The sequence below is a fragment of the Siniperca chuatsi genome, linkage group LG21 (assembly GCF_020085105.1).
Source record: "Siniperca chuatsi isolate FFG_IHB_CAS linkage group LG21, ASM2008510v1, whole genome shotgun sequence".
Taxonomy (NCBI): domain Eukaryota; kingdom Metazoa; phylum Chordata; class Actinopteri; order Centrarchiformes; family Sinipercidae; genus Siniperca; species Siniperca chuatsi.
The window spans coordinates 9,504,020-9,565,866 of NC_058062.1; the positions used below are offsets into that span (position 1 = coordinate 9,504,020).

Consider the following 61,847-nt stretch of genomic DNA (forward strand, 5'->3'; position numbering starts at 1 on the left):
TTCCTCATGCAGCTTGCTGATCAGTGCAAGACAGATCAGCGATTACCCTGTGAAAGGGAAAGGATGCTTTTGTAGGCTCAGTAGGATCTTGAAAGGTCTTGTGACCCCCCCTTCCCCTCTCAGAGGCCTCCTGGGCACCATTAACACCATGAGAGAGAGGCACTGACTTCCAAGGTTTGGTAGGGCTGGAGAGTACAGCGTCTTAACATCTGGAAAGTATTATGCTGTTGCTGCCTGAGGGTAAAACACAGGGAGACGATGACGGGGGAGTTACTGTGTGTGTTTTGACCAAGCTGTGTGTGTTTTACAGAGAATGACTTAATTGCATTGTTTTGTGACAGTTGGGGTATGAAACTGTGATCTCTTGAGAAATACTTAGAGTTGAATGAGGGTGGCATTGGGAAGTAAAAACAGAAATGAAGGGACATACAGTGAAATACAGTGTACTCTTTCTATGTGTGTTGGAGGGGTGGTGTATGGGTGCTCATGCACAGAGCCTGTATGGCTCTTTGTTCATGCAGCTTGTTTGAAGACTGGGCAGCAGGATGTAGGGCTCTGGACCCTTGGCAACAGAACAGCTCCATCTGAGCCTGGTCTAAAACAAGATGGCTTTGTATGTGCGATCACCAACCTGCCCCTCCCTTCCTTCCCCTAACCCCTACCTATAGGGCTGCAGCCTCAGGTACTGCGCACCAGGTGCCCCCATTAGCCTCACAGCAGCTCAGGTCCTGCTGTTTTTAGTGAGCAGAAGTTACCTCAGAGCAACCTGACCTTCACTGGAACCAAAGGCAGCCCGCTCTTTAATCAAGAGTGCTCTGACATCAGCCGGGAGCTAGCAAGAGGCAGGCCAGCTGACAGGGAGCAGCATGTGATACCACAAGTTAGAGGTTCCTTATACCACATATAGTTTAAGACTCTTCCCTTTTGTGCAAAAGTACTTTATTGTGACAGCATGGCAGACAATCATCTGGCTTGTTGAAGGCCTCATTTTGTTGCTCATAAATGAGGCAAGCCTCTAAGCAAAGCAGAGCATTCTGGCATGTAGAGTCCTGATCCCTATCTGAAAACACAGATGAATACATCAGATTCTACAGTTAGATTTTAGGTCTATGCACTGCCTCAGATAGAAATTACCAACTGATGCATATGTGATTAATGATAAACAGAGTTTTGTCAGACGGGAGCATTTTCAGCCATTTTGTGAGATTTTTCTGTGTAGCTTTCACACCCCCACCCCCTTTGTCTAAGTTTTTTAAGAAGAAGCTGAGTCCTCTCCCTAACATGAACACATGCTGCCTAAGGCTCACTAGAGACAGGCACTGGACGGTCTTTCCCCCGTCCTCCTCTTCCAGAGCCACATCAACCTGTCATATACTCTACCCTCGCTACATTTCCCATTCCTCCTTTTTGCCCTCCTCCCTCTCTCAACGTGCCTTGCCGTCAGTCGGCTGTTATTGAGCAGGCATTTCACAGACACTCCCACAGAGACCAGTGACCTCATCAGTGGGCAGGAAGTCAGAGGGTTCAAGTTCCTCCTGTGAGAGTAATCCCACACATCTCTGCATATTTGATCCAGGAGAGGGGAGAGCGTTGAGGGGCCATGGGGGTGTGGAGTCCCCACGCTTCCTAGTTTCTCACTATCAGCCCATGCCACATCATCGTCATCACATGACCATAGTTTTTGGCTTAAGCTACTCTGGAAGGAGAATAATCTCAGTGGAAAAGTAGCTACATCCAGGTGTCTCTACTTCCCCAGCTCCAAACGGTTGCAACGTGGCAGTGGAACAATGTGGAGGAAGAGATCAGATTAGAAAAGAAAGGAGTAAAGAGGAAGGCACTTTTAACAAATGACAAAAGACGTTTGTATATTTAACCATTAATGGACAAAGATGTGGTGTGTATATGACCATTAATAGACAAAGACTGCTCTGTCCCTCCTTACATCAGGGAATAATCATTAATTTGAAACATCAGGGACACACAAACTGATTACTGGCTTTTTCCCTAAAGTGGGTCAATGACCTTGACTGTTCGTCAGTCCCTTCCTGCCAAAGTTCTGTTGCCTCAACAAATGACATCAGTGGGAATATAAACCAATGCACACACACACACCTGGTCTTATCAAGGCTAACATAGTACATGTTATTTCTTTGTGGTTATGTTGCAAGATTAAGTATTTTTTACTGTAAAGACAGACAAGGTCACATAACACATATCTTATTACAGTACAGCAACATGTGAACAAATATACACTGCGCAAAAAAAGGAGTTGTCCTTAGTAATGTCATCTTTCTGTCAAACTGCTGGATGTTTTGTTCAGAGAGTTTTTTGTGCTACAGTGTTGATCCATTTCCATTTCCTCCATCAAAACTGTGGCATGTGAATACATGTGGATCAATGGAGTACCAATTAAATGTATCCTGGAGCTATTTCATGCAAACACAGTATCACCAATGCACGCTACCAAAGCAGATTATACATCTACACATCCAATATGAACAAACCCTCAAAGTTGTAAACACATTTTCAGAGTAATGTCTTTCACATCCCATACACACCTCCCACTCCTAACCTCTTTCAGGGAGCTGAAATGAGTGAGTTGCAACACGTTTGTTACCGGCAGGGCTCGCTTTATGCTGACTCTGCAAAAAAAACCCACTTCAGTTCCAGAGGGTTGAGTCTGGGCTTGGCCACTCCTGGCACGCACGGCACAAAGACACAAGCACATAGCGCTTCAACGGACAAACAGAAATACAGAGAATCTCAGAGGAGCATACAAGACACGGCAGTAATCGAATGGAGGTTGGGGGGGGTGTCTGTTATCACAGATCTTTGCCGAAGGGAACATTGATGGGTTTGTGCCCAGATGTGTGGGAGGGAGACAGAGCTGAACAGTCATATCCAGTGTTTGTGAAATCTGCCATACTTCCAGGCACTTGGCGTTAGTAACTCTATCACTGATTCTACCACGCTCAAATCATGAGCTTTTTTGGCCTTGAAAACAGCATTCATGTGCACGTGTACATGCACTTCTACACACCAGGGTTGTGCAGTAAAAAGAAGAGGATTAGAAGGAAGCATTAACATGTATTTTTATCTCAGACTTATCGTTCAGGAAAAATAAAGTGATGCAATTTAAACATCACCACATGTCTGTGAGGCCCACTGTCACCAGGCCATATCACAATCAGCCCTCTCTTTGTCAGATGTGCAGTCAATGTGGAGGCTCTATGTGTTTTAAGAGCCTTTTCTCCCCTCTGTTTGAATCTGTGCCAATATTCATACTTTAGTGAAACAGAACATACAGATAGAGACAGCAGCGAGACTGGGAGGACATTCACTGATAAGCTCTGAACCCTCACAATGAGAACATTCAGACTTTGTTGCCAGAGATGAGCTGCTCTCACTCAGCCCCCAGCAGGCCATAACGGTGCCTCCGGTTAGGGATGCTTTCGTCATTTGGCTGAGATCTAATTATGCTGTCACTTGTATGGAAAATGTACCTTACTGTCATATGAAACTGGGTTAAAAATACTTTTAATCAGAGTCAATATGTATGGATTGGACTTGAAAAGGTCATCAGTATTGACGAGTCAGTGGAAAGCTTTGTGTGTACTTGTGTGATATATAGATGGAAGGAAAGAGAATGGGAGAGAGGAGGAGTGATAGAGAAAGCATGTGAAAGTGAGAGAAAGTGTGTCTGTGGAGATAAGCGGATCACTGGAGTCTGGCTGCTCAAGGGTCAAGAAGGTCAGTGCTGATGTAGAGATGTGGAACGTCATGAACCGCTTCTGTGTGGGAAAACTGTGGAAAGGAACAGGGAATATTTTCAGGTCTGTTTGGGATAATTGAAGTGCGTCCTTCAGCTGGAGTGTGTGTCAGCAGAGCGTTGGTCATATGGGGGGGTTAGAGAGAAAGAGGGGATTTGGTCCTTGAGCAGGTCTGGTTCCCATTAGACCAGAGGCCCGGGGTCGGTTTGTTTGTACAGGCAGAACGTCCCAAAGGAGAACAGAGGCAGCCTGATGTTGCTCCTCCCAACCGGACCGCCATAGAGGGAGTATGAGCTGCAGTGCTTCACTCTCTCGCCCCTCCTGTCCTTGTTCCCTTTCTGAATCCCTCCTTCCCACCCATCCTTCTAGAACAAAGTCCAAATGGGTCTTCTAAACTGTTTACGGATGTTCTCTGTTTATGTGCTATTCATGAGATCTGTGCCGAGAGTTCCTGTCTGAGCCCATGGCCCTACTGTCCTAGCTCCAAACCATTCGCGTGTGAACCTAACCCTGTGTATTAATCAGCTCGCCTGTCTCTAATGGGCATGCAGAGACAGGTCTATCACTCGCATGGGTTGGGCTTCCCTCCAGCAAGTTTTTTGTTGTTTGCTTCTATAAAAACACAGTTAGGAGATAGAAGTCAGTCAGACTTGACTGGCACCGTTGTTGTAGATTGTGGGCAATAAAAGCCTAACGACACCATGACCACATGCACAAACATTAACAGGTTAATAAAGCAGGGAGACTGATTGAAGCAGCATGACTTTGACGCCACTGTGGTGTGACAGACAGGGCCGTAAAGATCTAAGTGCACAGTGAATGACTCAAAGTGAATCCTGTTGAGGTTGTGGTAAAATGGTGAGGAAGTTCTCATCTGCCACTCTACGCTGCATTAACACAGTCAGAGGAGGGGGTGGAGCTGGAGGGGGTCAGGGAAAGAGAAGGGGATGATGTTTCTCCCTCGGTGCTCTGCAGGGTGCAGCTGGGGAGTGGAGCTGTGATTTATGGAAGCCAGAACTTCGCTGCAACTTTTCCTGTAATTAGGGGCTGTTCTTGGGGGAAGGGGGCAAGAGCAGTCCTAGGCCTAGGCATAAGAGCAAAATTTCACTGAGGCTGTTAAATCAAATCACCTTCAGAAGGAGCTGAGCGAGAGAGCTAATGAACATTCTGTCTTTTCCTTTTGCAAGTTGCTTTGACTTAAAGCCTCCTGGGTCCCTAGAGGTTAAAGGGCAGTTTCTCTAAGTCGGAGACCTAAAATTTAGCCTTGTTATTGGAACTGGTTGAGGTCAGTGGTGCAAATCATTAGGTGACTAGCACGCACCCAAAGTACAAAGTTGAAAGCTGGAACTGAAGGAGTTCTTCAAAACAGTAATGAAAGTCCCACAGTTAATACAAGGGACCCTCCTGCTCTTTAACACTGTGAGCTGAGTGAATTTATCTGAGCAGAGTCAGTGAAAAATGAGAAAATCATCATTTAAAAAGTGACACCTTGGCTGGCTAAATATTTAGTTCCACAAAATGAAAACACATTATAGTATAATAAGGGGTTATAAATAAGTCAAAGTCTTGGTTTGCAAAATGGTACACTCATGGACTGAATTAGTATTCCAAAAATATGACTGATTTTGTGTGTTTTTGTGTGTGTGTGTACAACATCAGAGAACAATCTTGCATCTGGATTAGTAACACCATTCAAATTTAGCAAAAACGATGGTCCTATTGCAGCTTTACCATATAGAAGAATGTCTAATTCAATCTGTTTTAGGTTAGTGAGATTACTGCCAGTCATAGAATTCGTGTGAGCTGTTAATTAAAGCCACATTTCTTTTTGTTATCCAGCAGCGATATTTGTCAGTTTTATTGAGCAGTCTCTGTGGCAGCTGCAATGTTGCCAAATTCTGCATTTTAGGGTTGAACACTTGAACATGGACACTCAGTCACGCACATATGCATGCACACCTCTGACTTTGCATTTCCCATCATCCACCCCAACTGCCTGAAGGAATGATTCTTTATATGTTTTTCACAGCAGATGCTAGCGCTAACAAACCTGTATTCTGATTAGATAATGATGCAGCAGTCTTTATTCCACCGTGCAGACTTTGAGCGCTAATGGCATGACTCACAAATCTCCAAGCAGAACCAGCCCAGCTGGCAAGCAGCAGCATGAGCTAACAGTCATCATCATGTGAAAACCTCACTCACAGATGTGTGTAGCCAGGGTGGACAGATCCACTGACGTTAGGGCTCCTCGAAACGTATTGAGTGAGAAAACTAATAGAGGGTAGCGCGCTTTAGTCATCATGGCTCATTGCGGGCTTCAGCAGGGAAAAAGTGACGGCTGGATGTCATTAGCACGCATTGTGATTATTTAGTGATGGGATATTGTATGTGGGATGGGTCGCCAGTTCTTGAGCAAGTCTGTGGAATCTGGAGCTGCAGTTAATTATCTTTTGAAGTATTGTTTATATTGTGCCTCTACAGCTTTTAATGTGTAGGAAAGGATTAACTTGCAATTTGGTTCCTTCTCTATGGTATCTGGTAACTTTCCTTTAATTGTTGAGGTTATTACAGATTTGGCTGTGGGTGATAAGTAATTCTGAACTTGACTAGATGTGACTCATCTTGCAATTAAAGTACAGCTGTATCAGTATTACCAATCTCTCTTGGCCAGAATGTCATTTTCCTTCTCCACCTTTTACCCTCATCCCCCCTACTGAAGTGTTGGGAAAGTTACTGCACTTTTGAAACTAACAGCCTTTGTTTGTTACTTGCGCTAAGGCAAGTAGGCACTATCAAATTACCTACTAACCCAGTTTAAACAACTGTTGTTCAAAAACAATGTGACATATCAACACATATAAGAACATAATGACTTAACAAAAACTTAACTCATTTGGATGGCATTGTATTGTACAGTTTGTGATATAAATTAGTTTTTGGAAACAAAATGCTTTATAGCAATGTTCAAACCTTTTACTGTATACAGGGCTTTTAAATTCACATGCAGTTCTGTAATATAGGAGTACCAATAGCTAAAAAAAACTCAAGGCTTAAAACATGGAAGAGATGTGAGATGACTCAGATAAAGTGACAAAAGCACTTCATCAACAATCACATGCATTAGATGAGTCTATACCCATTTGTTTTGTGGAGTGATCTTTTTTCTTTCTTTCGCACTAGCTAAAGAGTAGTCATCACTGTCATCTTCTATAAGCAGAGGTCATGGAAAACAGAACAGCTTGATAAAATGTTATTTAACAGAGAAGAATGGGGAAGAAATTATCTCCCATGACATGCAATATACTGACAATGATCATTCAGCGGAGACAAAGACCAACTCAGTAATGTAATGACACGTTTAATCTGAACCTGTACAGAATTTTTTCTTCATGTTGCCACGATTGCATATGCTAACTTGAGTTCAAGTCATACAGAGGTGGGCTGCTTCAGCTTTGTGGGGTGGGATTTTGTCAGCACGACCTTGGTGGAGGGAGGTCTGAGCGACTGGAGGTGTTCCAGCTGCAGCCAATAATAAACACCGGGGAGGGAAGTGAGATGATGATGGGAAGAATGTGTGCAGTGTGCTGATCAAAGCACCACTTCCCGGGTGGCGTGTGGAGCTTAACCACAGGGGAAGAGTGTGCAGCCAATAAACCTGGGAGGGTTTCTGTCCGGTTCAAAGGTGACTTCGAATGACACAATAAAATACAGACACAAACACAATATAAAATTATTGCATATGATGTTTCTTTGTTCTTGTTAATGATTTTCACTAATAACCTACCTTTATCTACCTGTTGGTTAGAAAATAATCTCATAAAGCATTACTGTTGGAGAAGGTAAGTTGTTTTCCAGGACCAATGGAAAATTAAGCAAAATTGTATTCAGCTTTCTTTTAAGTCCTTATGTATCAGTTATTCTGGCAACAAATAAAATGACAAATTTGCACATTTGTCATGGTCCCTGCTGAAACTGGTCTCCCATTCCATTTCCATGTGATTGTCTGGGCCACATCCAGGCCAGGTCTGGGTCATGCTCATTATGTGTTTGTGTGTGTGAGAGAGAGATCCGCTTTAAAGACTGAAGGTGCTTCAGGCTGTATCAGCTGAGTGTGAGATTTAGACCCCTGCTGCACCTCCTGCAATCCTTCCTCACACTCTTTGTCTTTTTTTTTTGTCTACATTTTACCACTTTGACAACATAACTTGACATTTAACCGAGGGCATGGAGAGGAGCACAGGTCATGAGAGAGGCTGGTACGAACCGCTGGATTAAAGTAATGGCCTGACCCTGATCCTTCTTATCTGATGACCCCCAACATTGACCCCAGCAGTCAAGTGCCAGCTGCCCTTTAGGAAACAGAAAATAAATTCTGCTCAAGGAAAGAAATGTGCACCTTTTGACACATGTGTTAGCACAAACACTCTTTTGTAAACACACTTTTACAAACAAATACTTAGCGCTCTGCCTCAAGCAAAGATATACAAAGATCAACTCATTAAGTCCAGCCTCCCTGTCGCAGCCATACAACATGCAAGCTTCTCCAGGCAAGATTCCAATAGGTGCATGCTTGACCTGGTTACTGAAAACTTATTTTACCCTCTATTGACCCACTTCACTTCACTTCCTTCCCTCCTCTGCTCACACATATCTATAACTTTTCTTTTTCCTTTTTAAACTCTTTTATCATACCGCTCCTTCCTTCCATTTTTCCCTGCAAATTCTTCAGAAATGTTCTGCATGAGCGGATGAAGGACTGGTGTGTTTCTTCTGTTGTACTGAGTGACTGCTGTGCAACATCTGTTGACCGTCCCTGTGTCGGTGTGATGCTCTAACCATACAAACTAATAAACTGAGAAAACATGACTAATGAGTTACATTTTGGTTCCTGGTCTTGCCCTGTACTACCACACACACACACATGCACATGCACATGCAAACCTATGACTAATCATTTGAACTTGCTTTCTGGTCAATGAATTAGTAAGAAATGTCACGGTTGGGTTTCTTTGCCGGTGCAAGAGGGGCCACTGATGGCTGCCATATGGTTTCAGGTCAAAACAACAGATTTTTAGCTGTACCCTTTGTGATGCCTCTGAAGATTAAATGACAGGGATCCTATCTGTGGCTCCACTAAAGGCTAAACTGAGGCCTTTATGCTGTTTCTGAACCTCAGAAAAAATATCTCTTCAACCACCAAATGACTGTTTGGCCACAGAGCTGACAGGAGTTGCATCACTTCTCCTGTGACTGCTTCTGCTACTATATATAAACACACGCTATGAGTTATAATGTTAATGGAAAAGACTAATAATGGATGTGTGGATTTGAATGTGTTTTGCAAAGGGTACTTCAGCAATGCTCTCTAAACACTGCCCTAATCTGCAGGAAGCCACAAAAGTCATGACCCCCCTCCCAGCCCCCAACCATGTGGGCCCCCTCACTTTACTATCCATTAACACTCTTCTCCTCAGTGGACCAGAGGACAGTGAACACAACAGAAACCCAATACTAATATTCAAGCATGGTAACCAGTACACAGACGTGGACCATGGGACCAGTCTTTTCAGGCCTGACTGTAAAAATAAGGTAACTCTATAGTCATGTGAGAGACGCCTCAGTACAGGGGTGAAGCGATGAAAAATTGTAAAAGCACATTCAAGAAAATTCTGTGAGGAAAACTATATAGATCTGTTTTGTTGCGGTCACACAGGATAAAATGCAACACAGAGAAAAACAATGGAAGTCACAAATCACAATGTTTTTTTAAAAGATCATATGATCACAAATACATATCACTGACACATGAGGCCTATATTTCCTTTGTGTGTGTGAGTAGATACACAGAAGTGACCTGAATGCAGACCGAGATTATCTTTGCACAATGAACAGATCAAATGTAAAAAGAATTTGAGTTCTTTTGTGCAGGAAAAAAAACCCTGCCTTTTGCTCTAGAGATAAGCGGTAAGATAACACTGCAGGTCTCAGGGGAGTGAATGCAGGGTGACGGATTTCTTCTAAACCTGTGAACAGCAGAGACATGTGGCACAGCCAGCACTTAAGCCCACTGTTTGGAGTTCAGAGAGAGATAAGCCACCCTGACTCCAGGCAGCACTTGTGCTGTTTGGGGTTGAGAGAGGAAACCAAACTTCTACTGCCACAAGCACTGTCATTGTCAATTAACTGTTTGCACGCTTCCCTAGATTATACATTTGAATGATTTTGACAAAATAGTACAGCTTTTCTTTTGTCAGTAATTTTCATTGCAGGTCCTGTTATGAACTAAACATGCATTTTCATTGTGTGTCATCCTGCTAATATGTCCATAAAGTGCTGATATATGTGCAAATGCCGGAGAGTCAGCAAAAGCCATTACAACTTGTGCAAAAAGAGTATTTCATGTCAGTTAGAAGTGTGAAGAGCACCACACCAGCATGCATCTAGTCACGTTCCACCAAATAGTGGTGACAACAGCTTCTCAAATGTAAACCGTCCACATTTTCTTCTCCTTTCACGTGATCTACAATCCTCTGAGCATCAGTCGTGACTGACTCGGACAACTTTGATTCACATGACCTGAGAAAAATTCACAGCGCTAAAAATACACATTTCACTTTGGCCATGAGCATCTGTGTAGAAAAGCAGAAGGTTTTCACTGGGACTTTCTGAAGTCTGGGAGGGTTTTTTATTTAGATGAGGAAGTGGTGGGAGATCTTTTTCTTACAAATCACTTTTGAAATCGAAACAGTTTGTTATCTTTTTTTTGTCTGGATAGATTAGTCTTCATAACAAACACACCAATGATTCAGAACATAAAAATAAATTACCACACAGTGGCCAGTTGGGGGGCCATAGAGGTTGCCCTTATTTCATACATTACATATTGACAGCCGCGTCGGTGGTTCAACTTTATGTGCTATAAAAATGTGGATAACCAAGGGATGGAAAGTCCCCCATCTCACACAACACAGAGCCTGAGAACAGTTAGAGTTTACTGTTAATGACATCCCCAGTGTAATCCTGTGTCTAAAAGTAGGAACATAGAATATTTAGCTGCTCTTCCAAGACCACTTTGCCTTTTTTGGGTCTTGAGTTCTTTGAACAAAGGTCTACAGAGATGAGTAACACAAATAATGCAGTGTCTTCACTTTGTATGTCTGATGCGCTATCTCCTTTCTGTTGCTACATGCATCTCAATATCTGACTTGAAACCTTCTTACTGTCCCACTTCTGGTAAGTTCAAACCTAGGTCAGGTGACCACAGCCTGTCTCAGTGCTTCTAGTGAAGGAGGCAGTTTTGCAGTCTGTCTGGTTTAATGGTGACAATAATGTCCTTAAGGGACAAGTGACAATATTTGCTTCTTCTCTTTTTTGCCGAGAGTTATATTATCTTAGCACAAAGGTAAGTAAACAGGTAGCCTGGCTCTGTCCAGCGGTAAGAAAATCTGCCTACCACACTCGTTAATTAACATGTTATATCTAGTTTACTTAATTCGTACAAAAACCAAAGTGTAAAAACATCAATTCACCATTTTATATGGGAACTATTTCTTGGTCACTACCAGTTGCCAGACAACCAGTAGAGACTCCTGGAAGTTACTGGCCTTGGCCAAGAAATAGTTTGGCGCATAACCCCCTTTTTGTACGGAATAAACAAACAATGTGTAATGTGTTAATTAGAGAGCTTTAGAGGTGCTGGCAGACAGGTGCAGGCTAATTGTTTCCCCCTGTTTTTAGTCTTTGTGCTAAGCTAAGCTAACCAGCTTTCCCTCTGCAAGAAAGTAAATAAGCATATTTCCCAAAATGTCTAATTATTGCTTTAACATTGCTTCGTGTTATTGTAGAGACAAATTTTTTAAATGTCATTTTAAAGACTGGCACTTTCTACCTGATTCATTCCACAAGTTGTGGCAACACAGCAGTGGCTCATAAAACAATACTATCCCAGAGAGTTTATTTTGAGGTGCATTGTGGGGCGCACATCCACCAGCACATATAGTAATCTTCCTCGGGGGGTGGGGGGTGGGCACAAGAGGTTGCTAATAACAGCTGCCAGATGTGCAGAGTCCCCTGAGCCCATGCACATTCTCACAGACAATGGAATGCTTGTGAGGAGCCCTAACAGGAAGTGAGGTCAGGGCTCTTGACCCCTCCCCTAAAATCTTAGTGAGAGACACAGCAGTTGGGCAGCTTTAGCGGAGCAGGAGTCCCATCATAAACCCACTGACAGTGAGAAGTCAGTCCATAAAGTCTGTCAACTAAACATCCATTACACACTGCTCATTCAACCTGCCAGCACTTGAGAGTTCTGAGAGTACAGTGAACAACAAAAGCTTAGATGATGCACCGTTAAACCGTTAAATTTGTCCCCATCTCCTGAGATTGCAGGTTGAAAGATTTTGGCAACTCCAAGTATTGCGAAGTTTTTTCACAAGTAGTTCTTCTTTCTTTAAAATGAGTACTTTTCACACGCCATCTGCTGCTGTGTGGGCAGCAGGAATGAGTGTGGTGAGAGTGGATTGCACAATCTTGATCCTTTCTCCCCCTGTAAACCATCAGCAGACACAACATGAGTCAAAGCTGTTGAAAGTGTTTGGTAGAGACCAGACACATCAAGACCACTTTGGGAACTGCTGGTGTATTTCCGTTGGGGATGTTTCATTCGGCCCCGTAGGTAGACTGCATGATGAGCAGGGAGGTGCTTTCCCTGTGTAATGTGCTCTGATGCCATTCAGCCAGGTAGGATTACATGTGTGAGTCTGAAGACGTACCATCTGCTTCCTGGGCTGTGGGCTGTGGTCTTTTTAAGAGGAAATATAAAAATTAGTAAAGCTCTGATTCATCACACTCAACAGTTTTGTTTTGTCTCAACCAAAGTCTTTCATTTTCCATTTCCATTAGCATCTTTCGTCTCAAACAGTAATTGTCAGACATGTAGAACATGAAGTTGGAACATTTCAGAAACGTTGATGGTGGACCCACAGTTCCTGAAGCAAATCCAAATGTCTTCAGCACAGAAGTCGGGGAGCTCCTAGTTGTTTTGTAAGATAACTAATAAATACTACAACAACATAATGCAGCTCCTTCTTCTTATCACAGACACATGACATCATAGCCACTTGGGATGACTTTGGCTTTCAGGGTAATGACTGTGAAGACATTATTACCTCCTCTGGGGTTGGATACAGGCTCTTTCAGCACCTGCCCCACTGTACTTCTAGGTGCAGCCCTGATGACTAACAAGCCCTGACTTATACCTTTACCTCACCCTCTTTATTACTATACCCAGACCTGAGGAATAAATGTGAAGTGACTCATTAGAAACAACAAATAAAATGGGAGTAGGACCAGCTCAAATGCAAATGTTTATTTGTCATGCTCCTTTAACACTGGAGAATGTATTAATTAATGTCATAGAGCTGTACGCATTTGCAGCTGGCCACTGCTATCCAGGGAAACGGAGCGAGGATGAGTTGAAAAGTGTGGACTCTTGTTCATGCCGGGATCTGCTAGAAAAGAGGAAGTGAAGAGGTGGAACATCTGGACTTCATTTGTGTGCTCCGGAGTGGGGAAAAGGTCCAGAAATAGGCTTAAAAAGTATTTTCCATATTAATTGCTGTCCACAAACCCGCATCCACATTATATTTCGACACTGAGACCCGACGCTTTATGGGTAGGCCTATATGACGTTTCCATACAATCTGTCTCTCTTGTGTGTGGGTGTGTGTGACCGCGTAGCCTATTGTGTGCGCGCCTTCCTGACGCTCCACAGCCCCGTGGAGCTGTTGTTCCCAGAGAGCAGGAGGACAATCAGGAGAACTGTTGGATTAGAGTTACAAAAGAGAAAGCGCGATCTCTATTTTTAAAAGGCCTTCTTTGGCATTCTTCCGTCCTCGTTTTTTGGACTCGTCGCGCTTTCGGGAGATCGTTGTACCGCTTCCGTGGCGCACAGCCCGGTATGGATTTACCAAATGACTAGACAGGACACGCCGTCTAGTCCTCCACCAAAGTTCTGATTGTCATCGTTGCCGCTCGACCCCGGAGCAGAGGAAAGCGCTGAACTTTGACACAGCATTTGTGGAAACTGGTGACCACATGTGAGACCAAAATTTGTTGGAGCGTCTTTTCGCTGCTCTCCACTAGCTTTCTCATGGGGTAAGTAATGGCAACTTCTCAAAATAAGTGTGACACTCTGCATATGCTGTAGCAACCTAACAAAAGGATCTGATGTGTACTTCGCACTACTGTAAAATACTGTACAGTTTAACATTAAATTAGTTCATTTATTGGACTTTAAAACAAAAACAAAAAAATCTTCGCTCGTGAACTCCACTAGGTTCTCATTACATCAACGACCATCAAGCGCGTTAGTAATGAACTGCATGTACACAAACACGCTCATTTCTCGAAATGTGACGTTGACTCGTATATCTGTAGCCTACCTATGTCAAGACCGCAGAATGGCCGTCATTAGGCAACAAGCCGCTTCTGCACTTTTACTTGCAACAAGCAGAAACACTAGAGCACTACAATACTGAAGATTCCGTGTGACAGCTGCGTTTGTTAAACTCAGTGTGTGTTTTAATGAATAACATGTGTGTGGTGTTAAATATTAACACACATGGCTACAGCTGTCGATCATAGAGGGGGGGGGGGGTCAATGCAGTTTCCTGCATCTATAATCATGTGGTCTGGACTATAGTTGTTGTTGGAGGCTGAGATGAGCCGCGTGCACCCAAGGCGCGTCCTCGCAGGGGCCTTCACACACACACAGTTCCTTGGAGCCGTTGCACAGCCTGCTGTGCCCCCCTCCCGCTCTGACCCCTCCGATGTTGTTGAGGCTTGTTCATCCATCACTCTGAAGAAGGCATTGTTTTGAAAGGATGTATTAATAAGACAAAAGCCTCCATTATCCCCATGTAGTAGAGTTAATCTCATGGGGTTGGAGATGTGCTCCAGAGGAAGGCAGCACAGAGCTTTAACAAGCAAGGTCTTAACAGACTACAGTATATTGTTGTCAGAGATTTAAAATGAGCAAAATATAAGAATATCAATTTGAATACACTGTCACAATAACATACATTTGTATTATAGACAAGTGAATTGTAATTGTATATTGGAATGAAGTTTCAAGTCGTTTTGGACATTCAGTCTGTGCCCTCTTTTGTAGGCCTTGTAGTTACATTTGCTTATCACTATAAGGCCATACTGAACAAACAGCATGTTGTTCCCTTGTGTCCAAAAGAGTAAACCCTGCAGAGAGGGATACATAGGTGTCAGCAGTCCAGTCATGAGGCATCCTGTTGTGGGAGAATCCTCAAATCACTGAGAGATAAGGTGGAGGAACTAATGTTTATTGCCCAGATAAAGCTCCCCATCCATCATCCTCTATCCTGTGGTTGGTCTAGTTCAGTCTACACAGGGCTGTGCTCATTAGCAGGCTGTCTGAAACTGCAAAGGCTTGTGTTGGCATTATCTCAAGCCACAGTTGAGGTTACACGGTGAGAAACTAAACTCTCAAATGCACACTGATGCTGCAAAGCCTGTTGAATGAACACTGGCAAACATCTTACTGTGATAACATCACGAGTAGGGGGTGAAAAGGAAGCACGCTCAGCAGCATTAAGAGAGGACTATCAAGTGTTGAAGGCCCTGTCAGCAGCTTGGTTTGTTTGGGGCATGCATGGCCGCTTTTAGACTCAGGTGCTTCTCCCAGCATGCCTTGGACCGGATGAAGACAGGGCACGATACTGCTGGCCGTCTGCATTCACCCCATGTGACCACATGGCTCATTGCACCAGAACAACACTTGCCGCCCCACCACACCTGACCGCTGCCAGGCTTCCTCACACTTCACCATCCTTGGCCTGGGCGAGAGTACCTCAGGGTGTGGTGAACAGCGTCAACTTATTGGCCAGACACTCCGTGCTTTAGGCACACGCAGCCTTTCACAGACATAGAGCACACATGGTATTACCAGTGGTCTTACCAGTCTATTTAGAGGAACTTTAAAATGTTTTATGTTAGAGCACAGGCAAACTGGATCAGTGCAGCAGCCCATGACATCATGAGTTGAGGATCTGTGTGTTGCTGACCCAGCTCAGTCAGTGGCCCTGTTTTCCTCTAGAAGATGACTGCCGTAATTGAACCCTTCTCAATGGGAACTGCCAGGGATAGCGTGAGAAATGAAGACAAATAGATGAGCTGAATAAATAAATAGATATATAAGTGCATGGACGGATAAATAAATTAATGGTAATTCAGCAGTGGGAACTGGATTTGCAGGACTCTGTTTTTTAATGGAACAGGTCACTAGGGGGTTGAAGGGTGGGATGGGTTGTGGGGTGGGTGGTGTCGATCCCTGAAGGATGCTCAGGTTTCAGCTCGGACCTGAGAGCAGTCCGCTAATAGGAAGCAGCGAGAATTTTATCTATTTATTTATAGCATTTATCTGGTTAAATGAAACCAGTCAGAGGTTAATACAAAACTTTCAAAAAAGAATAGTAACCTTGGCAGATCATAGGAGACAATGCATGTGTTTGCACATTTCTTTTGTGCTTTTCTCTGATATTGATATTGTTCTGCAGACAGCCATCTGGGTTCTACAGGCTCAGAGTTGTAGCTGGTACTCCCCGTTGCCTGAAAAACACTTTCTTTGGGTGTGGCAGCTGTAGCAAAATAAACGCCTTCTGTTCGCAAGTTGCCGAAGCGCAAGTCACAACAGCATGTAGCTTTCTGATTCACAGCCAAGAGCTGGGAGTGTCTGAGATCAGAGAAATTAATATGGCGTCCTTTGCTTTTTACCCATTTTGTCTTTGTTGGCAGGTAGAGAAATACACATGCACACTTACTTGCTCTATCTGTCTGCCTCTTCAAAACAACCTTTCTGCGTTGCAAGAACATGCTGTCAGTGCTGTTCTGATTATTATATAAACATTTACATAAGCTGATATTTTGTGGAGAAAAAAGTGGCTCTGACTATTTTAGGAGAGTGTTTTAACCAATGGACGAATCCATTAGCTTTAATGTCTCCTGTTACATTCCTTTTCCACTTGAGGGACTTGGACAAACTATAAGACCCCCCATGACCAGGCGCTGATGCTTGTAGCAGCATGCCAGAATTTCCTGACGCTTTCTGGGGTGGGGAAGGCTGTTCTTCTTCTGTCACATTTTAAGCTTGGACCAGCCCTCGTTCCAAAATGCTGCTAGTTGGAAATAATGCTGCAAATGGTTTTTAGAGCTCTGACTGCATTTTTCAGGAATCAGACAGGAACATCATACATATTTCAGAGACAATGACAAGTAGATTGAATACAAGCTTTCTGGCTACTGCTGTGGCTTTGGATGGGATCGGCAGCACTTTGCAACCTCTCTTTAGGTTATACAGTGTGAATTATGAACTGTATGGGTGGAATGGGAACAACCTCATACTGTCTGTTCTAGCAGCAGGCTTAATCAGTGTGGTCATGTTGTGGTTTCCTGATTTCTGGTTATTCTCAGCGTTCGCTCTAGAGTGATCTTGGAGCAGGTACACATGAAGATGTTGTGGTTTTGGAGACCTCCTCCTCCTCTTTCTTCTTCTCTCTTGGAAGCCTTTGTTATCCAGTCAGCTTTCTTTGTGCAGCTGGAAAACTCAACAGCATTACTTCAACATCCCATCTCCCAGATCCAGAAGTAAGACAGTTTTCTTGGATTTTGAGTTGCCCCATGCAGCCAGTGAGAGCCATTCGTTTTGTTTGGAACTGAACGTTAACTTGGTCTCTCCTCCTAATGAGCTCTTTCAGATTTTCTAATGACTGACATACTTTAAAAATAAGGCAAAATAGCTGTGATGGCCTGTTTTGTTAGAAAGAGCTATTAAGATTGTTTATCCTGTATGGGCCTCAGCTTCAGTCTTTCCAGGCTTAAAGACATGATAGATGGAATTAATCTCCAGCCAAACACAAGCCGGGTCATGAAAGAGGCCAGACTGCTCCATTGCAACAGACAGATTGAGTGGAAGTGGATTCTGTTTACTACTAATATGACAACTGCTCAAACATGTCCATTTCAGATGAGCCTTGTCTTGGTCAAAGTCAAGTGGCTGTTGTCACATACTGAAAAACTACACCACAGCAATACTCACTGACCTGTTTGTTATTTTTGCAAAATATTCCTTGGCAAGCCACTCTACTGAAACCTTGCATAGGCCTCGGTAAAGCTGCATAAAAAGCCAAGCTGTGTACTGTGGGGCCTTCTCTTTTTAAATGTTTTTACTCGTGCCAAGAAGTAAAACAGACATAGCATCCCTCTAAAACTCTGTAACATTAAATATCCTTGGGTCTCTTTCCATGCATACAATAACTGGTCTTTAAATGCAGGTTGTAACTGTATTGGCCCTGCGCAAATAATTTTTATAGTTTAAGATATGCTGTCCTCAAGCCAGAGAGGCCAATTGATGTTGACATCAAGAGTTTTTCAAGAAATAAATTTGGTCTTCAAAGCAAGAAATTCTTAAATTGTATAAAATACTGAGGAACAACTGTGGACTGTGTGGACACAACAATGTTCCCTCTCCAAGCAACCATGTTTTTCTCCAACAACAGAGCTGTGTTTAATGGATCTGTGTTTGCCAGAGGAGACTGGAGTTGTTTTCCTATGCTGGACCATGAGGAGAGATGGAGGGCCTCCATCAATTCATCATCTCATCAGTGGGTACTAGGCAGAGACAAGTGCTTTGTTGCCAGCGCCTTCCCTCCTCTCCTTCGCTGTGTGTTAGATTTTTTTTGCATGCTGTCCCGTGACAATCTGTGATGCTCAGTGCACTGAAGATCACTGCAACAGTGGAACAAACATGAGTGTCACAGTCACAGCAATCCTCCACACTATCAGTGCACAATTGCATTGATGTTGTCAGGTCTCGTGTTCATTGGCACACCATGCAACAAATAATCACAAGCTCTCTCACGGCAACCTCACAGTTTCCCAAAGAAGCAGAACATGAGAAGGGGTAGAGTTCAAGGTATAGCAACAGAGCAGACTAGGAGCAGGGAGCCAGGACAAAAGAGACCTAAAAGAAGGTTCAAAGCCATTCATTAGGGGAGACCTAATTGTAAAGACAAGAACATTGGAAGGTGTGATATGGGCAGAGTGGCTGAAACTTGATAAAGCATTCAGACCGGAGGTTTCCAAGCCAGCCAGACCTGATCTAACTTATTACTGCATCACAACAGCCAGTGCACACGTGTTCTGCATCTGTATTAAGGTTGCTTACAAACTCACAACTGAGCATGTGTGATTTAGTGCTATTCCATGTAAAACTTAAATTCTGAGAATAGTTCACTTTTTCATGCTGAGCAAATCTCAGTGCACATTTCTACATGCATACTGTAGAAATACATAAATGTGTCTTCAAGGGATAATGATAACGATTTTTTTTAAAATTATCAGTAAAACCAAATAAAAAATCACATACATTTTTGCACTGACAAGAGGAAACATAAACTGTTCTGAGAAAGTAGTTTCTTGGAACAGAGCTCCAGAGGTTCCTGAATTGAGAGCTGATTGCACAGTATGTGCTGTAATGAAGTCTTTAATAGGGGGCTATAGGAACATGTCTGCACCAGATGTGTGCTGAATAAATCTTTCTTGATGTGCATTTAATCACCTCTTTGTGGCCTTGTCTTTTGATCTTTGTGGTGAAGTTTGAAATATACGAGGGGAGGAGGGGGTGTTAGAGTGAGGATGATGTGGCTCTGCAAATCAGGGAGCAGCATGAAAGGGAAGTATGCAAAATAGAGCGATATAAAAACATGAATAATTTGGAAGCCAGTGACTTAAGTTGACAGGAATGGTCCAAGGATGAAGGTATTACAGTAATTGCCTCTCAGGCGCTACTCTTGGAGATCCCCCACCCCCCCAAAGGGGAAGATTGGGGGAGGGGGTGTCTGCCGGTCATGTGGGTTATGGCTCCTGAGGCTGTATGATGCCCTTCTTTATGCAGCTCTTTGTCTCCAGCTCCTCTCACTGTCACTCTAAGTGCCACGGCACATGAACAGCTGCCACAAATAAAGCATTGCAAAGTTGCAGAGATTAACTGACTGAGGAGAGGAACAGAAAACAAGACGAGTCACTGTTCCTGACTGAACTGTGTCGACAGACTGGACCCCTCACAAGAGGCTGTACCCAAACTGTCAAACTGTTTGACGAGCGAAAGGGTAATCCCTAATTATATGATGAAAGCTCATGTATTGGGGACACCCACTTCTCTAATATCTAGCAGCTTATATGTGTTTTAACGAAGCGTGATTGTGTTAGCATAATAACAGACAAAGAGAGTGGAAGGTTTGCTTTTGGAGCTAAAATTAAACCTTGAACACAGAGTGAAAAAACAAGAGGGAACTGTTTTTTCTGTCAGTAAAAAGGAACTGTTTTGTTCTTTGCTACTCATCTGATGCCATAATGCAGGTATCATGACACTGATGCAAAGCAATAAACTTCTGTATTTTTATTTTAGTCACACAGGATGTGATGTATGTACAGTATGTCTGTAGCATGTTTATCTGTATGTCTATGGCAAGTTACAGACATTTCTTTGTTACGTTTTTTTTTCCTGTTAAGTTTGTTCCCCCAGTTGAGTTCCTCTCCAGGCTACAAACTATGAGATATTGCAGGCCCCCATCTCACATCTTCGTCTGTTTTGCCTCTCGACTGTGCAAGTTACAGCATAACGCAGCTCTTTTCTTTCTTGGTTGCACTTACCCTTAAAACCCCTATTTTTCATTTGTCTGGTGATTTCATGAGCCACCGGTGTTTCCAAACAACAGATCCTGATGACTTCTTAGCCTGTATTTCACTCCTCCATCCTCAGCCCACGCTTTTGTCCTTTTGAGTACAGGGCTACAGTGTGTGAAAACACAGCCAGAACCTCTCTGTCTCTCAGGATTTTATTACTTCGATTTCCGGTGGGTTAGGAAATATCAGTTATCATCTATAAATATATACATTTTGTGTTGTAAATGTCTAGTATTAGGTTGAGGTGTGTGTAGAGTGAATGCATTTCTACTTGGTTAACAGAACTGCTACTTTGTACCACAGTAGGAAGTTGAGGTTGCTGATGCTTCTGTGCTTTGTTTGACCTCAAACATGTATGTTTTTGAATGTTGTCTTCACATCAGGTGTGCATCTTCATCCTCACTGTTTTGGGCATCAGTTTTATCAGTGAGCTTTTCGGCAGCGTGGAATGTCCCGGCGATAACAGCAACAGCTTAAGTTGAGCTCAGGCAGCTCTGGGTTTATTCTGACCTTTATAGAAGAGATACTCCTAAATAAGCGTCACTGTGCGTGACTATTTAGTCTGTGCTGTGACCAAAGTCATTTGAAGGACCAGGATGCAGCTCAGTCATGCCACAGCAGCAACATGAATCCGCTTTATCCCACTTACAGTGATGCTGGAAACATGAATGCTTTTTCCTGGAAATTGACTGTGGACAATCAATAATGTTGCTTTGCAGATGTAAAAAGATTTCAGACACAGAGCCCTGAGGCTCAGTGATGGATAGAGCGGCAGAGGGACAATGCAACCAACTGCCAGCAGACACAGTCCGTCCCTGTGTTTTCTGCAAGTGCAGTGTGACTGCATGGAGCTGATCAAAGCAAAAAAGGCCTGCCTTAACGGGCCCATGTGTGCAGTAGTAGAGGAGTACTGAGCTGTCAGTGTAAAGTAAAGGACATATAGTGTGTTGCTGATAAAATTTAAGAAACGGAAAAGTGTAGAGAACAACTGTAGGTGTTCTTGCATGCATCTTTCAGTTTAGTCATTTCCTTAGAATTGCACTCCTGTGGTAGCAGTGGTGAAACTCTGTGGTGGTAATAGTTTGCTGCGTTTTCGCCTGCATGTCTGACATGTCAACACTTGACTGGGGAAAAGTTCTGACTACGTTGCTATGCTTTGCACGGAATTTTCCTAATAGGCACCACATCTCTTCTGCTGTACCTTCACTCCGTGAAGTTACATTCAAAGCTTTTGGTTTACTTCAGCTGAAATGCTTATATTTCGTCCAGTTAGAAGATGCTGGACACAAGGAACAGAAAGGTGCACACAGATTCTGTTTACAGTTATAGCAAAGCGCTCTCAGAGATAAGTATATACACTGATGCCACCATTGACTGCTGTGAAAGTGAACAGGAAAGAACAAATCACAGATGCTTTCTGTGTATCCATGATGGATTACCTTGTGGGTGTTCTTAAAACCGAGAAGAAATTAAATCTACTCCAGAAGAAAGGCCGGGTGTCTCTTGGAGGGCACAGGAAGTCATTAAATCTCCTTAAAATGGAAAGTGTAAATGATTAACTTCACTTTATATTATAATCTTAACAAAAAGGACCTTCTGCTATAGTCTCATGCTACTGGCTATTTTTAGAGCAGATACTGTAAAGAAACACTTGGCCATGTTGTGAAAAAAGAGGCTGGATTGGTGCTATGTTGCCACTACAGCAGCTTGTGAGCAGGGAGCGTGAAAAGGAGATGGAGAAAGATGTGTTACAGGATGTTTCAAACCACAAACTGCTCAACAGCAAAACTGAGTGATTCTTCTTGGTAAACAAACAAGATGAGCTGAAAATGTAAACTGTCCAAACAAAAGGTTTGTCATTGCTGTTATCTAAGCCAAAATGTTTGGGGAGATTGTACATGTGAGTGTGTGTACACGGAAATGTGGGCATGCATGTTTTGTCAAGGTTTAGTGCTTTTCCTTAGATAAAGTGGGGCCAGGTTTAAGTAGAGTGTAACAGGTAGCAGGCAAGGTTATTTTCGTTAACGAAAACTAACAAAATAACAAAAACTAAATGTGAAAAAAATAAATAAATAAATAAAAACAAGGCTTTAATGTGTGTTCACAAAACTAACTAAAACAGTAGTTTTTGTCTTTGTCAATTTATTTCATACTACACAAGCCTAGTATTTCAGGTGGATATGAAATCTATCTTCCAATCTGTCCACGCCACAGCTGGCATCATGGTGGTGGCAAAAGTCAGGAGAAAGCACCAGAGTCCTTTTTGGGATAACTTTGAATACGACTGTTCCACAGATAAAAGCAGTGCATTGTAGTAGTGGAAGGTGATAAAATATGTGAAACATTGCTCAAAGGGAAAAATCCCACAAATCTGAAAGTCCTTTTGAAAAAATTGCACAAGAAGGTTGACCTAGCTTAATTTAACAAGGTAAGGGAGAGCACCCACCCCCCCTATCCTGAAAGAGAAGCTAACATTAGAGCCAAGCCAGGCAGTACGCATGTAGTGTACTGTAGTATGATGTTTTGTTGAGTTTTTATTACGCAATACTTTTTCTGACCTTTTTGAATCTCGCCTCTGACAAATACCCCATATTACATTTAACATTAAAACTAATAAAAACTAAACTAAAGCTAAGCATTTTCAGAAAATAAAAACTTAACTAAACTAGCAAACCCTCTTTAAAAACTAATTAAAACTAAACTGAAATTGAAAACAAAAAGTCAGAAGGAAATAAAAACTAATGAAAAATACAAAACTATAATAACCTTGGTAGCGGGTGGTATAATGGGGCGGCGTTGCCTTGTTTTTTGGTGAGCAGACGCTCTGCTAATTGGGGCTTATCAGGTGTTTCTGGGAAAAACACCTGAGGCTTTTGTATAGCTGTCAGTCCCATGATGGAGAGGGGAACTCTGTCCCTTGTTAGGATTAGGAGAAAACAAGAGTCAGCTTTCAGCAGCAACCATCACTCCCTTTTGAATCATCTTTTGGATATTAGAAAATCTAGGCTCTATATGCAGCTGTTTGCAACTGTGGTCCCATCTGTATGTGTGGTTGAGAAAAGTAGGCATAGCTGTGGAAATCTTAAATACACACATGGTGACGTGTGTGAACATGCACCATAAGAGCATCTCTGCATAATTTCTCAAATGATGAGAAACAGTTACAGTTTTGGTGATAAGGCTCACATAAGCTTTCTGATATCCTGTCAAAGGTGTCTGTCTCTTGTTTGACTTCCTTTGTTTTCACCGTCTTGTCTGCAGTTGTTTCTTTTCTCACCTTGTCTAACCATGTCTGAGCTTTGCTGTAAAATCCAGACAGGATATTTGTCTTGTGAACTCTCTACACCTTCACCTACATCACTGTACTTTGAATTTGCTGAAACTAAACATTTCCCATCATCTCTGTCCCCATGAAAAAAAGTACATGTATTTTCAACATCTGCAAACGTATGTATATGCATTACTTCAACATAATATGTCAGTGCATTTACATAATGTCATAAGTCATAGAAGAAGAAATTGAGAACGATTAAAGTTGCCCTTAAGTACTTGAATATGTTGTCCCAAAGTAACACTTTAAGTTTACTTAAGTCTTCTTTTTAAAGAATTCAATTCAGTTTTATTTATATAGCGCCAATTCATAACAGAAGTTATCTCATTGCACTTTTCCTATAGAGCAGGTTTAGACTGTCCTCTTTATATTATTTACAGAGACCCAATAAAGAATATTTATGCAACCTAAGTTTACATAAATTATATTTAAGTTACATTGAAATATATCTTTAATGCATATGTCCATTAATTGCAAAAGTGTACACTTTTTCGTGTATACAGGTAATAATACACAACATCTTATTGTGTTAGTTAGAAAAGGAGTCATTAGTTGACATGGCATGACAACATTTTTAACAATGTGTTATGTCTGTTGTGGAAGTGTGACCGTGATGTCTTGGTCGAACAAAGGGCACAACTTTGACGATGGGTCGGGGGGTCGGAGGGGGGGGGTCTTACACAGCAGGAAGTCTGCACTTCTGTCGACCAATCATTGTGGAAACATCTGAATGGCACAGGGCAGGGCTGCGGCGAGGCGGTGCTGTAGGCAAACCAGCCCGTCAGGTTTCCTACACACAGTGAAATCCCTTGATGAGAGATGCCAGGGAGGAGGTGACAGGAGGACCTTGAGCTGTCTACACAATACATGAGAGAACTGTACTGGGAAAACTGAGCAGAGCTGAGAGAAATACCAAGATGAAGCAAAGCAAAACCAGTGCGTACTGTGGAGATACAGAGCTGGTCTATATCGGCTGACTTTTTCATGAACAAAATCATTATAGGCTGCTATAATGTAACCTAATGTAATTATGCTGGTGCAGCTGGCACATGTGCTCAGCCTCAAGCCTCCTATTTGTGTCTATTAATGGAGCTAAAAAGGATGGGGGGGTGGGGGTTGCGCAGGTTGTCCTAATAAGAGAGTGCTCAACTGTAAATACATTTCTGCTATGATACAGTAGCAGCAGCCAAATGGAAATGCGCTGTCCCATTATTAGGGCTGAAGGGTAATGCTCTCCACACAGGAGACTATTGTTCTTTGTTCCTGCTGGAGGACACAGTGTGCTGGTTATTTCTGGTAACCAATAGCGGCTGTGTGTCGAACCTGCCTGGATGCAGGGGAATGCTTTGCCACACTACTCTTGTCTGTAACAATTAGCCGTGTCTGTGATTTCTGTGCACGTGCAGACTCAAGTTCTGTGCGGTGCAACACGTCACATGGATGAATTTCTGTGCGTGGACGTCACAATGATGTTTCAGATTCTTGCCTTTGTGTCCAGATGCCATTCCACATGCATGCTCTCTGTCTGGCTTTGTCTTGCTCCCTCTCCATCTTTCAGTCTCTCAGGTTTTGCGTTCATGCCCAGCAGAACAGAGAAGAGGTTCAGCCCCAGTTTCCACTAAAGGTTTCCATTTAAGAGCTGCTGCAGCCGTTGAGGCTAGTTGCGAAAGACAAGCAGTGGAAGCATCAGTGTTCAATTACCTCTGGAGCTGGCCTGCAGAGGGATCCTGTTACTTTTGATAGGTTTAAGACACCAGCTCCACCTCTAATTAGATTTCCAGAGCCTCCAACTTTCCTTTGTTTTCAGCCCTGTAGCTGCAGCCCATTTTAGATTTCTACTTGAAAAGTTTTTTTCTGAGTAATTTGAAGCCAAATTGGTTTGGGTGCGTCATTATAAAACTTTACACCTTATTAGGTCAAAGTTTTTCTGCATTGGTTTCACACTAGTAAGCTTGTTTATGTATTCTGTCATTGGATACATCAGACAATAACAACATATTCCCATTAAGCTCCATAAGTCATAATGTCATTGTGTGTTTTTATAGTTATTATTCTGATTTATGATTTGCTTTTGATGCACCACAATCAAGTCTCACAAAGCTTTTTCTCGTAAATTGAGGGGAGCTCCCACCTTTTCCTCTCGGGTATCTATTTGATTTGCTGTTAGTGTTTGTGAACTGGTTGGAAGGGGTGGGTCAGGATGAAGAAGTCTGGCTGATCCACAAGCTATGCTGAAGTTTCAAGAGGTAGCTCACTGGAGTGGAATGGTTCGCTCCCCACAACAATGCTGTGTGTTGACAGCCGAGTGCTCGGACAGGGTTAGTGGAATGTCCCCTTTAGACTGCGAGCATAGCCTTTTGTCTAAGCACCAGCACTCTGCCTCACAGAGTACTTATTCTTCTACCTGAAGATGATCTCTGCCTGCACAGGTTCATCATCCAAAAAAGGAAAGGTTTTTTTTATGATAACATACAACTCCCTTGTGAGCCACTGGATTATTACTTTCCATAACTTTTAGAGCGCAACAAGCTGCAACTGTTGCCAGTGTGGGTGTTCAGTTTGGGATGTAACAAATGGACTTAGTGAGTGCAGTGTGTTCATTTGTCATGTGATTGATGATTTTAAAATGTAAAATGCCAGCTCTTCATTTTGAATCTGTGTATCAGTTAGGTCACCTCAACGATATTTGATAATTAGGCGTGTTCATTTTAAAGCTCTGGCCTATTGCTGTTCCTCCACTCTGACTTTTACAATGGAGTCTTTAAGTGAATTTAAGAAAATGTTTCCACTGTACAGACTGAGAACAGGTTGTTGTGTACTTTGTTTTGCTAGGGGACTTTGAGTGTGGCATGTGCATTGCTTTGCTAAAGATGTATGCAACAAAATTTCCCTTCTCAGTAACCCAGATCTTCTCTTCCTTTCTGTGTGTCTGCAGGTGACCCACATAGAGCTCCTTAGATGTGACTGTGGGACAGGCAGTCTCCCTCCCAGCCTGGACCCTCTTCCTGTCCTTTCCTTAAAGGCAAGGATTATCAGCTTAAACACTCTGCACAACTCCACTGTGTGAATGAATCTTTGCCGTAAAGCCACTGTGCTCTGCCACCCTGTCACCATGAAGAGCAAGTATTCCCAATACTACAATCGGAGTCTGATCCACTCCTACTATGCCTTTGCTAAGAACATGACCTCCAAGGAGATTGATAAACATATTGAGAGTAAAAAACAGCTCACCACCCTCAACATTGTCATTGTGATCCTCTGCACTATCATCATCCTGGAGAATCTGCTGGTCCTAATTGCTGTCTGCCGCAACAAGAAGTTCCACTCTGCCATGTTTTTCTTCATCGGCAACCTGGCATTCTCTGACCTGCTGGCTGGCTCGGCCTACATAGCCAACATTTTTCTGTCAGGGTCAAGGACATTTGAGCTGGTGCCTGTGCAGTGGTTCATCCGGGAGGGCACGGCGTTTATCGCTCTGGCAGCTTCAGTTTTCAGCTTGCTGGCGATAGCTATTGAGCGCTATATTGCTATCACAAAGGTCAAGGTGTACGGCTCAACCAAAACATGCCGCATGTTCCTTTTGATAGGAGCGTGTTGGGTCACCTCCATCCTGCTTGGAGGACTTCCCATCATCGGCTGGAACTGCATCAACAACCTCCCTGAATGCTCAGCCGTTTTGCCACTCTACTCAAAGATATACATCCTCTTTGTTGTCACCATTTTCAGCCTCATACTACTCTCTATTGTCATTCTCTATGTGAGGATCTATTTGATTGTACGCTCCAGCCACCAGGAAGCAACCAACTCACCGGCATATGCCCTTTTGAAAACTGTCACTATAGTGCTGGGTGTCTTCATCATGTGCTGGCTGCCCGCTTTTACCATCCTCATCCTAGATTCATCCTGCAGGATACAATTCTGCCCGATCCTCTCCAAAGCAGACATCTTTTTTGGCTTTGCCACTCTGAACTCAGCGCTTAACCCAGTGATCTACACGCTGCGCAGCACAGACATGAGAAGGGAGTTTCTGCGTGTGTTGTGCTGCTGGGGGGTGCTGCAAACTGGGCGGCCCTCAGACCGTTGTCTGGTCCTTCTAAAGAGCTCCAGCTCTCTGGAACACTGCACCAACAAACATGAACACCAGACCACTCCCATCATGCAAGATTGTACCACCTGTGTCTGAATATGGTGAAAACACATCAGAGTGCATGCGTGTGTGTGTATGTGTGTATGCGTGTGTGTATGTGAGTGCGAGAGCATGTGTGGGTATATGAGATCAAGTAGAGGAGCTGTGATGAGATGGAGAGATGTTTAAAAAAGAAGCAAGCACAGCCTGGACTGACATGCCTGGCAAGGCTGCGACATAGCTGTCTGTTGAGACACATTCTAAAATGCAGACTTTTTCTTATTACAATCAAAATTGTGTGAATTCACAATCAGCATTCAATCGATTCACCCATGCAGCAGGAGGAAAAACACAATGTTTCAAGAGGAAACCAATTTCGTAGGTGAGAACTTTCAGAAATGTGGAAATAGTTTTTTCATGGGTACTCACAACAATTTTCATGTATATGCCTGTCATCTTGTTTTTGTTTTTCTTTCTAAACATGTAAACCCGTATTAAAAGCCAAAAATAGAAACATAACATGCATAATATCATAGTTATGGTGACTTGTTTTGGGCCTTTCAAGAACTGCATTGAGTTGCAGATTACTTCAGAGATTGTTGTCCTTTGTAAGGCTGAACCACATTACTCTTCTTTACTGATATATGTATACATTAGGCCTACAGATTCATCACTCATTCTTTACAGAGCTGGAGGCAGTGATCACCTTCACTCAGCACTGCACTCCACAGAGGCCAAATTATCACAAGTGCTCCCTCAACAAAACCAGGGCTATATATTCCCTATATAACCTTGCTTAAACCATTTGATTAACTGCAACAAACTTACATAATCTGCATACATTTAATGCATGAAATTCTAACTTATTTGTAAGCGCTGATGATATACTCCAGCTCCCATCACTAACACTCCTTCCCTCATTTGTCCTCATAATCTGTACCTCTTGCTTTTACTGTTGTCTTTTGTATCTTAACAGTTTCCGTCGAGGAAGGCCTAATCAGAAGGCACATTTCCTGAACTGAGTTGGCACTGATGAATCTTACTCAATGACAGCTGTCCTGTAGCTTTGACTAATGGGACTGATGCCCTGACAGTGTTGTAGCAACATAGCAGCAATGTGCTGTCTCTGTTTGTGCCTTCCTCTTGGGGAATTAGGCTGAATGTATGTATGAAGTGTTTGGGGCAGGCGCTCCATTGTTGACAGTATTATTGATCATAATTTTGAATTACCAAGTCATTGACGAGCAGAGAGTGGGATGAACAGGTTAGGTCACTCTCACTGTGAAGTCTTAAATAGCACAATGAACAAGAATTTATTGTTAACATCCTGGTTTAATTTGCTAGCCATATATCTTGTGCAACTATAAATGTAAACACGTCTCAACACTCCAAAGACCCCTCGCAAAATAGGAGAAGATCCGGTTTCAAACACACAGGGGGGATCTGCCCTCCTGGGAGGTCTGCTTCATTCTCATTCTCTGACATGGTACAACACACAGCTTCCTTCAGCCATAGGAAGTCCTGTTTGTCGTAGTCTGGTTCCTGTTGTTCAGGGTTAGACTAACCTTCTTCCTGTAGAGAGACATTTAAAAGTCTTCTCTTCCTCAGTGTTTTAATATTGACTTTTACATTTAGATGACCAAGTAGAAATGGTGAAAAGCACTTTGGCAGCTTCAGTGATGTTTGCTTTCCCCCAGTTTTTTTCAGATGGAGAGGTGTTTTAATCTTTGTACCTATCACTTCATTGTATTGCCTGATTTTTTTTAATGATAAATACATGAATAACTATGTATGTGTGTATGTATCTTTGTACAGTATGTATGATCTGTGTTGTATGAAATGTCTCGTGTGCAATAGCCTTATGTGTCCAGTAGCACGCTGCCTGTGTTAAATCGGTACAATCTGAAACACTAATGTAGGTACATAAACATTTTGTTAATTGCATTCCCTTTTTATAAAATAAATGAAATACTGAAAGAATCCATTTTTTGTGTTTGAGTTTAATTCTGAGATGTAAACAAATTTAACTGTAGCTGTAGCTTATCTGCAGGTCCTGAGATGCCTTCCTATTGTGCTCACATCTGAGAAGTATTCGTAATGCAGCATTTAATCCAAACATGCTCTGACAAGGTCAGAAAAACACTAGCTTCAACATGAAAGCCCCAAATTGTGCATGCAAATGCTGCTTGGTCATTAATCACGGCTCTCTTACCAAATAAAATTGTTCACTTGCTTGAAGGCTAAAACAAGATAGGGCTATAATGGAAAGCTGGGCAAAGAGCAGGGAGGGTGAAAATGGGGTGTAGTGAAGAAGAATGTCTATTTGTAAGATAAGTTTGTCTGAGAGAAGCATAAAGAAAGGTTGCGGGAGAGGTTTTCGGGTAAGGGGGAGACTTGGGGTGAAGGGAGAGGCTGACTTATAGTGGCCTTGGGAGAGTTAGGCCTGTTTCCTGTCAGACGTCCAGGATTCCTGGGTGGGAACATTAGCTGAATCAGCCCCAGGAGGCTGCGCTGCTGGGAAGTCTGCCAAGTCTTTCCATTGCTCTGCAGGATATGACATCAGACTCATAAACCTGTAGGTTAAGTTGTATACACAAAAACATTTAAGTCAGCACACAAGACCGATGTGGGTTGGTCCCTGCAAAATAGAACTTTTTTGAATACATTACAATTTATACTAAAAAACTAAACATGGACAAAAAAAAAACAACACACTTAAATGTAAATATACTACAGACAGACACACACACACCTGCGTAAACTATATGGAAAATTGATCACTGCTTATGTGAGGAAACTGATGGTAAATGTGGCCAGGTTGGATTTGCATGTACAATATGAAAGGGAGAAGACTCTTATTTTCAGTGACATAGTGCCACCTTGTGGTGAAGTAGGCATACAACGTCACATATTTGAAGGATGATTTCTCCATATACTTTACAACTGCAAGACTATGGAGGACCACAAGTGTCACGAAAATAGTAATTAAAGCATTTCATTAAGTAATAACTAATTGTACAATAAAAATAGGCTTTAATAAATCTTTGTAATAAATTACAAATAGACTAAATTACAACGTAATTCCTTATTTGATATTTTAATGGGCAATAATAAGAGGAATTATAAAAAGAATTTACAAATAAAATATCAATCCATCAAAAAATAGTTAAATTTAAAGAAATTGCCCTGTTAAATGCCTGATTAAAATCTGTATTCTTAAGTCAATTTATGAATTCAGTAATTTATTTCTCTTTTTAAACGGCATTTTCAAATAGATTTTAAAATTCCATTATTTATTAATGTAATGTATTTTAAAATGATGTACTTATTGACTGTTTTAATGTTTAATTTATTGATGGATTAATATTTAATTTGTAAATTTTTATAATTCCTCTTTTTATTGCCCATTAAAATATCAAATAAGGAATTACGTTGTAATTTAGTCTATTTGTAAATACATTTCTTAATGCCTATTTTTATTGTACAATTAGTTATTAATGAATGAAATGCTTTATTACTATGTCCTCCATACAAGTCTACCAAATAAAATCATAGAAGTCGCTCAAATTTCTATTTAGTCCCATGAAAATAAATAAATGTGGCGTTATGAAATAAAAGTCTAATGTTATAAAAACCTTAAAATGTAATTATTTATTGACCAATATTGACTCATTTATTTATTTAATAGCCATATTTATTAATTTCATAGGCGTATTTATGTATCTATTTATTTATTTAATATTGAATAAAATGGCATTCTATATGTACCAGCCAGGATCGGAATCATAAACATACATAACAGTAACACAAGAATGTAAGTCACCAACAGCTGTTACCCTGCACAACAACTCTATTATTCACTACAAGCACAGTGTCATCTCTTCAATGTGTCCATTCAAAAGCACAGATACATACTATCTCAAATGAAGAAATGTATTGCTAATATTGCTCATTAGTAAACAACGTTCAGGTTGCTTCCGCTTGGTTAGTTGTCTACAACTAACATCTGGCAAACAGTGGTGGTAGTTCGAGTTAGTTGATCATTTCAAGAAAATTACATTTTGAAAAATACAACCACGTGACAATCAAAATTGTGTTTTCTAAATGATACGTTATACGAAAATGTGTTTTGCATTCAAACGATGCATTCAGCAGGGAGATATTGCGTCCCACATTGGAAGTGTTTTACCTATAGATCACTGTAGTGGTACAGTCCACAACACACGGGTTTCCGCGCGAAAAGACGGCCCGCGCGCCCGAATTGCTTATAGCTTCCATTGCAAGAAACAGCGAACGACAGGCAGTCGCTGTGGAGCCGCGTTGTAGTTGTCAACGGCGGGTTTAAGGATTGTTTTAACGGATTTTAAAACAGCTTTTATCTCTTTTGTCTTATACGTTTAGCTAGCTGTTTACCATGCCATCCAGGACTTCCCTGTCTCTGCCAGAGGATGTCAGGAAAAGGTAAGATAACGTTAGTAACGTGAATGCTAATAATGTCCTGATGATGTAGCTAGCATGCAGCTTGTTGTCTTAGTTCAAAAGCCACAATAGCAGTGAACCCCATATAACTAGCTGCTCCGGACCTTCTCTCGTCTTCCCCTGGTTGTCGTGAGCGGGTCCACCACTTTACCTTTTGCTCGCACTAGCAGTTGCAGCTAGCGTTAGCTTGTTGCCACTTAACAGCTAGGGCTGATGCCACAAACAGTGTTAACGTTAGCCTCCTTTTAACTGTAGCCAGTTAGCATCTTTAGCCTGTCAATTGATGGAGCAGCGTGTGGGATTTGGCGCCACTCAGGAAGTTTTGCTAAGTTTGGATTCTGCTAGCTCGCAGTCACTTTGGATTTATTGCTACAACCCTGGCAAGAAATGTGCTCATAGATGGCTTGCGCTTTGTCACACATTAGTTAACTTACCTTATCCTTGTTTTGACATGTTCGTTGTTCACAGGCTGCAGGTGCTTGATGCAGATGGATTTTCGGACGAGGTGGGTTCTGTGTCTACTTGCTGCACTTGAAAACCTGCAAGCAATCTCCAAGTGTTACTCTAGCTGCTCACTAATTGTTGTTGCTAATGAATGTTAAGTTTGGGACTCCAAAGACCATTGAACATGATTGTAGGTTCACAATATACTGTCACCTCAAAGGGAATCTCCACCCTCAACTGGATTTCACTAATCTAATGTCTGTAATATTGTCTAGTTCAATTGTAGTTTTAGTAACTTGAATGGGTCTCTCCATATCATTTGAAAGCAAGAGATGAACTGTACAGATGATGCCAAATTTGCCTCTTTTTTTTTTTTAAATTTGGATTGAGTATCTCAAACACTTTCACTACCCAAAGTGTCATGAATGACAGCAATAAAGATGTAACTTGAGGCTATCTGATTTCAAATTTGAATATGCCAGAAATTATAAGTTAGAATGCATTAAGGATTTATCAGGTGAACTAGTATCAAGTAACATTTCTTAACTGTTTTCTGGCTGCAAGTAGCCTCTCAGATTCTGTTATGCGATGCATTTTTTTTATTTTAAATGTCATTCAAGGATCATGTGAAAGAGAAGCTGAGGTTGGTGCAGGATTTCCTGCATGTCGATGCTCAGGACCAGCTGACCAGTCTGGAAGAAAAGATGAAAAGTTCAGAGATCTCAATGGTTAGTGACTTTTAAGGTATCTGAATCATTACTGATCCTGGAATTTTACTGCTCATTATTTCTCCTCTGATGATGTATGCCATGTACTTTCCTCAGGAGGTCTACATCTCTAAAGTAAAGGCCTTGCTGGGAAAAGAGCTTCATCTTGAAAATGGCACACATGTTGATGCCGTAGAGCAGAATGGAAAGACAAATGGCTTCACAAATGGTTGCCACAAAGATGAGGACAGTGAAGATGTAACCATGGACGTTCAGGAGGAAGAGGAGGCTGTCAAGTCACCAACTGCTCCCAAGGGGAAGGGTGGACGCAGGAGCAAGGCAAATTCTGACACCAAAAGTACGTTTGAGACTTCATATTAATATTTATCATGTAATGGCTGCATTCCAAGATGGAGACGGCCCACAAATTTTTCAAAACAATGGTATAGGAAAAACTAATCTGTTTTCTTTTTTTATAGAGTCTCCAGCCAGTACCAGGGTTACAAGAAATGCTGGGAAACAGCCAACCATCTTGTCAATGTTCTCTAAAGTGTGCGTATATGATTTTATTTTATTATCTTGTGCCTTTTTTTTATAATTTGTCATTCACATTTTCAGCAAGTACACAAAATATAAACTCATGTTTTTCATGTAAAAGTGTCAGTTCTGTTTTTTAAAAGTGAACCTGTCTTGCAGTCAAAAGCGCAAGTCTGAAGACTTGAATGGAGAAGCTACTAATGGACAAAATGAACCGAAGAAAGAGGAAGATGACGTTGAGGAGGTGAAGCATTTTTATGTGCCAGTGATGTTTTAAACATCAAGAGTTGGTGCAGTTCTCAATGTCTGGTATATAACACCGCCCATACTTTCAAATCTGTTGTAGTCTCGGGAGGAGAAGCGTCTCAAAGTGGACTCAGATGAAATGTAAGTCTTTTGCCCTCTGAACATTAATGTTGGTGATGGAGCTCACACAAATGAGCATACTAATACTTTTCTTTATGCAGTGCTGTTCCAGAAGAATCAAAGAGTGAGATTAAGCCAGTTTCTGCTGCAAAGGTAATGAATTGGGTCATTCAGCTAAGTGTCATAGCTGTAAATATTTTTGTAAGCATTAATGCTTAGCACTTACAAAACCTGTATAATCTTTCTTTTTTGTTACAGACACCACCACCCAAATGTTCAGACTGCAGACAATACTTGGATGACTCAGATCTCAAGTTCTTTCAAGGGGACCCTGATAATGCAGTGAGAATTTGTCAACTTTGTCATTCAAAAAGTGGTGCTTTTATGTGTGTTTTTGTAAAACTTCAATATATTTTGAATTGATTACAATTTGCATATTTAGTTTGTCACATGAAACCCTTTTGTTCGTTTTTTCAGTATTGGATATTGTAATAGTAATGTTTAATATTGTCTGGTTTATTTAATTTTTTTGTGTATTTTTAATGTCATCACTTTTCTATTGACTCGAAGAACGTAAAACCTGAATCAATTCTGCTCTTCATCTTCAGCTGGATGAACCAGAAATGTTAACAGATGAGCGCCTTTCCTTGTTTGACTCAAATGAGGATGGATTTGAGAGCTATGAGGATCTGCCACAGCACAAGATTACAAACTTCAGGTAAGTGATTCTCCATCAGTCTTGAGTGTTTTAGGTGACACTTGGCTTGTTTGCCTAGTTTAGAAGAACAAACATGTCCCTACTCATATCGTAGTGTTACAAGCTTTTGTATTGCAGCACCTGAGGTTTCGTCAGTTTATAGTATTAACTCTTATGTCTTGCAGTGTGTATGACAAGCGTGGCCACCTTTGTCCGTTCGACTCTGGACTAATTGAGAAGAACGTGGAGCTCTACTTCAGCTGTGTTGTCAAACCCATCTATGATGACAACCCTTGCTTGGATGGTGTGTAAACCCATATTTCAAAAAATGGAAACTTAATGTTGCCTGTACATGGTTTTTTGTTTGTTTTTTTGTTTTTTTTCCCCTCATAGCAACTACAACCAAGCAGATGTTTACCTGTGTTTTGTGTGTGGTGTTTTTTTTTTTTTTTTTTTTTTTTTTTTTGTTGTTTTTTGTTTTGTTTTTGTTTTGTTTGTTTGTTTTTTTTCCCCTTTTCAGGTGGTGTTCCTGCCAAGAAGCTTGGACCTATCAATGCCTGGTGGATCACTGGTTTTGATGGTGGAGAAAAAGCTTTAATTGGTTTCACTACAGGTAGCAAAGTTTTCTGCTCCACATGTTAATTTATTTTACTCACTTTACCCTGTATGATGTAGTAATGGTTTATCTATTTTCATTATCCAGCTTTTGCTGATTACATCCTGATGCAGCCAAGTGAGGAGTACGGACCCATCTTTGCACTGATGCAAGAGAAGATCTATATGAGCAAGATCGTGGTGGAATTCCTCCAGAAGAATCGTGACGCCACTTATGAGGACCTTCTCAACAAGATTGAGGTGAGGACATGTGTGAATGCCACAAACTGTCACCTTTTGTTAGTTGATCAGTCTGTTCCTGCCAAGTCAATATCTGACATATTTGATGTGGTTCCATTTTTCTACGGTTCATCAGTGTTTACTGCTACAGAAGGGGGGGGGGGGTGTTTGTTTGTTTTTGTTTTAAATATCACATTGATGGCAATTGCATGTCTCAGAAATCACAAACTCAATATATACAGAAACACTGAGTCAGTCATTTCATAGGAAAAAAAAGTCAAAGTAGACAAGTTATGTTAACAATTGCTGTTAGAGCCTCTGGCATGAGAGTGGACAATTAAGACAAAATTATCGATTTTTGAAGAGGCTGTATCTAGTGATGGGCCTCTTTCATTATCTTTTAACACTTTAGAGACTAAATGAGTAATTACAATACTTGGATTACAATACCCCCCCCCCCCCCTCCAAGAAGGCAATGTACTGTAGCGCTTGTCACTGACCAACTTCTATTTCTCCTGCCCTCAGACAACTGTGCCTCCTGCAGGGCTCAACTTCAACTGCTTCACTGAAGACACACTCCTGCGCCACGCCCAGTTTGTGGTAGAGCAGGTGGAGAGCTACGATGAGGCCGGTGACTCCGATGAGCAGCCCATCATTGTTACGCCCTGCATGAGAGACTTAATCAAGCTTGCAGGAGTCACTCTAGGGAAGAGGTATGGCTGAAAGATGAGGGTTATGATTTGGTTCCTTCTTACCGTGAAGCGATGTCAGCTGGAAGTAGTCAAAAATCCTTAAAGCACTGGCTTTGATCCCTAAGCCTTTAAGGGAATAGTATGCAGGTTTTTGGGCGGGGGTCAGTATATGTTCAAGGCATGCAGTCTGGAAATATTGCTCTAAATACTTGTAATTGTCAGTTTTATTGTACCATTAAACATACAAGTAAGGTTTCATAGTAGGTCAAAGTGAAAACTAACGAGCAGTGTACATGCTACATTTAACTTAAATGAAAACTCCCCATTCTCAACTTCACCCAGTTTTCCCAGTAGCAGCTACTTTGCACAAATGCGTCAAGATTTTGATGTTATCCATTTTATTTATTTTTTGCTTATATTCCTGTATTTCTGCTCCTCGCTCCTTGTTCTCCCTAATGTCTAACATTCCTTTGACATTTCCTAACGCAGCATGCTGCTGTACTGGTAGGTAGGCCTTGTTGTGAATGCATCCTTAGCTTGTATGGTGGTGTGTTAGTGTGAAGCTTTTTAAAAGCTATATGGACAAAAAGAGCATTAAACCAGAGTTCATGCTGGAAATTTATTTGTAATTTTATTTATTTTCTGTTTTTTTTTTTTTTTTGGCTTTACATTATTTTATATTTTATCTGGCATATTTGAATTGTTCATAGTTATCTTGACTCAGTCACAATCAATACAAATTAACTAGAAAAAGTCTGGTAGGATTTTTTTATATATATATATATATATATATATATATATATATATATATATATATATATATATATATATATATATATATATATATATATATATATATATATATATATATATATATATTAAAAATATACTTTACAGAAAAGTTCTCTTTGACATGAAAAGGTGTGAAGTGAAAAAACTGACTTCATTTAACAGTCATGAAATGTTGTTATTCAAATATGCAAGCTTTCCTTTTTTGTTCTACATTGCATTCAGGCAAACTTCCAGTACTTGTGACATATGTTTTTAAAAAAACTGAAATATAAAGTCCCATTGGCTGGAGTGACCCTAAAAGGTAATTGGGAGACAAGGGAAGTAGTTTTTCAGTTTGAACTTGCTCACCATGCAGAAGTCGTTTTTTGTTTTGTTTTTTCCTCAAAGAAAAATCAGTCGAAGCCTTGAACTTCAACAGTGTCTCCTGAGGGGTTTTCTCACTGCACTGCACATAAGCCCTGGTTTGACAGTTGTTTCACACCTGCAAGTTTGAACGTGGGATATTCCCACTGCTATCATCACTGTTGTGAACCATCAGGGTTGGAACAGAAATATTAATTGTTTTCTTTATCTAGGTAAAACTCAGTAACTCTTGAAGACAATGCTTTACAGATGTTAGCTCTATTTGATGATTTCTCCAATATGTTAACCCAGGGCTTAATGTGCTGAGACCTAGATTAAATACAGTAATACAAAATATAAAACAAAGTTAAGTTAGACCTGGGCTCTCCTTAGGCTAGGGTTCTCCTCAGTGTCATTTTAGTCAAACTCAACACTATTTAGAACAGAGGTTAGAGTTTAGGAAGGAAGTGTTGAAGGAAATCTTTTCTTTGTAAAATTGACTGGGAGAATCATCTTAAGAGAAGTCTTACAGCAGAGCTTATGTTTAACTTAAAAGGGGGGGACGTGTTGTTTGCCAGATGAAATGAAAGCACATTCTCTAAACCTTTAGTCGTAACTCTGCAGGCCTGAATGTTTGGAAAGAACATTATTGGCCAGTTTCATCAAACAGGAACTCTGCATTGTACATGTTTACTGTGTCTGTTTGGTTTTGTTTGCTTGTTTCTTATGTTGCATGGCCTGATGCTGTGGTGTGTTGACGGCCAGGGGTTTCATAATGCCATCGCTCCACATATCATCAGGTATTTGTGCCAGGCCAAATGGACCTCTCCTCTGAACACAAACTTACTTTTATTGACAGGAGAGCTGCCAGAAGACAGGCCATTCGTCACCCAACAAAGATAGAGAAGGACAGTAAGGGACCGACTAAAGCGACCACTACCAAGCTCGTGTACCAGATCTTTGATACCTTCTTCTCTGATCAGATAGAGCAGAGTGATAAAGAAGGTGGTGGGGCCAAAAGACAGCGCTGTGGTGTCTGTGAGGTGAGTGGTTATGAAAGTGAAGCCCCACTGTTAAAACACCAATTCAACAGTGTCTGATTAAGCAATATTATATGCGATTAAACAGTTACGAGCAAAATAAAATAATAAAAATGTATTCATTGTGGGGCAATAAAACTTTTTGCTAGTGTTATCGCTGTTTCCCTGGAAACACAGGATTCTACTGACGTGACTGATTGTTTTCCACTTATTAGTCATACCTCATATGTAATGAAAAGTAGTTTACTATTCCAGCAAGTAGGCCAATCCTTAGTAACGGCCTAGTAACAGTGATCATTTCTAGTCCATGTTGAGTCAACCAACCGGGGGGGGGGACAGATTTTAGCTACTACGTCTGCAAACTTCACATGTGTTAAGCTAGTAGCGCCGCACCTTGCGGAGTAATATATTTTTGTGATGAGCATGGTGTGCTGTCACGCTGATCTTTTCGGAACTACTTGTTGTATAATGTGTATTTGATTTGCGCCATCTGTATGGATTTCAACTGTTAAAAATTACATTTTCTTGTCTGTCTTCAGGTTTGCCAATCTCCTGATTGTGGCAAGTGTACAGCTTGCAAGGACATGGTCAAATTTGGAGGAAGTGGCAAAAGCAAGCAGGCTTGTAAGCAGAGAAGGTGAGCAACTCTCTGGACAGTTCAGTCTGTCTTTAATATGCAACTTTCTGACTGTATGTTGGCAAAGGTTTTGTGGTCTGAGTCTCCCAGTTTAGTTGCTTGTTGTGAAATTAACACCTGCACCTAGTAACAACCTTAATGTAGAAGAAAAGACAAGGACAAATGTTTAACGTCACAGAAGCACTCTTCTATGCATACATGTGCTGAAAGAACAGAACATACATTTTTACTTTTGTTAGTACTTGTGTTTGACATTTGCTTTTGCACTATTCTTTGTTCTGTGTAGTTAATTTGTGTATCTATCAAAATTTTCAAGAATTATGCTTTCATGTACTGTGACAAGTCTGTAGTCCTTAATTCCTGTTTTGCCAACATACATGTTTAGATGCCCAAATCTTGCAGTAAAGGAGGCTGAAGATGATGAGAACATTGAAGAGGAAGATGTTCCAGTGGAGAAGTCCAAAAAGGTGTCTCATGCTAAGAGGAAGAAGCAGACCCAATGCAAACTGACATGGATCGGCGAGCCTGTTCAGGTATTTTCTCCTTCTTTCTCTTTTATCTTGTGTGTGTGTGTGTGTGTGTGTTCTATATATATATATATATATATATATATATATATATATATATATATATATATATATATATATATATATATATATATATATATATATATATATATATATATATATATATATATATATATATATATATATATATATATATATATATATATATATATAAAAAAAAAAATTAAGTTTCCTTGGTTGTCACAATGACGTTTTCCTGTCATGCATGAGAACCCAGCTGTGCATGTGTCTGTATATAAAGCATATTTGTCTTAAACCCCCTTCAGACTGAGGGGAAGAAACAGTACTACAGGAAGGTCTGTGTGAATGATGAGGTGCTGGAGGTGGGCGACTGTGTCTCAGTTTCATCAGAGGATCCAACCACTCCTCTGTATCTGGCAAGGTACGACATTTTTAGACTCCTTAATTACATTTTGTCATTGTGGCTTCTATAAATCTAATGATGTATTCCTTCTCAGGATCACATCACTGTGGGAGGACATCAATGGAAAGATGTTCCATGCCCACTGGTTCCTTCGTGGGATTCACACAGTGCTAGGAGAGTCTTCTGATCCATTGGAGCTTGTCATTGTGGATGAGTGTGAAGGCATGCTGCTCAATTATGTGCAAGGCAAAGTTAATGTCACGTATAAGGCCCCATCTAACAACTGGTTTATGGAGGTAAGTTAACTTGACAGCAGCTTAATTTGCATTTTGTTAAATATTTTTCTTGATCCCCTTGGTTACTTACTGTTACTGGTATTTTAGGGGGGCATTGATGTTGACCTCAAGGTGATTGAGGATGACGGGAAGAGTTTCTTCTATCAGTTCTGGTATGACACAGAGTTTGCCCGCTTTGAGACTCCTCCCAAGACCACTCCATCAGAAGACTGCAAGTTCAAGTAAGTGCCATCTACACATGTATTGTACTGCATGTGACTTTTTTTTTTTTTTTTTTAAGACAAAAAAAATTAATCTGGTAGTGGATATGCTCCCCTTCACGTTTAGGTTCTGTGGCAGCTGTGCTAGGACTAAAGAGAGAGAGGAACAGGAAATTCCTCGTGCATTTGAACCACTGGTGGACAAAGACAGCGACTCCAAGGCTCTGTATGCTCTGGCCTGCTTTAAGGGGGAGCAGTTCAGGGTGGGAGACGGTGTCTACCTGCCTCCTGAGGCTTTTAATTTCAGGTGAGATAAGGGATTCAAATTTTGTAATTTACTCAACTCGTACAATGAAGAAAATATGAGCCTCACTGCCTCTGTTCCCGGCTCTCAGTATGAAGCCAGCTAGTCCAGTGAAGCGCTCCCATAGGAAAGAGGATGTGGATGAGGAGTTGTATCCAGAATATTACAGGAAGTCCTCAGACTACATCAAGGGGTCAAACCTGGATGCTCCTGAGCCTTTCCGCATTGGGCGCATCAAGGAGATCTTCTGTCACCGGCGTAGCAACGGGAAACCTGACAGCTCGGAGGTCAAACTGCGACTCTACAAGTTCTACAGGTAAACAACATTACAATTAAATTGGTTGTGAGTTAGGGTTTAGTCTGTAACAAATGATTGTTCAGAATGAACTGGCTTTTGTCTCATTTCTTAGGCCTGAGAACACTCACAAAGGTGTCAAAGCCAGTTACCACACAGACATCAATCAGCTATACTGGAGTGATGAAGAAGTGACTGTCAGCATGACAGAGGTGCTCGGTCGCTGTAAAGTAGAATATGGAGAAGACCTGAATGAATCAGTCCAGGACTATTCCAGTGGTGGACCTGACCGCTTCTATTTCCTGGAGGTACAGTTGCTAATACTTTTGTATCTGCAGTAATTTCAGATTAGGTAATTGATCAGCAAAATGGCATCTTTAAACACTTTAAACCCCACTGCTAGCATGAAACACAATCAACAGTGCATGGATTCACTGTATAAGCTAGACAAAACTGTCATGCTAATTGTCTAATATGAAAACTTGGTAATCAAATGTTGAGCTAAATTGGAAAGACTTGAAAATTAGGAAACAATGCCCATACTTACATGTTTACATGTTTGTTGTTATGCATATTCCTCTCAGGCCTATAATGCAAAATCAAAAAGCTTTGAAGACCCTCCAAATCATGCTCGCTCTGCTGTTCAGAAAGGCAAAGGCAAGGGCAAAGGGAAAGGTGAAAATGCAGACATATGAAAACAAATCTTTTTTTGTCTAAAATTGGTTTTAGGCTCAATGAAATCCTAATCCAATGATCCTATTTTTTTTTTTTTTTCTACAAGGTAAGGGCAAAGGAAAGGCATCAGCTGCACAAGAACCACAGGACTCTCAGAATGAACCACAGACACTCAAAGTGCCCAAATATCGTACACTGGATGTGTTCTCTGGCTGTGGTGGACTTTCTGAAGGTTTCCACCAGGCTGGTAAATACTTGTTCCGTGCCACTCATGAAATATGTTCTCCACAAATGTTGACATACAGAGACATATGGTCAACTGCAGCTTTATTTTTCAATGCAATTCTGAAAACATGACTGCTGGTTGCCTTTAGGTATCTCTGAGACTCTGTGGGCCATAGAGATGTGGGAGCCTGCAGCACAGGCCTTCAGGCTCAACAACCCTGGCACCACAGTGTTCACTGAGGACTGCAACACCTTGCTGAAGTTGGTCATGTCTGGAGAGAAGACAAATTCTCTTGGCCAGAAGCTGCCTCAGAAAGGTGACGTGGAGATGCTGTGTGGAGGACCTCCTTGCCAAGGTTTCAGTGGGATGAACCGCTTCAACTCACGCACTTATTCCGCATTCAAGAACTCGCTTGTGGTCTCCTATCTCAGGTCAGTGTCTTATAAGAGCAGATTCACATCTTGACCCTTAAGAGATTTATTGTAAACATGATGATGCGAGTTTCCAGTCCTGAAGTGCACTTTTAAAATAAGTTTCTCTCTTGCAGTTACTGTGATTACTACAGACCCAAGTTCTTCCTGCTTGAGAATGTGAGGAACTTTGTCTCATTCAAAAGCTCCATGGTCCTGAAGCTGACTCTACGCTGCCTTGTGCGCATGGGCTACCAGTGTACTTTTGGTGTCCTTCAGGTGGGTCTGACTCTCTTCATCTGGGGAATAGCATTAACCTATGCACGTGTTAAACTCACCTGGTAAAACTCCTTATCTGCAAATAAAAGTGCCTGGCAACACCATGAGTGTTGGAGGAGACACATGGCTAAGTGTATATACCCTCCCCAGATGCACCAATAGAGGTGTTGGCAGTGGTGGGGACAGCAGCAAATTCACTTGGCTATCTCAAATTTGGAGGAGGGGGAATACAAAAAATTGCGAAACCTAACCATAACTTTGTTTAAATGAACAAGAATTATTAAATTACAAGTCTCCCCAAATTTCTTAATGTGAGGATGCCTACATGCCAGCATTTTTATGATGATGGAAGTCAGCTTTATTAGACCACTAACATGCTCAATGCTGCCCTCTTCATCAGGCTGGTCAGTACGGTGTTGCCCAGACCCGCCGCAGGGCAATCATCCTGGCTGCTGCTCCTGGAGAGGAGTTGCCGCGTTATCCTGAGCCTCTGCATGTGTTTGCTCCCAGAGCTTGCTCTCTGAGCGTGGTGGTGGACGAAAAGAAATACGTCAGTAATGTCACACGGTAATGTAAACATCCTCTACTGTACCATTTACAAAATCTGTAATTCCAGATCACAAACCTGTACAGCTCCTCAAATAGTTCATAATAATGCCTCAGTGTGACTACACTAGACTAAATTTTCTGTCTTCAACAGAGGTAATGGAGGAATCTACAGAACTATCACTGTCAGAGACACCATGTCTGACCTGCCAGAGATTCGCAATGGTGCAGCTGCTTTGGAGATTTCCTACAACGGGGAGCCTCAGTCTTGGTTCCAGAGGCAGATCAGAGGCACACAGTATCAGCCAATTCTCAGAGATCATATCTGCAAGGTGAACTGTCTCATTAACATGATGTAGATATGTGTTTGATGTAGGATTGTAATGTGATCACTTGTCGTCTAACTGATGGTAAAAGCTATGATTATAACAAAAGATCTTTGTGTCCTCAGGACATGAGTGCTCTGGTTGAAGGTCGGATGCGTCACATCCCCTTGGCTCCAGGCTCCGACTGGAGGGATCTGCCAAACATTGAGGTTCGGCTGAGAGATGGCACTATGACCAAGAAACTGCGTTATACGCATTCTGATAAAAAGAATGGACGCAGCAGCACTGGTGCACTCAGAGGTGTTTGCACTTGTGCAGGAGGTATGTAGGTCTAGTTTTCTACTTCCTACTTTTCTACTAGTGTGGCGGCATCTCTGATTATGTTTGTCGTATTAGGGAAGCCATGCGACCCTGCAGACAGGCAGTTTAACACCCTGATCCCTTGGTGTCTGCCCCACACTGGGAACCGCCACAATCACTGGGCCGGACTCTACGGCAGATTGGAGTGGGATGGCTTCTTCAGCACAACTGTCACCAACCCTGAACCCATGGGCAAGCAGGTACATCATCTTCTTATAAATTGAGTTTAAATAAAACCATTTTTAGCCAGAATGTTTCAAAATTGGCACGAAAGTACTATACTGTACTACAACACCCCTCTTTGTCTCATTTGTATAGAATGAATCAACACTTTCAAGTCCTGTTACAGATTTCCTGCCTTTTGGATCTTAATCTGAGCATTTTAATTTCAGGGCCGCGTTCTGCACCCTGAGCAGCACAGAGTGGTCAGTGTGAGGGAGTGTGCACGCTCTCAAGGATTCCCCGACACTTACCGCTTCTTTGGAAACATCCTGGACAAACACAGACAGGTAAAATCCTAGTTTAATTTAAAGCTCACTCGAAAAGCAAGCAGAAGTGACTGTTTTTATTATCTTTTGGTTCCAAATTACATGTACACTGGGGTGCATCACTCTTCTGTTGGCTGGTTAAATGATCACTAAATATTTTGTATCGCTGAAATTGGGAAGGTGTTTGCAACTGTTTGTTTTTTCTTAAAGTGGCTATAATCTATATTTTTATAACAATTGATCAAATGGCTGTAATGTGAAACAGGTCACTCAGAAATTAACCCACAAACAATTATCACCCGACTCTGCAGTTCCCTCTTTCTATCAAGCTTCATAACAACTTTCAGCTCATTGTTTTGCTTTTGCAGCTGCAATTTTACCTTTTTGGTTCACTCTCGCCACTTTCATAGCATTGTTTTCGCCCGCAGCATTCAGCTGTTTTCAGTGAAAGCCACTGCCCAGCACCAAAAGGCAGAGAAAGTTAGCAACTAGCTGATTAACAAAGTTGAGCATTTAACAGATAAAAGGCCAGATATTTCCCACAGGCGTTAGTGGAGACCAAAACCAGACTTAAAGTGAAATATTGGAGTTTCATTCATCAAGTGGCTAGAGACACGACTCCAAATGAATGCTAATGTTGCTCCGTGTCTGGATGTGTAAATGGACAACTGACCTTAAGTTAGTGTTAGATTTTTGGCCACTTTTTTGCCACATGAGGGCAGCAGAAACAAGCTATAAAACACAACACTGCTGTTATTGCAGATGTAAATACTAATATATTAATACTGAAAATACAAGCAATTCCAACATGGCTTCTCTATAAAATTTAATGAAACATTAAAGTTCAAATGACACATTTTTAAACTCTATCACTGATCATGTAATTGCTTCTTCCCATTTCTGCCAGGTTGGGAATGCTGTGCCTCCTCCACTCTCCAGGGCCATAGGCCTGGAGATTAAGAAGTGTGTCATGGAGAGAATAAAGGAAGAAAAAGCATCAGGTGACTCATCAGTCTGAATTACACTTTTCCTGATTGGCATTCAACACTTGAATATGCAGAAATCCTTATACAAATGTGTTTTTGTTCCCCCCACAGAGAACATCAAACAAGAGAAAATGGAGGCCTCTGATTAGTCCCTGGTTTCCTTCCCAGCAAGAATCGGTTCCACAAATCCTGACGCTGACATATCGGGAAATCATTTCTTTTACATAAGCTGGCTTTCAACTGTGTCACTAAGTGGCTACCATGGACATTCTGTGCAGTGCCATTCCATATTTTAAGTTTTAAATGTGCTTTTAATCATGTTTGTTGAAATGTTCATCCAATGTGGGATAAATTGTATGTAGTTTTTTATGTGTAATGTTTCAAATAAAGCTCTTATGAAATTGATCGTTTGTGAATTGAAATGAACACTGAGCAGTTAAGGAAGTGATGTTAATAAAGCTGGTAATATTAGTATTAAAGGTCAAGTAAAATATTTACAGCTATGTTCACACCTGTCACACAGATTTGAAAAATTTCAGTTTACACCTGTATCTGGATTGATTATGTCTGATAGGTTTTTACTAACCACTTTGTTTTTTTGTTTTTTTTAAATGTTGGTGGGGGCATCTTTTGAATAACAAATTAGGCATGACTAATTATACATGCGCTTCAACCAGAAGAGATTTTGTGTCTACCAGTGTAGCTATGGCTTTGATATCTCTGCTTGTATTATGCAATTGTTGGCAATGTTGCAAATCGATGAGGAAAGACTGCTTGCTAATAATGGATTTACATTGTTGCATCAGTGATTTGTCAGGTATTAGTCACTGGCTTAGCCAAACATATTTTTAGACAAATGTACTGATTTGTACAGGAATAAAACAAGAAGTAATATATCAAGTACTGTTTGTGGTTGAGTACATCATGGAAACTACATAGGTGACTAGGTGGTCCTTCAGTGCAGTTGGAAGTATTTGCACTCATGAAAACAAGCAAACCACTGACTTTCCAAGTGTGGCTTGAGTGATCAGAATTCAATATGCCCTTCCTGCATTTACATCCGTATATGGAGCGCTCCATTTTTGATCTGTTATCAGTTTATAGACGTTTTCTGAAAGCATCCTCATATTCTCAAACTACACACAAATCCAAAAGGCAAAACTATAAATCTGCAAAATGAAACTGCATTCAAAACAATGTGTTTGAATTATGTCTTCTCAAAATTGTATTTTGTGTTAAAATGACACACACACACCATCATATGAATAAACATTTCTGAACCAAACACCGATGTGCTGAACGTAAAACCGCTGTGAATATAAAACACTAGTGTGAATACATTATCAGGAGACTTATGCCTTTTGTATGTTCAGTGTTACACTTAGTATGTTTACAACAGAAGTCTGTTGTAAAATAATTTTTGTATGTTTTATACTCAAATAGAATATATATATATATATATATATATATACATTCTGTAATATTAATGTTTTTCCCAACAACTGTATACATTCCAACAAAGACAAAGTTGGATGTGTAGTGTTATATGTACAGGAGAAATAATAGAAAAATGTACTGTACAGTAAAAACTAATAATTGTCTTCTGTTTTGGCCACAGCATCTCAACAACATGGCAGGCAATGTTCTCCCTGGCCAAGCAGCGAGGGAAGTATTGCATAGCATGGCGAATCCAGCCCTGAAAAGCTTCTACAGCTACATCTGCACATGCATCTTCCAGAGCTTACAGAAGAGGTATACGCGTATGCAGACTGAGGTCATAGACCTTCCATCTCCAGGCAGTAAATATTGTGTAGGTAGGAATACAGTTCCCAGACTCATACATACATAAAACATACTTTGTTTACAAATGCAATACTGTTCTACAGTAATCATTGAGTATTGTATTGATATGCGGTACTACAATGCTGTAATAGAAGATTTCTGACCTATTTTCATTTCAGAAAGTCTGGACAATGGACACTGCTGTGAACCTGCTCAACTGGGGTGTACTCTGCCCAGCTTCCCTCATTGTTAGACCATGGTGGCCTGAGTATGGCTCTCCTTGGTCCTCCTCCTCCTCCCACTCCACTTGCTATGCCTCTCTCTCTCCTATGTTGGCAATGTTGCTCCAAAACAGAAGAGCTCACCTGTTGGCCTTTTATTGCTAAAGCTCTGATTGCTAATTGAACAAATGTGCAACATCTGTTCTGCAGGAGTCAGTGTATAGCTTGAAATTGAAGTTTAGCATTTTGAATTACAATGTGTTCCATGTGAACACAAGAGATTTTATTCATGTGCCAAATGTAGAGAATTGTGTGTAGTGTTTTGAAAAAAGTGTGGTTTAGAACTGCACTCTGAGTATAAAGCAGGAAATGTGCCTGTATTTTTAGAAGAACTGGTTCAGGGGGTTGGTACATGAATTACAGGTTGTGGTCACTGTGTCCCAAGTACCAGTGTTAGTGTGTAAACAATTGAGAAAAACTGTAACACGACTTTATAGGTCTAGTTTCAAGCCAATGACTGTATAGCTTTAAAAAAAATCAAAAGAACTGAAGGTTCAGTCAGAATAGAAGCTGCCTGGAAATGTAAAAGCTACACAAACTAGAAGGAAAACAATGACAAGAAAATTGAAACATCGATTCTCTTTATTTAGGTAACAGCCATATTTTACCACAATAATAAAATCTGGCATTATCCTCGAACATATTCTGATGGATTCCTCAGTTGTTTGATGGCCTGCAAAGAGAGTTAAATAAGGTTGGTAGCAAGAATAAATAACATGCTTTAACACTTAATTGACAAAACTGACTATCACTTACTTGGCCCATTCAACATTGAGAATAAGATGATCATATCCAAATCCTGACACTCCTGCGATGGCTCTGGCTGCATCCTCCCGACGGTGGAAACTGATAAAGGCAAATCCCTGCAGGAAACAAAGTAAGCACTTGATGGATGAGACAACTGGACCATGCTGTGCTTCTGGTCTGCACCACAATTCCTGGCAGTGCCAGCTAGTCATTAACTCAAAAAGTATATACTTTGTTTCACAGATGCAAAAGAAACCCATTACAGTCAATATACCATGTATACCATGTTGCACTTGTGTAAGAATTACAAATTATGGTCTACAATCTATACACACCTGCTTTAATAATTCGTCTCTACTTGGCTTCCTTCTTTCCTTAGAATTTTTTTAAATGCCTCCAACATTAAAAAGGTGATTGTTTTTGTATTCTTAAGATAAGCACTGACCTTTGACTGTCCAGTGTTCTTGTCCTTGGCCAGATAGATCCTCGAGATGGAGCCAAATGGTCTGAAGAGCTCCTGCAAGTCTGTCTCACGGGTGTCCTCAGACAGATTGGTCACACGAATAGTGGCATTGTCATCCGCTGTCCGGTGAAAACAGATATCGTTTGTACTGAGCAATGTTCTTGCAGCTGTACAATGACTCAAGTACAGAATGGGTGAATAGAGAAAGTAAGAAAAGCAACTTACACCCACCTCGGCGATTCGGCTGCATGGACTCGCCCCTTCGCGTCCCTCCATCCCTCAGGCTGGGGGGCACATACTTCCCAGTCTTGCTCTGCGCAGGCTGTACAGGCTCTGGTTCCGCTGTTGAAAGAGAAGAAAAGCAGGCCACATCAGTCATAACTTTAAGAACAGCCAACCACCAAGTCTAATAGTGGATTACAAAAAACAAATCTAAATCTGATGGTGTGAATGAAGTGCTGATGGTACCAGAGCCTGCAGGCTTATCCTTGTCTCCAGTGGAAAGCCCAAGCTGTTCAGCCAGCTCCTTCTGCATGGGTCCCAGGGTGTCCTTGTACGGGCAGCGGGTGGTCCAATGGTCGCCTTTGCAAATACGGCAAGACACAATCTTCTGTCCTTTCAGTTTGTTCATGGGATCCTCATCCTGGTCTTGGGCATTCAAGTCCTGCAAGAGGTACGATGGGGTATTCAGTAACAAGCTAAAATCGAGTGAATTACAGACCAATACCACAGTTAAAGTGAGTTTACATGCATTATGTGGACTGCTACACATCAGTGAGCAGCAGCACAAACTGTTAAAGCTCACAATGGATGCTCACCTCTTTGCTGGAAATGAAAGTCATGAAGACATCATCACTGACTGTGGTGGTGGCAACATTAGGACCTGGTGCATCAAACTCAGAATTGCCAAATTTCTTCCAGTTCTGAAATGAGAAGACAATATAATACATGACACCTGACTTTACGCAAAGTCTTGAGTGACTTCAGCTTCAACTAAATTCAATTTAAAAGCACACCTTTCTCCTGGCAACAGCTTTTGAGGCTTTTCTTGTCTCGATCTTGAAGGTCCGCACAATCTAGAGGGCAAAAAGGCAACAAATGCATAATTCATTTTTATTTCACAGATCCAAAAATGTTTTATTTACTGTAATCAAAATGCCCAAACATTTATGGCACTTACAAACTACTGTGGTACTAATTAACATGTATAAATGTATGAAGCATACAGTCAATTCAAAGCTCTAGTGAGTGCTGGGGCTGAGACCTCAAGAGCTGTTTTATAGCGGTTAAGGTTATCAACAAAAAAGGAGTGGCAGAGAACCTAGGTTATACAGACCAATTAATGACTACATCTATTGCTTTTGAAATTTTACAAGCCTAATGGCAAAGGTTTGTAATTTAAGATATCTAGAAAAATGTAAATCAGCAAAGAAAAATACCCTGCTTGATGTTTATTAAGATTTACTACTAAGAGTCCTGATGCTTGAAAGATGAACTGCTGAATGCATCTGTACCACAATGTGTTGGTCTCATGGCACAGGTAGACTTACACTCAAATGCAAGATCATTTCTAAAGTGAATCTTAACAGATGCAGCAACATATACCTTAATAAAACTCAAATTACCTTGAACTTCTTTCCATCATCATCGATTTTATATTCCGTGATAGTTTTTATATTTCCTTTGATGGTTTCCTTGGGGGGTGGTAGTGTTCCTGACAAGAGAATATGAAGTTAGACTTAGAGAAACAAGACAGAAAGGCAAAGAAAGTGTTTTACCTGCACTTTTCTTGGAGGCTTTTGATTGTGTTGGTCCGATATAGATGCTTTAGCCTCAGAGAATATTTGATCAAAGATGTAAATGGCGACTGAGATATTACTGTGAGCCTTTTCCACATAGGACATTGTTCATGGTTAAATACTAATAACGATTGTAGAAATATGTTAATTTGGCCATGAACACATTACTTACACTATGCTGTCAACACTGTCAATGGAGCAGCCCCAGACTTTCTCTTCTCTTGATCACATCTCCACTTCTAATTGGCCCAGGACCCATTTTACACCCAAATGAAAATGTGAACATTTGTGAAGACAGCGTGTTTTACTTTCGTTAGCCATACATTACGTTTAAGTCTAACTAAAGCCAGTGACGTAGCTAGTTAACTTGCTAACGGTAAGCTTGCTAACTTCTAGCTATCTTACAGTTACTAGCGAATGACACTGCCTACGTCACTATCCACAGGCCACAGCATATGTCGATAACATATTTCATCAATAAATCGCCAAGTTATGTCAGTCACTCAAACGTATGACTTGCGCCATTAAAATATTAGCTATTCAAAACACCACAGGTAAGTATATTTTTTTAGCTCGAGCATTACGCCCGACAACCACGTGGAAGAAGTGGAAGCCGCCTTGCCGGCCTCCTCCTCCGGGCACCAAACTACAAGAGATGTGCTAGCATTAGCTAACTAGCTCTTTACCTTCATCTCCTTCCTCCTCGACTTGATCTGCCCAGCTGGGCTTTGAGCTGTAAATGAGAGATTGGTAGGCAATATTAGATCGATAAAATATCTCCAATACAAGCAGAAATCATTAAATGCTTATAATAACACTCACTCGTCGTATTCAATCGACGGCATCCTCTCAGCTAGCTTAGCTTCAGGACGCAAAGAGTGCGAGCCGAGCCGCCACTATGCACACTTCCGGGACTTTAACTTCGCAATAAAAGTACCACGTTTGATTAACTTTTAGCTTCACAATAAGAGTAATATATTCTATTTTAGCCTTTTAACACTTGGTTTCAAACTATGTATTACTGGCGGGAGGGTGAAAATAATGTGTAATCATATATGATATTTTCGCTTTATATTATGATGATCAAAACTTGGTCAGGAGATATACAGTAACAATTCTCCTTCTCTGTCTCACTTTTCTTTCTGATATGATGCAGACTGATTCAGACAGGAGGTTAATCAGAAAGAATGATTTAAAATTATGAATGAATTATGAATAAAATTATAGGCACATCACAGCAACAAAGAAGTCTTTATTACAAATAGTTATGTTTCAAAGTTTGTTGAACAATAACTTTCAGAAATAACAAAAACAAGTCAAGAAATAAGAGCAAGATCTCCTGTATTAAAAAAAATCCTGTGTAGAATTCAAATTTGCTCAAGTTTTACAGCGCGTACACAGAAAAGCTGTGAAAGAGCAGCTCTACTTCCTCATCATTCCCATGTCGTTGTCCTCTGGGCTCTTCCCACAACAAGCTACTCTTATACTGTCAAACACAGATATGTAAAGGATTGGATGGATACACATGTTCAGAGTTGCCAGTCCCTTGGACACTTGGTACATCTCGTAGACCCAACAGACAGAGTTGTTGGGACTCCAGATTTTCAGATACAAGTGATAGTTCAGAAATATGTGGTAAGGCACAAAGGAAATGGCATACAGCACAAGCACTGACATGACCAACAGGGCTACCTTTCGCTTCTCCAGTGTGGTTATACTGACATTTTTCCACACCACGCAAATCACCACACAGTATGACGTGAGAGTAACCAGGAAGGGAACAAAACACCCAAACACAGCAAGAAACATTTTGTAAGTGAAGTGAGAGCTTTCATCCTTCAGAATCCCGCCACAGAACGACACACACAGAGTGTTGTTATTGTAGATATTTTGGCAAACAGAGGCAAATTTCAACACAGGGCAGGAAATGACTCCGACAACGATCCAGATGATGACACTGATAGCTTTGGCGTGGGCAGACGTTACATGAGATCGGGTAAAGAAGGGACAAGCGAGGGCCACACATCGATTCACACTTATCGCCATGATGAAGAAGATGCTCACATAGAGGTTGCAGGTGAAAAGAAACCTCTCAATTTTACACACGGCGTCACCAAATATCCAGTGTTTCCCCAGTGAGTAGTAGACAATCAGCAAAGGCAGGGTCAGGACATACAGCAGGTCACTGATGGCCAGGTTATACGACAGGACAACGCCAGTGTGCCAGTTTCTTCTCTCTCTGGCCATCAGTAGCCACAGGGCGAACAGGTTTCCTGCCAGGGCCACAATGAACTCAACCCCATACACTGAGGGCAGCAGGGCCATTTGAATCTTTTCACAGACAGAGAAATTCTGCACCATCTTGTTATTGAGTTGCTTTCGCACAGTTTGTAGGCTACTGTCCAATATCTGTAAAGTATGTTAATGTATTCAATTCCATCACTTGAATAAAAGTCACATTCATTTTGACACATGTACAGTTCATATTTGATTTCTGTAGTTAAGTATAGGAAGTTAGGAAACCTATTCAGAGAGAGCATTCATTTAAAAAAAATAACCAATACAGTATGCAATGTTAAATGTTAGAATATGTTACATTTTAAAAACAAAGACTTAATTTAAATTAAATAAAAGCAGAAATTATGATGAAATCTTCCACTTACCGAGAGGCAGATTTGCAGTGTGTCTGTACTGTGAGCTTGTCATTTTCTGAGTGTTGTCTGTAAATAAAGTGTGAGATAAAGAAGCCACTCAACTATCACATTGATCTTTATCCGAGAAAAGTGCATGAGACATGGAGGACCTGTGCAGTCACTTCCTCTTACCCTCAGCATATATTTCGCAATTTAAAGAAGCAAAACTATGACACCAATGCCATGCCTCTTCAAAAACAAAGTGGCAATAAATAGCCACGTTTGGTGTTAAATGACTGAGTGCTTCATTATCAAGCATGCTCATATTTTACACATTACATAAGGACAGTGTTTCTACTGCAGCTTATCAGAAAAGAACAGTCCTTTTCCAGTAACCAGCACAAGCCTCTTTATCTTATTTAAAAAACAAAGTGTCAGGATAAGCTGCTAATACCGTGGCGATATTCTACTCCATTTTTACAGAAGGAGCCTTCTCTTCATAATAGATGGAGTATGATGACTTTTAAAATACAAACCTGCATTCACTTTGTGGGAATGTATTCAATTTTACACAGATATGTATCATTTTGTTTCAATGTCCCTCATATTTTTGCTATGCAAATTAGACACCGAGAGAGAAACAACATACATCACATCCACAAGTTCACCTCCTTTGAGCTTCCGGGATCCCCCCAAAACGTATTTCTTTCTAATGTTTCTGTCTCTGCTGATCATGTTGCTGAAGCCTGGGTATAATATATACATATATATAGATATTATAAAATTAGCTTACCCGTAAATGTAACTGCGCAGTAAACATCAGACACACGTACTCCAAATGGTTTCAAAATCCACGTGAAATAAACACTTCAGCGTAGTTACAGTTGGCCTACAAGTGATGAAGACATACATTACATATTTGGACTTTTGTCCTTTAATTTTAGGTTAGACTTGCCATTTTTAGATGTTCTTTAGATGACCACTCGCTCTCGCATCACATTTAAATAAAATCAACAGAGAAAATGCTTCATATTATTACCGATGTCATTTTATTTTATTTTGTTTTTTTATTATTTCCCTAGAAATGCCTGAACTGCACTTCATCGGAGCGTTTTAGTATCCAGGAAAATAAACAAACCAGGTGTCTGTTTGTATTTATCAAAATCTTTAATACTGTAACACAATCACTGATATTCGGTGGAGAACCGCTCAGCAGCATCAGCGAGAGAAAACGAAAAGCCATGGGTGCAGTTAAATTCGTCTTTTAGGCTCCGGAGGCTCCCGTCGAGCCTGCCTGGCAAATTCCAAGGCAAAGTGCTTCCTTTTTAGTCTACATTGTTTTGGGAAACACAGAACCATCTTTTATGAAAAGGACTTGCGACATCCCATTAATGTGCCCCTCAAATGGATTTTAAAAACACAGATTTGGGTTTGACAAGAACACGTTTGCCTAAAAAGAACAAACAAAACACCTCAACCAGTTTCTGCAATGAACTCCAGAGTTGTACAGCTGAATTATAAAAACACCCGGCCTATTTGTGGTCCTGTTAAATTACAAATAAACTTTTACAGACAGGAGAGTTGTTCAGGAAAGAATAAAGAAACAAACAAACAAAAACTTTAATTATCTCATGAATCCCAACAAACTGGCTGCACAGACTCCCTGACAAGAAAATCATCCACTAAGTCGGCAAGATAATTTTTTGAACAATTTATTGAACAAGTACATTTTCAATATTAATTCATACAGTGTGAAAAAAACCGCACTTATTCATTCTGTCCCTCTGCTGATTTTCAGCAATAAACAGTCTCACAAGCAACCATCACTCTCTGCTGAGAGCCTCAATGGCAAATGGATGCTTGCTGCCATCTGGTGCTCCAGCATAACAACACATTCAATGTCCAAGTCCAGAAAGAAGAGGCAGAGTTCAGCCTTTCCCCTTCCTCTGTTTAAAGCCTTGCTTCGCTCCGGCACCTTTCTTGTTGAAGCCCGGCTTGCCTTTCTGGCCTTTAGATTTGAATGGTTTGTCCTTATTTTTCTTTCCACCAAATGTTTTGTTCCCTTCAAATTTCTTCCCACCAAATTTGTTCTCCCTGTCACCAGCTTTCTTTGCTCCGAATGTCTTTGCTCCAGGCTTCATTTTCTTTCCAAATGGTTTCTCCCCCCCCCCCTTCCATCCTTTTCCTGGTTTGTCTCTGTGCTGTCCTCCTGGACCCTTTCTCCTTGGTGATTTAGCATCTCTGTCTTTTCTTGGTGTTTTACCAGGAGACATCTTCCTCTTCTTGGCAGGTCCACAAGTCTTTTCAGAGCCATGCCTCTTCTTGGTACTAGGGAACATGTCTGCACAAAAAAAGGTGTTACGGTCAATAAATACACTAAAAACAAGACCCAAGAGGTAATGGGTTATAGCACACTAGTACTAATTTACCTTCATCTGGCTCCTGTCCTACAGCCTGTCTGTAGTACTCCACCTCATCATCAGATTCAACAGCAGCTGTCTGATCGTCCTGCATCCCAGGATCCTCCACCTCACTGTCCTCTTCAGCCTCAGCACGTTTCCTCTTAATGCCTTCCAGGCTTTTTTTCCTGTTGGGAGGGGGAAAAAAACAAACAAACAAAAACTGTTTTACACTTCAACAAAAAAACAAAAAACAACAATAAAAAAAAGGATATGGCAAAAGGGTCAAATTATTTAGAAGATCAAATTACTTGTTCTCTTCTTGTTTCTCTTTCTTCTGAGCAACATTCTGCTCCTGCATTTTCCGGCGACCCTCCTTCTCTTTTAGCTGGGCCTCCTTCCTGTTCAGGATCTCCTGGATTTCCTCCTCTGTCTTGGAGACTGGCAAAGATAGTATATAACAATTTCCAATTAAAAAGACAATCTGTACCAGGTCGACATTAAAAACTATGCCATCTTTAGATGTATCAGTAAGCGTTTACTTTTAGAGAGAAATCATACAATTCATACAGGTTCTTTCATCATGTACACCAGAATAAAACAAGATTAATGAGGACAGGCGTGCACTCACTAATGGCGTGATAAAGGACATTCCCCTCTCCCATGCCTTCTTGTATCTTCATCAGCTGCAGAGTCATACGAGGACCAATCTGAGGACAATACAGTGCAATAATTCAGGTGCCATCCAAGCATCATTGTCACAGTTTTCAGCACTCCCTCAGCATACTCACCTCGGTCAGACGGACAGCACTCTGTTGGGACGCCATGTTGCCTCGGCCAGAGTAGACCTGTGGTAGCTCGGTTATGTTGTGCTCACCATCTTGTTCTGCCTCACTTTCTGAAAGGTTCGCCCCCCTGAGAGTTGTAAGAGAGCACAGAATAGTTCATCAGATACTACAACAGCAGCTGCAGATTGCCTACAAACTAAGCGCCCTTTGACTACAAGAATTGTACCTTCACAAGAACCTTACTTCATCAGGAGCTCACTGATATCCTCAAACTTGCTCATGTTGGGGAACTTCTCCTGCATCAGCTTCTTGACTCCGCGGCTCATGCCCACAGGGACGACTTTCAGGCTGCTGCAGGTTGGGAACACAATCATTTTAGTGTGACATTTAAAATCAATAAATAAGAGAAATCTGGTTATTGTGTGGAGGCTCATCAGTGCGTTTACTTTGAACATACATCACTGAACAGTCAAGTCACAATCTGTCATCATCTGAGCCCAACCATCACGACTGTTTCACTGAAAATCTGTGTAGGGCGTGGTGATGTGGCCTGAACGTAACATTTATTCCTTCAATCTTAAAAAGGACAACTCACCACTTTTTTCCCCCCCTTTACAAATGAAACATTATTGATATAATTCTAACATTTGAAGGTAACAGTTGAACATGAACAAGAACATTGCTTTCGGTGCTGTTATAAGATTAAAAGTCACAGTTCTTCAACTCTGACATACAGACACCTGGCAAAAATGCAAATTTGAATGAATCTGATTTATTTGGTTCAAGCCTTACATCTGTGTACTTTGTCACCAAAGAGCAGCTACAACCAAGAGTGCAGGTATGCAGCTGTGAAGCCCTTTTCTAACTACCTTATACACACTTGCAAACACTGAGAAAACAATGAAAAAATATTTTACGTACTAATGTCGAAATTCAATTTCCTGGGAAACCGGGTTGTAATTCAGCAGCACACACCTCTTGATGTTGTTGAGGCTTACCTGTAAAACAATAAACTTTTTTGTGTGTGCTAGAACTCTGTGTTAAACTCTTACATTGCTGAATTACTCAAGGATTCAGAAATCAGAAAGCGTTTACTTTTGACAAATCTTCAAAGGTAATCTCAGAAGACTATACTTTCATCATGCCAACAAGGCTTTAAATCTTGAGTAAACCAAAGTGACAAAAGCGTAACAGTTTTGCTGGGAAATCGTACCTTGTGCACATTAATAGAAGGAAACATGTGCTGAAACATGGTGGCCATGAGTTTGACATGCATGCCGTCACATCCAAAGTTATTGAGGATGAGTAGCGGATGATGTGTGAACTGCTGCTCGTGCATCCTGTGCTTCTTCAAAGACGAAACCACGTCTTTGATAAGAGAGTACTGAAAAAAGTAAAATGGAGTCCTTATAAAAGTTAAAGAGTTAACTGGAAGAGTTAAAAATGACTGGCAGTTTGGGCACATCAGTGCGTTTACTTTGAAAACATCACTAACAGTCAAATATTAAAATGTCATCATCTGAGCCCATCTACCTATTGTACTTGTTTTAGTTATGAAATCACGTATTTACCTTGAGCACTTGGAAATGAAGCATGGGACCTTTGGGAAGTCGAGCAAGTCTCTGAAAGCACAAGCAATGTGTTGGATGGATGGTGGTACGAGCTCGACATGGCAAAACTGCAAAGTCCTCCAGTACCCAAGAACTGTTTGCTTATGGTGCGATCTGATATTACCATGTTGATGCTGCTGGGAGTCTTGCTGAAGATCATGAAGTGTGTCACTCCCAGTGGTCCTGCGATAGCCACAAAGTCTTTCAGCACGTTCTTTTTCCTAATCTGGTACCCAAAAAAAACACAAACAGGTCAGACATAGTGAGTGTGAAACAGTATGATACAGCAAAGTCGCTTTCATATTATAGGATCTCAGGCAAACCTTGATACTTAAACTAAACTTGATACTTAATACTTAAAGTTAAAATAAAGCCCATATTAACCATACATCTATACTTATGATGCCATCTCACTTGCTCCTTAAATTAAGCAACATTGACTCATCCAACAGCTGTGTACAGTCACATCAATGCTGAAGACAGCTGGCCCAGCTTTTAGTTTCGCAGACGGACCTTCAGGGACTCTGCAGTGTATGGCTCCATGACTCTCCGCACGTCCAGGATGAGCTGACCCACGTTTTTTCCAATCTGACCCCGATGAAACACGAAGGAGTGGGGAACAGCTCCGTACGTCTCCTCGGCCACATGGTTGGCTGTTGCTCGGGATTTCTTCTGATTCTTGGTCTGAAAGCACGACACCCACATATTGATTATCATGGGGGTGAAGAAAGGTTAAAATAACAGATTTCTGTGTGATTTTGCTTTAAATAACAACTAAAGCTCAGAGTTAACTTAGCTTAAACGCCAGCTAGCCAGCTCTATTAACGTTACCACACATTCACCACCAACTGCAGTTAAACTATAGGTTTCTCATTTAATATAAGTCACATTATTACCAAAGAACAATGATTAGATATCTGTTGCATAATGGTGTTAAGTTCACATCACTTGTATTTCACACTTATTTTATACTTATTCCCACTTGGTACTTAATTTATTTTCTGACCTGTATTAGAGTGTATTATATTTTTTGCTTAGTACTTCTATTCCTGTGTGCACTGACGTGACAGTGAGCTGCCGTAGCAAAAGAGTTTCCCCTCGGGGATCAATAAAGTATAAATAAAGTATTTATGATCTGGTCAGGCTAACTCTCTTCAGCTAAGGCTAACATGCTAGCACAGGCCGTTACTTACCTTTGATTTCCCCATTATTCAGCGAGACGATGATCTTAGTCAACAAAGTAACATTAATTGTTGCTACACTATATTTATGCTGTCAAGAAATTATCCGTTCATCATGCACGTTAAATTTTATCTACAACAGTTTAAACTAACCAACTACGAAGTCAACGCAACGTCCACATGGTTCTACAACTGTGTGTGTCACACGGTAAAATATCCGTGTTGCTCACATGTCTGGTAATAGTTCCTAGCAGAAGTGATCCGCGTGAATATGAGCTGATAATACTCACTCATCAGTGTAATGTGCAGTGGATTCTTATAACCTATTCAGTGTACACATATTTAAAAAGTAAAATTTAAATACCTTTTACTTTTCTTATTGGGTTATAGAGTCTGAGCTGAGATAAAAATCGCTCTACTGACATTTTATTGATATTTATATTTGATATGTCGGACTGATGCTCCTCTTACAAATTGCAGCCATGACGAATTATATATTAGTAGACTTTGACGGAGAAAGATTTGTAATAAATTAATTGAAATCAGTTGTTGCAAACAGCCCTGCAATTAATACTACTAAAAATATACTAGAATTTAAAAAGACTATACTAACACAACTACTAAAATCACTGCTCACTGCCCCCCAGTGGCCACATTTAAGAACTGCAACACTGTGAAATGACCATTAATGACCATGCAGTAATCATGTTTACCGTTCTCTAGTGGTCACGGTTAGAGCCACAGCTTTCTTCAGTGGGAATATTAAACATACTATTGATTATTAATATTCTTAGTACTCTTAGTACTAATGTGAACAGTTCATTCAAACAATTACATCGATTTGGTCAAGGCCAAAGATCTAAGTGAATTTAGAATCACGAGTCTCTGTTGCCCTCTCGTGGTCACAATGAGGAACTGCAACAATACGTTTGTTTAAATCAGCATCAATGCAGACATCATAGCGCAAGTACCTTCAACAGAAGTAATAATAATAATAATAAAACTTTATTTATAGAGCACTTATCAAAACAAAGTACAAAATACTTCACAAAGAGATAAATAAAATACCACAGTGAATGATAAAATACATAAAATACATAAAAACAATAAAATAAACAGACAGCTCAGCTAAAATCAGGATATGCGTTCCGATAAAAATGTGTTTTGAGAAGAGACTTAAAAGAATACACTGAGCCTCGGGGCCCTGGTGGCAAAAGCTCTGCCCCCCTTTGTTTTCATCCTGGACTCAGGAACAAACAGAAGACCCCTGCCTGAAGATCTCAAACTATGTGAAGGTTCATAAGGGATTACAAGGTCTAAAATATAATCTGGAGCCAGGCCATGGAGAGCCTTAAAAGTAATCAACAAAATCTTAAAATCAATCCTAAAACAAACAGAGAGCCAATGTAAAGAGGCTAAAACAGGTGTGATGTGATCGTACCTCTTGGTCCTGGTTAAAAGCCTAGCAGCTGAGTTCTGTACAGTCTGCAGTTGTTTCAAAGTTTTTTGATTAAGACAAGTGAACAGACTGTTACAATAATCGAGGCGTGAGGAGATGAAAGCATGTACAACGGTTTCTGCATCACTAAGATTTAAAATAGAATAATTAAAATAATTTTGTAACATTTCTGAGGTGATAAAAACATGATTGGACAAGCTTAGTAATATGTTGCTCAAAACATAAATTACTATCAAACAGTATATGTTGTGACAGGTTACCAGTAGATGGCAGTATTTGTTTAGTGATGTGTTGGGGCCCAATAACAAGGATTTCAGTTTTATTTGAGTTGAGCTGTAGAAAATTTATTGACATTCAGTTTTTTATATCAGACAGGCAGTCCTGCAGAGAACTCAGCGTACTAAGGTCAGTGGGCTTGACAGGGAGGTACAACTGTGTGTCATACGCATAACAATGAAAAGAAATCCCATGTCTGCGGATGTAGTGTATAAGGAGTACAAGACCCAGAATTGAACCTTGAGGCACACCGTAGTTGATATGGGAGAAGGATGACGTGTAGTTATTATTGGTGACACAGAATTTCCTTTTGGACAGATAAGATGCGAACCAGTCTAATGCAGTGCCAGATATGCCTCAGTCTATCTAAAAGAATGCCATGATCAATTGTGTCAAAGGCAGCGCAACAGCACAAGAACTGAACAGATGCCTGCATCTGCATTCATTAAAAGGTCATTAGTGACTTTGAGAAGGGCTGCCTCAGTGCTGTGTTGCTGACGAAAACCAGATTGGAACT

The 61,847-nt window shown here is 40.9% G+C and overlaps 5 protein-coding genes across 9 annotated transcripts; 2 read left to right on the forward strand and 3 right to left on the reverse strand.

The window, feature by feature from the left end:
* Positions 1-13,009: 13,009 nt before the first annotated feature.
* Positions 13,010-29,987, forward strand: s1pr2 (sphingosine-1-phosphate receptor 2). Of its 2 annotated transcripts, XR_006376145.1 has the most exons (3): positions 13,010-13,928; positions 26,813-28,385; positions 28,980-29,987. XR_006376145.1 is itself a non-coding variant. In XM_044180636.1 (2 exons), the coding sequence occupies exon 2, from the start codon at positions 26,945-26,947 to the stop codon at positions 28,058-28,060; it is 1,116 nt and encodes a 371-aa protein (XP_044036571.1). In that variant the 5' UTR covers positions 13,010-13,928; positions 26,813-26,944; the 3' UTR covers positions 28,061-29,987. The 2 variants fall into 2 exon arrangements, 1 of the variants encoding a protein (XP_044036571.1); XM_044180636.1 differs by having other exon boundaries at positions 26,813-29,987.
* A 2,274-nt stretch (positions 29,988-32,261) lies between these two features.
* Positions 32,262-46,317, forward strand: dnmt1 (DNA (cytosine-5-)-methyltransferase 1). The gene is made up of 34 exons (XM_044180637.1): positions 32,262-32,464; positions 32,951-32,987; positions 33,547-33,654; positions 33,751-33,991; positions 34,113-34,185; positions 34,330-34,414; positions 34,517-34,557; positions 34,638-34,689; positions 34,795-34,878; positions 35,145-35,254; positions 35,419-35,537; positions 35,754-35,846; positions 35,937-36,088; positions 36,593-36,780; positions 38,753-38,936; positions 39,473-39,570; positions 39,956-40,103; positions 40,424-40,539; positions 40,616-40,817; positions 40,905-41,038; positions 41,145-41,324; positions 41,413-41,637; positions 41,732-41,924; positions 42,201-42,291; positions 42,398-42,538; positions 42,666-42,948; positions 43,065-43,206; positions 43,607-43,773; positions 43,907-44,084; positions 44,204-44,399; positions 44,475-44,638; positions 44,831-44,947; positions 45,834-45,927; positions 46,024-46,317. The coding sequence occupies exons 1-34, from the start codon at positions 32,418-32,420 to the stop codon at positions 46,059-46,061; spliced, it is 4,521 nt and encodes a 1,506-aa protein (XP_044036572.1). The 5' UTR covers positions 32,262-32,417; the 3' UTR covers positions 46,062-46,317.
* A 2,222-nt stretch (positions 46,318-48,539) lies between these two features.
* eif3g (eukaryotic translation initiation factor 3, subunit G) lies at positions 48,540-51,918 on the reverse strand. Of its 2 annotated transcripts, none has more exons than XM_044180644.1 (10): positions 51,807-51,918; positions 51,671-51,717; positions 50,811-50,899; positions 50,202-50,261; positions 50,004-50,108; positions 49,654-49,849; positions 49,417-49,527; positions 49,168-49,304; positions 48,732-48,838; positions 48,540-48,648 (listed from the first exon to the last, which is right to left on the reverse strand). In XM_044180644.1, the coding sequence occupies exons 1-10, from the start codon at positions 51,827-51,829 to the stop codon at positions 48,633-48,635; spliced, it is 891 nt and encodes a 296-aa protein (XP_044036579.1). In that variant the 5' UTR covers positions 51,830-51,918; the 3' UTR covers positions 48,540-48,632. The 2 variants fall into 2 exon arrangements, with proteins under 2 accessions (XP_044036579.1, XP_044036578.1); XM_044180643.1 differs by having other exon boundaries at positions 49,411-49,527; positions 51,807-51,916.
* A 298-nt stretch (positions 51,919-52,216) lies between these two features.
* Positions 52,217-54,441, reverse strand: p2ry11 (purinergic receptor P2Y11). Of its 3 annotated transcripts, none has more exons than XM_044180640.1 (3): positions 54,411-54,441; positions 53,648-53,704; positions 52,217-53,393 (listed from the first exon to the last, which is right to left on the reverse strand). In XM_044180640.1, exon 3 carries the CDS (start codon positions 53,343-53,345, stop codon positions 52,407-52,409), a length of 939 nt encoding a protein of 312 aa, XP_044036575.1. In that variant the 5' UTR covers positions 53,346-53,393; positions 53,648-53,704; positions 54,411-54,441; the 3' UTR covers positions 52,217-52,406. The 3 variants fall into 3 exon arrangements, with proteins under 3 accessions (XP_044036575.1, XP_044036576.1, XP_044036577.1); XM_044180641.1 differs by lacking the exon at positions 54,411-54,441 and adding an exon at positions 54,154-54,172; XM_044180642.1 differs by lacking the exon at positions 54,411-54,441 and adding an exon at positions 53,810-53,877.
* An 872-nt stretch (positions 54,442-55,313) lies between these two features.
* ppan (peter pan homolog) lies at positions 55,314-59,826 on the reverse strand. The gene is made up of 12 exons (XM_044180638.1): positions 59,608-59,826; positions 58,928-59,098; positions 58,539-58,640; positions 58,376-58,426; positions 58,018-58,188; positions 57,726-57,802; positions 57,048-57,155; positions 56,808-56,931; positions 56,648-56,726; positions 56,328-56,457; positions 56,047-56,204; positions 55,314-55,958 (listed from the first exon to the last, which is right to left on the reverse strand). The coding sequence occupies exons 1-12, from the start codon at positions 59,620-59,622 to the stop codon at positions 55,546-55,548; spliced, it is 1,599 nt and encodes a 532-aa protein (XP_044036573.1). The 5' UTR covers positions 59,623-59,826; the 3' UTR covers positions 55,314-55,545.
* Between the last annotated feature and the right edge of the window lie 2,021 nt (positions 59,827-61,847).

Coding starts and splice junctions, on each gene's coding strand:
- s1pr2 (XM_044180636.1), top strand. CDS start 26,945: ATGAATCTTTGCCGTAAAGCCACTGTGCTCTGCCACCCTGTCACCATG.
- dnmt1 (XM_044180637.1), top strand. CDS start 32,418: ATGCCATCCAGGACTTCCCTGTCTCTGCCAGAGGATGTCAGGAAAAG. Junction 38,937..39,472: donor AGCGCTGTGGTGTCTGTGAG/GTGAGTGGTTAT, acceptor GTCTGTCTTCAG/GTTTGCCAATCTCCTGATTG. Junction 43,207..43,606: donor GTACTTTTGGTGTCCTTCAG/GTGGGTCTGACT, acceptor CCTCTTCATCAG/GCTGGTCAGTACGGTGTTGC.
- eif3g (XM_044180643.1), bottom strand. CDS start 51,829: ATGCCGTCGATTGAATACGACGA. Junction 50,262..50,810: donor ATGATGGAAAGAAGTTCAAG/GTAATTTGAGTT, acceptor TTTGCCCTCTAG/ATTGTGCGGACCTTCAAGAT. Junction 48,839..49,167: donor AGAACACTGGACAGTCAAAG/GTCAGTGCTTAT, acceptor TGTTTCCTGCAG/GGATTTGCCTTTATCAGTTT.
- p2ry11 (XM_044180640.1), bottom strand. CDS start 53,345: ATGGTGCAGAATTTCTCTGTCTGTGAAAAGATTCAAATGGCCCTGCTG.
- ppan (XM_044180638.1), bottom strand. Junction 58,427..58,538: donor CTCCCAGCAGCATCAACATG/GTAATATCAGAT, acceptor TTGTGCTTTCAG/AGACTTGCTCGACTTCCCAA. Junction 57,803..58,017: donor CTTCTATTAATGTGCACAAG/GTACGATTTCCC, acceptor ATTGTTTTACAG/GTAAGCCTCAACAACATCAA.